Source organism: Myodes glareolus, chromosome 8 (assembly GCF_982192425.1).
Source record: "Myodes glareolus chromosome 8, mMyoGla1.1, whole genome shotgun sequence".
NCBI classification, from domain to species: domain Eukaryota; kingdom Metazoa; phylum Chordata; class Mammalia; order Rodentia; family Cricetidae; genus Myodes; species Myodes glareolus.
In genome coordinates this window covers 91,337,475-91,409,563 of record NC_142033.1, presented here as the reverse complement: position 1 = coordinate 91,409,563, position 72,089 = coordinate 91,337,475, and the positions used below count along the sequence as shown (strand labels likewise).

At 43.7% G+C, this 72,089-nt stretch overlaps 1 long non-coding RNA gene and 1 pseudogene across 1 annotated transcript; both read right to left on the bottom strand.

The window, feature by feature from the left end:
* Positions 1-31,135: 31,135 nt before the first annotated feature.
* LOC125401180 (vacuole membrane protein 1 pseudogene) lies at positions 31,136-32,857 on the bottom strand (annotated as a pseudogene).
* Positions 32,858-58,874: 26,017 nt separating this feature from the next.
* On the bottom strand, positions 58,875-61,374 carry LOC146893953 (uncharacterized). The gene is made up of 2 exons (XR_015002829.2): positions 60,587-61,374; positions 58,875-59,275 (listed from the first exon to the last, which is right to left on the bottom strand). It is a non-coding gene; the product is annotated as an uncharacterized LOC146893953 (long non-coding RNA).
* Positions 61,375-72,089: the final 10,715 nt, after the last annotated feature.

Below are 72,089 nucleotides of genomic sequence, written 5' to 3'. Positions count from 1 at the left end.
GGCTCTAGGCCCTGCTGGAGTAGGCAGGGCATCAAAGCTTGGATGGGGCTTCGGAAACCTTCTATGGCTGCCACGCTTCTCTCAAGTCACACAGGGCACTGGGGGAGGTGATGGGGGGGGGTCCTGTGAGAAAATGATCTCTTGATTTTTTTTTTCTTTTACAAGATGTGACTAGACTTTCAAATTACTTGGTTGTAGCAAGGTAATTGGGTTTTACTTCCTTTTATTCCTAAGTAAAAGGAATGTCACTTCCTTTAAAAGCTTTGGGAAGGACAACTTTTGGTTGGGGTGAAAAACTGGATCAAATTTGAATGGTACCATGCTAATCTGTGCTTTCACAGGTGTTGGCCTGAAAACTCCGAAGCAGAGATGCCGTTCCCCAAGTGGTAGCAGTGCCCCCAACAGCATTCTCACAGTGCAGAGAGCTGGGGGCTGGGGGAGGAAGGGCTGGTTTTCTGGTCTTGGAGTAGGACAGGTTGCTTTATGCTGCTCACTAGGACTGCCTCTTTAATTCAGTCTGTGACTTTAAAGAAAAGCATCCTCAGGCTTTAACTTCACAGGGCTGTGTGAGCAAATTATCAACGTTGTTTGTTCTTTGTATCTTTACAGATTTGGATTACTATAATTCCTCCCATTCATATGAGGCTTTCCCATTGTTAAAGAACCTTATGCTTTTAATCCTCACAATAAACACTGGTATGAGGGTTCAGATGGCTCCTAAACTCACAATGGCTTGACACCTCTGCTTTTATGACCTTAACTATAAAAGGGACTATCCTGGTGTTGGCCAAATCCTACTCTAGTGTCTGACTGCCTGACTCTCATAGGTAATGAGGGGAAAGAGAGCTTATTTAATGTCAGGTCTAGGAGGTAATGAAGAGAAACCTTAGGTCCCTGGATGCAGGGAGGTGAACCCACACACCTTCACATACCTCCTGCTCCGGAACAACCTGGAAAGGACAGGAGGGCATCCCTGCCAAAGACATGCTGTTTCTTGACATCAAAAGGAGGCCTCCTTCCAGGAGGACCCATGGAATCGCTTTTGGAAGGTATCTGGAAAAACAGAGATGCTTTGGGAAGAAGTCACATTTGATAGAGTGCCATCAAATAATTTGCCTTCAACATAATTTGCTGAAAATGAAGCATACTGTGTCATAGAATATTATTTTAACTGGGCATAGGATGTGTTTCATTTGTTTATGCTCTGGAATAATTAACTATGTGAGGCTGTGTCGCATCTGTTTATGCTACATTTGTTAATTATGTCAAGATGTGTTATTGTTTCACCTTGCCCATCTGAAGCACCTGATTGGTCTAATAAAGAGCTGAACGGCCAGTAGCGAGGCAGAAGAGGGATAGGCAGGACCGACAGGCAGAGAGAATAGCTAGGAGGAGAAATCTAGGCGGGAGAGAGAACAAGAGAGAAGAGAACGAGGAAGAGAGAGAAAGCCATGACAGGGGCCAGAAACCAGGCAGCCACCAGCCAGTCAGACTTCTCAGCCAGTCAGAGAAGCAGGAGAGTGGGACCAGCAGAAAGGGAAAAAGCTAAACAACAACAACAAACCTTGAGGCAAAATGTAGATAAAGAGAGACTGATTAAATAGCAGCTAGGATAAAGGGCAAGCACTGATAAGTAATGATGTCTCCACGTCAGGATTTGGGGGCGGGTTGGTGGCCTAAAAGAAAGCCTGGTAACAACACTCTGTGCTATAGGTTTGTGTCTTAGTTAGGGTCTCTATTGCTGAGAAGAGACACTGTGACCATAGCAGCACTTATAAAGGAAACATTTCATTGAGGGGGTGCTTTACAGTTGCAGGGGTTCAGTCCGTGATCATCATGGTGGGAAGTGTGGTGGCATGCAGGCAGACACGGTGCTGGAGGAGTAGCTGAGAGTCTACATCTTCCAGGCAACAGGAAGTTGACTGAGACGCCATCAGCTTACAAATACATCAATGGCTCAATCCATTGATGAGCCCAGAGCCCTTGTTTTGCAATCATTGCACGAAAGTCTGTCAGCCGGCGGCCAGGCCATTAACGAGCCTTCTATGGGATGTTCTGTATACAAGCCGCAACTCCAGGGACGAGGCAGGGAATTCTGGCACAGTCTGAGAAGCAGTAGAGCCTATTAGACTAAAGTTGATTTATGAGTTTCAATAACTCCTACCTTTCTTTTTATTGTCCTTCCTGTGGTGGTTTGAATAAGAATAGCCCCCATAGACTCATATATATGAATCCTTAGTTACCAGGGAGGGACACTATTTGAGAAGGAATAGGAGACCTTGTTGGAGGAAGTGTGTCACAGGGTGGGGTGGGGGGGGTGGGCTTAGAGGTTTCAAAAGCCCAATCCAGGCTAGTCTTTCTTGCTTTGCCTGCTGCCTGCAGATTTTCTGAGATGGGCTTAATTCACCCATATATATGATTTATATCCAATTGTGGCCAATTTCCTATAAACAACATAACTTCATTCTTCTTTGTGGCTGAAGTAAAACTGCATTGTGTTTATACATCACATTTCTCTCTCCATTTTTCTGTTGTTGGACACCCAGGTTAGTTCCCTGACTTAGCCACTGTGCATGGTCCTGCCGTAAATGCTGTGTCTCTGTGACAAGCTGCCTTGGAGTCCTTCATGTCAAAACCCAGGAAAGGGAGAGCTAATTCATAGAAAGCTCTGATTTTAGTTATTTTTGGGAAGCTCCATGCTGACTTTCACAGCGGCTCAGTGTCCAGTTTGCACCCCCACCAGCTGTGTATAGGACCCCCCACATCTTCACCAGCATTTGGTTCTTTAATGGCTGACTTTTGACTGAGGTAAGTGAGACAGTAGTTTCGATTTGCATTTTTCTGCTGAGATTGAACACATTCTCGCCATGTGTTTGTTGACCGTTTGTTTTTCATCAGCACACTTACTGATTGTCTTGTTCCATTTCTCACTGTTTAGGTTTTTTGAGGCTCTTTGTTCTAGATAGTAATTCTCTGTCATTTCTTAGGCAGCAAAGATTTTCTCCACTCTGTGGGCTGTCTCTTCACTTCTGTTTCTTGGTAGCACAAAAGCTTTTTAGTCTCATGAATCCTCATTTGCTGATTGTTGGTATTATTTTTCAGGCATTGGAGCCCTGTTGAGAAAGTCCTTACCTGTGCCTATACTGGGAAGTATTTTTCCTTTATTCTCTAGCAGTTCAGAGTTTCAGGTTCTACTTTAACACACATGGACCCTTTGGAGATGGTTTTTGTGCAGGATGAGAGACAGAGATTTCATTCTTCTCCACCTGGACATCCAGGTTCCCAGAACCACTTATTGAAATGTCTGTCTTTTCTCACATCTGTATTTTTGCATCTTGGTCAAAAGTTCTGTGACTATAGACACATGGTCGCTATCTGGGTCTTCTAGTCCGTTGATCTATATGTCTGTTTTTGTTCCGTTACCATACTGTTTTTTTAAAAATATTTTCTTGAGTTATACATTTTCCTCCACTCTCTTCCATTCCTCTCCCTTCCCCTTCTACCTTTTCCTATTGTCCCCATGCTCCCAGTTTACTCAAGAGATCTTGTCTTTTCCTACCTCCCATGCAGATTAGATCCATGTATGTCTCTCTTAGAGTCCTCATTGTTGTCTAGGTTCTCTGGGATTGTGAATTATAGACTGATTTTTCTTTGCTTTATGTCTAAAAGACATTTATGAGTAAGTACATATGATATTTGTCTTTCTGGATTACTTCACTCAATATGATGTTTTCTAGATTCATTCATTTGCCTGAAAATTTCAAGATGTCATTATTTTCTTCTGCTGTGTAGTACTCCATTGTGTAAATGAACCACATTTTCCTATCCATTTTTTGGTCAAGGGGCATTTAGGTTGTTTCCGATTCTGGCTATGACAAACAATGCTGCTATGAACATAGTTGAGCACATGTCCTTGTGGCACAATTGAGCATCCTTTGGATATATACCCAAAAGTGGTATTGCTGGGTCTTGAGGAAGGTTGTTTCCTAATTTTCTGAGAAATCGCCACACTGACATCCAAAGGGGCTGTACCAACTTGCATTCCCACCAGTAATGCAGAAGTGTTCCCTTTACCCCACAACCTCTCCAGCATAAGTTGTCATCAGTGTTTTTGATCTTGGCCATTCTTTCAGATGTAAGATGGAATCTCAGAGTTTTTTTGATTTGCATTTCTCTGATGGCTATGGATGTTGAGCATTTCTTAAGTGTTTTCCAGCCATTTTAGATTCCTCTGTTGAGAGTTCTCTGTTTAGGTCTATACTCCATTTTTTTCATTGGATTATTTGTTCTTTTGGTGTCCAATTTCTTGAGTTCTTTGTATATTTTGAGATCAGACCTCTGTCTGATGTGGGGTTGGTGAACATCTTTTCTCATTCTGAAGGCTGTCATTTTGTCTTGTTGACCATGTCCTTTGCTTTACAGAAGCTTTTTAGTATTAGGAGGTTCCATTTATTAATTGTTTCTCTCAATCTGACTTGCATTATATACTCCAGGTCTAATACACTTTTTTTCCAGAAGGAAAGGTCATGGTCTCTCTCCTCCATAGGCTTCTCCATCAATATTCCTCCGTGCTGAACATTGTTACTTCCCTACTTTTGCTTCACTGTCACCCGGAAATCCTTCCTCATCCCCTCCCCTATGCAACCACGAGGTTGACCACAGTGCCTGCAGGTATTCACCCGGCTATCCACTTTCCTGTACAGTCCATGAGAAGACAGACCACATCCTATCTCAGCTGTCTACTTACCTGTACAGTTCATGAGAAGACATACAACGTCTTATCCCAGTACCATGGTGAGCCTACAGGCGCTCCATACAGACTTGCAAAATAAATACTGTTTTAAATGCATCCCTACGATAAACAACAGCATTGTGGGTATCTAATCCTACTTTATTTGTGTGTAATGTAAACTGAAGAAAAACTATCCGTTTCATTTTCTGCTAGGCAAGCATCCTACTGATCTACAGGGCAGTCATCATTTTCTCTTTTTAAACTTCTCTCTAAGCAATAGAATCTATTTTTCCTAATGAAACCTGTGCTCAGCTTCATTACATAACAGTTTACATAAAGCACCCAGAATAGACCTTCTCATGTAGGAACTGGGTCTTGGGATCCTTCTCCATCTCGAGATACCAAGGAGCCATGAGAATGCAGAGAACTTCGTTTGCAAACTACTAATCCAGCCAATCCTTCTGCAACACACAGACTCAACCTTGCCACTTGGCACATATGTTTCTTGGCTGTGCCTTTTCTTTTCTCATTAAAAACAATAGCCCTTTAAATTAGTTCACTGTCCTATGAACACCTGATTTTTGACAAAGAAGCTAAAAATATAAAATGGAAAAAAGAAAGCATATTCAAAAAATGGTGCTGGCATAACTGGATATCAACAGGTAGAAGAATGAAATAGACCCATATCTATCACCATGCACAAAACTCAAGTCCAAATGGATCAAAGACCTCAACACAAAGCCAGCCACACTGAACCTTATAGAAGAGAAAGTGGGAAGTACACTTGTATGCATTGGCACAGGAGACCACTTCCTAAATATAACTCCAGTAGCACAGACACTGAGAGAAACAATTAATAAATGGTACCTCCTGAAACTGAAAAGCTTCTATAAAGCAAAGGACACTGTCAACAAGACAAAACAACAGCCTACAGAATGGGAAAAGATTTTCACCAACCCTACATCAGACAGAGGTCTGATCTCCAAAATATACAAATGTAACATGAAGGGCCGGCTTGTTGGGGTTTCTGTCCCGCCCGGTACCCCATAACCAGCAACTCCCAAGGAAAATCACACACAGGACTCCATAAGATTATAAATTGATTGGCCCATTAGGTCAGGCTACTTATTAGCTCTTACAACTTTTGTTACCCCATCATCCTTATCTATGTTAGCCACATGGCTCAGTACCTTTTCCAGTGGGGCAGCTACATCTTTCCTCTCTGGTGGTCTGGGCAGAACTGTGGAGGGAGCTTCCTGCTTGCCAGAATACTCCCAGTCTCTTTGCTCTACCTCTACTTCCTGTCTGGCTTTCCCGCCTATACTGCCTGCCTGGCCAATAAGCATTTTATTAAAATATGATTGACAGAATACAGACAATTCTCCCACACCATACAAAAAACTCAAAAAAAAATTGTCATCAAAAGAACAAATAATCCAATAAAAAATGGAGTACAGACCTAAACAGAGAACTCTCAACAGAGGAATCTAAAATGGCTGAATGACACTTAAGGGAATGCTCAACATCCTTAGTCATCAGAGACATCCAAATCAAAACAACTATGAGATTCCATCTTACATCTGAAAGAATGGCCAAGATCAATTGATGACAACTTATGCTAGAGAAGATGTGGTGTAAAGGGAACACTCCTGCATTGCTAGTGGGAGTGCAAACTGGTACAGCCCCTTTCGATATCAGTATGGCAATTTCTCAGAAAATTAGGAAACAACCTTCCTCAAAACCTAGCAATACCACTTTTGGGTATATATCCAAAGGATGCTCAATCGTGCCACAAGGACATGTGTTCAACTATGTTCATAGCAGCTTTGTTTATCATAGCCAGAACCTGAAAACAACCTAAATGCCCCTCAACCAAAGAATGAATAAGGAAATGTGGTACATTTACACAACAGAGTACTACACAGCAGGAAAAAATAATGACATCTTGAAATTTGCAGGCAAATGGATGGAACTAGAAAACATCATATTGAGTGAGGCAACCCAGACCCAGAAAGACAAATATCATATGTACTCACTCATAAGTGGTTCTTAAACATAAAGCAGAGAAAACCAGTCTAAAAATCACAATCCCAGAGAACCTAGACAAGAATGAGGACCCTAAGAGAGACATACATGGATCTAATCTACATGGGAGGTAGGAAAAGACAAGATCTCCTGAGTAATTGGAAGCTTGGGAGCCATGGGAGAGGGTTAACGGGGAAGATAGAGGCAGGGAGGGGAGCAGAGAAAAAAATGTATAGCTCAATAAAATCAATGAGAGAGAGAGAGAGAGAGAGAGAGAATATCACCGGGAGTAATTTTGCTCATTAAAACTAGTCTTTTATTCTTTAAAAAAAAAAAAGAAATCTGACTACAAAGGAAACTGACATTATTTCTTCTGAAATGAACCCCACGTCATTCAATAGTAGGAAGACAAGTAGCATCATGGAGAGTCCAGCATAGGACTCATTGTCTATGAGTCTCAGACAATCACAGGATGGTTTTTATACAAGCACACAGCTTGTGCTGCTCAAGGGTGTCTCCTTAAATCTGACCTCAAATCATGCATGACAGCAGGAACTTGATCAAGAACTAAAGCTGCAGAAAAATCCAAGAAGTTTGGGGATATGGCCACCATCTTCCCCAAATTTGGAGTGATGTATCTAAGTGCTCGAATCCTCCATTCAATCCCTCCTCTATGTAGCTTGCTCTGCTGAAACAATACAGCTGCTGTCAAGGCAACGGATGCTGGTTTGCCATGCATCCTTGACCTCTCTCTCCCAGGCAGTGCATGTTTCCAAGAGTGGTGTGATTTTCGCTGGCACTCAGAACACTGACCCTTAGACAGTTCCAATGCTGATCGTCAGCTCTCTCTGCTGGACTTCACCCTGACTGTCCTCAGGCCTGGAATACAAAACGTAAGCCGGAAGCACCTGCTTGTGCCTCACAACCTGTGTTTTAGCATGTGTGCCACAGGCTTGGTGCCCGAGAAGACTTAGAGCCTTGGATCAGCCTTGGAGATGCTTGGTTCCCTTCATCAAAGGAAGATGGAAGAGCTTATGATGCTATTCATTGGCCCCAAGGATTGTACACGTGTCTCGTGGGGCTCCCCATAGAATGATTATTTTCTTCTGCATAGGCAGTATCAGAGGAGCTGTTACTTGTGGAGGAATGCTTTGTTAAAGCTATGGGCCTTGGGATGAGCTCCTTAGAAGGACACAGACATTTAGCAAGTACTGGGGCCTCCATCTATAACGTAATGCTACCACAAGGGAAGATGTTCAGAAGTTGCAGGCCCCGAGCAAACCTTTTTGGAGATTTGGAAACACACTCTCATCGATATATACTATGACCCGGAGTCAAAGCCTAAATTTAAAGTAACTTGGGAATGGTTACAAAGGCTGTAGTACTGGCTCTCAAATACATTTGTAATCAATTCTTCTCTCTCCAAAGAACAGTAAAATGCCCACAGCTCTCTCTGCAGAGCTGTGGGCTTCAGCAGCCATCAGAAGCTAACTGAAGCTAGAAGCGTTTTGCTTTTTTTTTTTTTTTCCTGGACCCTAAGCTGCTTTCCTGATGCATTCCTGCGTATCTTGTCTATTCCAGCCACTGTACAGAAAGAGACAATGTGGGTCATTTGAGAGGCTTCCTACAGGGAGTGGCTTAGGTGTAAAATGCTCAATCCTAGGATACTACCAAGGTGACTATAAATGTGCCTGCCGGGGACCTGTAGTTCATAACAGAGGTGATAGTCTGGTTTTGAGAGAGACACTAGGTTAAAGAAGAGTTGACTATACATCACATTTGTTTAGTTCTAAGACTTAGTTTGCTTGTATGGGGGATGCATGTTGATGGGGAAAGTCATAAGGCAAAGGGAAGTTGCAGGGTATGTGTGTCGGGGGAGCATGGTGGAGAACATAAGGTTTTGGGGTCGACTGGATCAGAACATACTGGAGTATTTAATCATGAACAAAATGGAAAGTTCTGCTCATGGTAAAAATAAGGGGGGAAAGAGGAAGAAAATAATTGGATAGTGGTAAAATTGGGGGATTTTTCAGGAAGTGAAGAGAGTGGATGTAGATGAGTGGGTAGGTGTGGGGGAGAAGGGGAAATTTAATAGTATAAGAAAAGAAAGACCAGGGGCTGGAGAGATGGCTCAGTGGTTAAGAGCATTGCCTGCTCTTCCAAAGGTCCTGAGTTCAATTCCCGGCAACCACATGGTGGCTCACAACCATCTGTAATGAGGTCTGGTGCCCTCTTCTGGCCTGCAGACATACACACAGACAGAATATTGTATGCATAATAAATAAATAAATAAATAAATAAATATTTTAAAAAGAAAAGAAAAGAAAGACCAGAGAAAGACTAAAGACTGAGAAGGAATCCCAGCCAGCAGACTCTGAGGAGAGAGGGGCTTCCCGGGCACTGAAAGACCACAGCTGTGTTTGTTACTTTTCTTGTTGTTGGGATGTTGTGATGCTCAACATGACCATCTTAAGGGAAAGGGGTTCCTTTAGCTTGCAGTTTTAGGGGATACAGTTCATCATGGCAGCAAGGTGTGGCAGCTGATCACAGTGCACCCATAGTCAGGAAGCAAAATGAACAGGAAGTGGAACCAGACTCTACAACGTCAAGGCCTGCCCCCAGTGACCGACTTTCAGAAGCAAGGCTCTGTCCTCCGAAGGTTCTGCCACCTTTGCTAACTTCAGCACCAGCCAGAGAACACGTGTCCAAACATGGCTCCGTAGAGACATTTTAAAGCCGCACCACACTAGTAACACTGAGGTTCCCCTGGTGTAGGAGGGGCCAGGGCTTTGTAGTGGAAACAAGCCTTGGCCACGCTTAGGAACAAGTCTCAACTAGCAAGAAGGAATAGATAATGGAGCATCCATGGAAGCCTTGTATTACCTTGTATTTAAAAGAAGTAGGTGGAGTCGGTAATCTATTGAGGAGATGAAATTATATAGAAAAAAAATCACTATTGTCGACAGAGTTAAGTTCATGGTGGGTATTATCAGTCAACCACAAAAATAACTGACTAGCCTCTTAGCCCAACTACTAAGTGAAGGGGACAACATGGTACCACCACCAATTTTTATTTGTTTTTAGGGTCTCACTTTTAATTAGAAAACATTTTCTGCCTGACTCTACTTACCCTCTGTTCTTTGCTTTCCTTACCCTTCCCTTTCTGTGTTCATCTTATTAGAAGTAGAATTGCTGGTAGTTTAAATGAGCCTGAGATACAGCTGTTTACCGACTTTTACCACATGGCTGGAAGGGAACCCAGGAGTAGCTAGTCTACTGACTTCCTCCCACAGTTGGAGAAATTGGGGTAGGAAGAAATTAAGTAACTTGAATAAGACTCCTCCAGGCACTGCGTGGGCAGTGGAAAAGGGTCCTCATGCAGCCTGTCCTATGTGGATAAAAAACAACACATCTTGGAGATAACAGGGAGAATTAGTTATGTTTTGTCCTAATTTAGATTCTAAGAGTAAATCTGTTCATACTGAGTTGCTAAATCATCTAGATACAAAATAAAGAAAACGATTAGTTTTATATGTTTGGGAGACATTGTGAAAACTGGCTCACAATACTATTTCTCTTTTTATTTGCTGTTGTACTGAATTTATAAACTTTGTCTCAAAAGTGATCAAAGCAGAGAGATGGACAAAGATTTACTTTGCATTTATTAAATTCTGCCTTGACCAAAATGTCTGTGGTTCTTTCCACTATACCACTTAAACCCTTGTTCACAGCAATACCTTGGCTCTCCTCTGAGAAGTAGAGATCCATGTGGTTACTTCGATAAGGCTGGTAGTTCAACAGGAGATATTCAGCCAGGTGAAGCTGTTAAAATAGCTATATCTATGCCAGGCTACAGTAAAACAGTGTCTTAGTTAGGGATTCTGCTGTGAAGAGACACCATGGCCACAGAAACTTTTATAAAGAAATATGTTTAATTGGAGCTGGCTTACAGTTCAGAGGTTTAGACCATTATCATCATGGTGGGACATGGCAGCATGCAGGTAGACACGATGCTGGAGAGGCAGCTGAGAAATCTATATCTTGACCCTCAGGAAACAGGAAGTGAACTATCACACTGGGTGTAGCTTGAGCATAGCAGACCTCAAAGCCTGCCCCCACAGTGACACACTTCCTCCAGCAAGGCCACACCTCCTAACAGTGCCACTCCCTATGAGCTTATGGGGGCCAATTCCATTTAAACTACTGCAGCAAGGAAAGGGATTTTTGTGACTAGTGCAGCTCCGAGCTGACAAGAAGTTTGGTGGAGTGGTAGATGAGTCTGGGAACCCAAACTCATTGATGATGATAGAGCATAAAAACAAAACAAAACAAAACAAAACCTTGGACTCTGGAGTCCCGAGCCTGCCATAGGGGCCTCGCTGTGCCTCTTACTAGCAATTAGACTTCGCAGATTTATTTGCACATCTCTAAAGAGCTCTCCATTTTCTCATATGTAAACTGTAGCTCTGAAGATGCAGTGAAAAAAATGAACGGAAGGGCCCCATACAACGCTCCACATATTTTATTTTGTCTTTTCTTTATCCTGACTTCTTTGGGGTTTTTCCCTCATCTCATGCCCTTTCGTCAGACCCACATGGAACAATTCCCCTACAGAAAGAGTCAAGCTTTTGCTGAACTATCCTTGAGGAAAGCCCCCTTGGAATTTGGACTTAGAATTTCAGCAGGAGTTGTCATGCTAAAGCAACAGCACTGTGATAAGTGAAAAGACCATTTGTGATGGAGAAAAATGGCTTGCAGTATACAATCCCCAGCTGGCTCTAAAAGTTCTTTGCTTGGTGAACAGAGCAGGGTGGAGGTGAGAGGGCTGGGGGTGGGGAAGAGTTTCTGACCCAGAGTTAAGAGTTCACTAAACTGCTCAGTGTTAGAAACCCTGGTTGACTGAGTGATTGATTGCAGAAGATGCTGAGGGAGGACAGGGTCAGAGAGGAACAAGTAAGATGCAGAGGAATCCTAGAAAACTTGGACCCCCCGTGTAGGCAGGATCAAAGGGTAGGATGGTAGCTGAGGGAACTTCCTGTGGAGATCCCAGATTTTAATTTCTATACAAGTTTGCCATGCTGTGCTTGATCCAGACCTTGCTTGTATCTCTCTGGGAGATCTAAAGTTAAAAAAAAAGCAAAACAAACAAACAAACAAACAAACAAAAAACTCCATCTTTCTCTTTGAAGGTGTTGGAGAAAGTGAATTTGTTCTTGTGGAGAAATGAGAACTATTGAGTTCTACTTCAAGTTATCTATGAGCCTAAAACAGTGCTGCGCAGGAGGCCCAGGAGCATTAGGGTCCCAAGACTTGGCTATCAACATCTCTCCTCCGGGTGCAGATACACACTTTTCAAAATTAGGAAGAAGTACCCAGAAGCCATTGCCATTGGACCGAGGATGGCAGCTCAGCTCCGAGGGGCAAACATCTAGGTTTACCTGGCAAAAGCACACCAAGTCCAAAGTATCTGCGTATCCCCAACAACGGTCACTGCACCTCTGCTCCAGATCCTTTGTTACTGATGTGTTGTTGCAGCTGCATAATTTGTGTGACAAGTCAAAGAAGGAAAAGGTTCCGTAAACGTCAAGCAGTTGAGAATTCTTTCCACGCTCAGGGAAGCCAACAGCAGCCCCCCTCTGAGTTTGCCTGCGAAGCAAGGCCACTGTAATGGTTCAGGTTTCCAGAGCTTCCAGCCGAGCTTGGGCGTCCATTAGTCCCACAGCGCTACCACCCAACAAGTCCGTTGCTTTTTCACAGCGGAAGCGGGCCTGTTAGCAAGCAAGAAGTCGCTTTTCAGGAAAAGGCTAATGAAAAAACGTAACCCTTGAAAAACTAATAGGAGTGAAAATTGGATCCAGAGAAGGCTATCGGAGGCCAGGCGAGAACACAGGAGCGGTTGATGCAGTCTACTGCTTTGACACATAGCTACTCAAATGAGTAGAGTCAAGCTTTGTTTGTTACAGCACAAACAAAATAGTAACACACCTCATGACGCTTCCAAAGCTTTCTTAATAATAACCTGCCCTTCTTCTGCATCTCAGGACACTACTAACGTCTTGTAATTAAGGAACTTCTAGTTGGCATCTGTGGCAATGGGTAAGTGCCCAGCTACACCCCCAGTTTGAAATATCTTTTTTCTTTTTCTTTTTTTTTTATAAAATTTATTTATTTATTTATTAAAAATTTCCACCTCTTCCCCGCCTCCCTTTTTCCTCCCTCTCCCCACCTCCCCCTCCCTCTCTAGTCTTAAGAGCAGTCAGGGTTCCCTGCCCCGTAGGAAGTCCAAGGTCCTCCCCACTCCATACAGGTTTATAAAGGTGAGTATCCAAACAAACCAGGCTCCCACAAAGTCAGTCCATGAAGTAGCATAAAAACCCAGTGCCACTGTCCTTGGCTTCTCAGTCAGCCTTCATTGCCAGCCACGTTCAGAGTGTCCATTTTGATCACATGCTCCATCACTCCCAGTCCAGCTGGCCTTGGTGAGCTCCCATTAGATCAGTCCCACCGTCTCAGTGGGTGGACGCACCCCTCGTGATCTTGACTTCCTTGCTCATGTTCTCCCTCCTTCTGCTCCTCATTTGGACTTGTGCCTTCAGCAGTCAGAGGACAACTTCCAGAATTCAGTTTTCTCCGTCTACCACGGGTTCCTGGGACCCAACTAGGGTCATAAGGCTCATGTGTCTTTTGTCCACTGAGCCATCTCACCGGCTCCAAGGCTTCTTTGATGAGGTATAAATCAGAGTCCACAAAGTTCATTCATTTCAAATGCATATCTCAGTGGATTTTAGTATGCTGGTATAGTGTACAGCCACCGTCACAATCCAGTGTCTAACATTTCTATCACACCAAAGTCTGCTTCCAATAAGCAAACACTTTCTGTTTTTCTCTCCTCCTCAGCATTTAGAAATGTTTGCTTTAGTCAGCCAGGTGGTGCATGCCTTTAGTCCCAGCACTCGGGAGGCAGAGGCAGGCGGTCTCTCTCTGGGTTCAAGACCAGCCTGGTCTACAGAGTGAGTTCCAGGACAGCCAGGGCTACACTGAGAAACCCTTTATTGAAAAACAAAACAAAAAACAAAGAGAGGGAGGAGCAAGGGAGAGAAAGAAAGAAAGAAAGAAAGAAAGAAAGAAAGAAAGAAAGAAAGAAAGGGAAAAGAGAAAAGCGTTTGTGCTCTGAATGAGGTAGATGGCACTTGACTGGGTTGCATTTTGTCCTCAGGGTCAGGAGTTCCTTTCTGATGTTTAAATCAAGTTGGAACGAGAGCCAATCCAGGGAAACATTTAAAGCAAATGATCTAGAACCTAGGAGCACCGCTCTGAGAAGAGTGATGGGGTGGGTCAAACCTGCTGGCTTCCAGTAAAGATTCCTCCATCCGAGCACTAGTGAGGGCACAGAGTGGAGGGGGAAGATGGAAAGGAGGGGCCCACGGTCAGATGTACCATTTAGAGCAGACGGTTGTTCCTGAATGCAAGGATACAGCATGGACTCTTGCCTCATCTCCCCAAATGCTGGACAGCTGACCCAGGGCACTGACGCTGTCTAGTTCTTGACTTCCTAGCGAGGTTAATTCGGATGTGGGACAGATGGCGCAGTGGTTAAGAGTGTTGGCTGCTCTTCCAGAGGACTTGAACTCAGTTCTCGGCACCTACACGGCATGGCTGATAGTCACCTGTAGTTCAGGCTCCACACACACATACACACGCGCATTCTCTCACAAACAAATACAAAGTGGCCTGTTAGCTCCAGAACATAAGACTGCTGTGAGTTTCAGTAAAATGATGGCAATGTTGAAGTTCAAGGGAAGAGAGACAAATACCAAAGGTTAATTCTGAATGCTAAAGAACGACATGGCAAGACATATGTGATGCTGATTACAGCAGAATGACCACTGTTTAGTAAACACATACTCCTTTTTCTTCATTTGTTAGATTATAATTCTATTATATATATATAAATATAGTATATGTATAATTATATAATTTCTCCCCTGCCTCCATACCCTCCCATACACTATTCCTTACTTTCTATAAGATTTATGGCCAGTTGCTTATTAATTGTTGCTACATGCATATGTAATATATATATAAAGTATATAGCCTTCCTGGTCCATATAATGTTATTTGTATATGTGTTTCCGGGACTGACCATCTGGTATTAGATGACCAACTAGCATGCTTTTCCCTGGGGAAGACTCCCGCTCTTGGCATTCTTTGATGTCTGTAGTTCTTTGTGTAGGGTTGAAGGCTTTCCTCCATCTACTCTGGCACGTCTGGTGTTGCTGTCCTTGCTCAGCTCATGTTAGGCAGTCACATTGGTGAGAAGTTATAGGTGTGGCCTCCAACATTACGGAGACCCAAAGCCTCACAGCACACTCCCTGATCCTCTGACTCTTACAACATTCCTGCCCCTCTTCCACAGTGTTCCCTGAGCCTTAAAGGAGGCAGTTAAACACATTGTTTCTTGCAGGTAGTCCTCAGAGAAACAGTAAGATAAGTGTTCATGGCCTGTCTCAGCTGGGGTTTCTATTGCTGTGAAGAGACCATGACCACGGCAGCTCTTATAAAGGAAAACATTTCATTGGGGCTGGCTTACAGTTTCCAAGATTTAGCCCATTATCTAAGGCCATGGTGGGAAGCATGGCAGTGTGCAGGCAGACATGGTCCTGGAGAAGGAGCTGGGAGTTCTATATCTTGATCCACAGGCAACCAAAGCAACTCTGTGGCACACTGGGCATAGCTTGAGCATAGACCTCTGTAGCACAAATTCTAATTGGTATTAATAATAAAAATCCAGAGTCAGATATAGGGGCTAATGCTGAAGATCAGGGAAGGAGAGCGCCAGCCTCTAGAGAGACCTTTCACCTCTACCAACGCTCAGACTGAAGGAGCGCGCCTGTCCTCAGACTGTCTCCTCAGACTTTGTCCTCTGACTGCAGGGATGATCCTCGGAGGGCAGCTGTCTCCACCAAACCTCAGACTCACTCAGCTCCCGTATCCTCCTGTCTTATATTCCTCTCCCCACCCAGCCATATCGCTCCTGTCTCCACCTCCCTAGTGCTGGGATTAATGACATGTGATCCCAAGGACTGGGATCACCTTTGTGTGAGTTCTGTTTCTCTTTTAGACTGGTTCAATCTTGTGTAGCCCAGGGCGGCTTTGAACTAACAGAGATCCCTCTGCCTCTGTCTCCTGAGTCCTGAGATTAAAGGTGTGTGCCACCACACCCTAACCTCTAGTGGCTTAGCTCTACACTCTGATCTTCAGGCAAGCTTTATTTGTTAGAGCATAAAATATCACTACAGACCTCAAAACCCACTCCACAGTGACACACTTCCTCAACAAGTCCACTCCAACAAAGCCACACCTAATAGTACCACTTACTACGGGGGCCGTTTTCATTCAAAAATTCATTCACCACATGGCCCCAATATAGAATTAAGCATATTTAAGAGGTAAGTATTTCCCCAAAGCCACAGTTGCTTCGTTTTAGCCAGGACTTAAATTGGGTATGGCTGACATACTAAAATGATCTCTGTGTGGGCCCAGGGAACTGAACTCAGGCCTCCTACAAGCTCAGTGCATGCTCTTAGCCACTGAGTAGCAGCTGAAATAATCATTGATCTTATGCTTTTAATGTTTTTCTCTCTACTTATGACATTTATTATAAGTACCACAGACAATGTTAACTGCTTAAAATAAGCCCTAGTTCATTTTGTCCATGTACTCTGTGTCCCTAGTTCATTTTGTCCGTGCACTCTGTATAAACATGACTTATCTGGACAACTGTAACACTAGCAAACTGAAGCCAGACATCAAGTCAGCAGGTCAAGTGTCATAGCTCTGCTTAGGAGAGCCTGCGCAGCAGCTGGGCAGGGAAACATCTGACTATATTTATTCTGTTTTCCTCTTGGCACCAAATAAGTTTGATTAAATGGATTTTTTTCAATCTGGATGTTTTGACAAAAGTTGGACAAGCAGAACAGGGAAGAGATATATGCAAACATGTTTTTGAGTGGAATTGCACTTGGTGTCTCCAACCAGCATGGAATTCGGCTTCTGAACGTTGATCCTCATGAGCTTAAATGTACAGGAAAGAGTCAAATATTAGAAATTATAAATTGTTAAGAGTTTCTACTTCCTCACACCAAACTTAAGCCAGTTTTGATGAAAAAAAGTGTATAATGCAGAAGAACAAACAGACTTCTTTTAATAACATGAGACTTAGGAATTAAACCTAGCAGGCAGAAGATCCGGTAGGAATTCCAAGTGATATTTTCCAGTGGTTCACTAAAGGATGTTTTAAGCCTTGGCTTGTATAGCATGCTACTTTATATAGTATTCTTTATTCTTGAGATCTCTGCAGGAGAAGATATTATATTGATATACATAATTGTCTGCACTTCCTTCCCAGATGGCCACATCGGAGGGGAATAAGCAAAAGCAGTGTCCAGCTCTTGGAAGACGTAAGAAAAAAAATTTGAAAAGATTAAAGGCCAGCAAAAAAAGGAAATGGGAAGGAGTGATATATTATAGATATCCTAGACGGTAAATACAGGCCAAAAATATACTGGAATGATTTAGCTTTTAAAGAGTTTATAATTTTATAGTCTTCTCAAGGAGATTTTATATTTTATATTCATTTATACTATTTTTTAAAAGTTGTATAATCAGTGATTATTTATTATGTATATGATAAAGATTTAAGGTATTTAAAAAGTGATGAAAAGAGAGAGTTTTTGCTTTTAGATTTCTTACCAGGGGTTTGGTTGAAGGGGGCAGTAGACCAGAAGAAATACTATGCAGTGAGTCATCAAGGGGGTTCTGTTGGGGTACACTGGGAGAAGCAACATCTCCACTGACTTCCTGAGAGGCAGACTCCATTGTGGAAATTCCCTTGGCAAGACAAGCACTGTGGAGTCTTTGCCCCACAGTTGGGAAGAATTGAAGGACAAGCCTCATGGAAGAAAGTCTTGGTGTGGTGTAGGGGCACGGATGTAGAGAAGCGGTATGTCAGTGAGGTAGGGCGGAGCTCAGTAAGCCACACAAAGCCACAAGAATGCTCACTGTGTTTTCTGAAATGGTTTGTCTCCTTGGAACCCAAATCCCCATACTTCCAGCATGGTCCAACACCCTGTCTACACTGACTTCAATTGTTTGGCATAACGTGTTAGCTGCTATCATGTGTGACTACCAATGAAGGAGCTGGACTGCATGGATGGATCTTGGAGAAGGCACCTGGGGGAGCAGGAGGCAGGGAAGGATGTGAGGACCCAAGGCATAGAGGAGTTCCCTGTGGTCTTAAAAGACCGCGAGATTTTATTCAGATTTTAGGGCAAAGGAGGCCCAGTTTATACAAATAAAACGGAATAGGATATACACAGCGTCTTAGTCACTTTTCCGTAGCTGTCACAAAACACCATGGCCACGGCAGCTTACAGAAGGAAGGGTTTATGTGGGGCTCACCGTTCCAGAGGGTTGGAGTCCATGACCATCACAGCAGGGAGCATGGCATCAGGCAGGTGGGCATGGTGATGGGGCAAGGGCTGAGAGTTTACGCGTTCACTCACAACCAGGAAGCCAAACACACTGGGAATAACGCCGCCAATCTCTTGAAACCTAAAGTCCACCCCAAGTGGTATAACTCCTCCAACAAGGCCACACCTCCTAACCCTTCCCAAACAGTTCCACCAACTGGGGACCAAGTATTGAGATAGGTGAGCCAACGGGAGCCATTCTCATTCACACCACCACAAACTGTGCAGGGGTTTTCTACAGGAGACTGTTTCCCAAGACTTGGTAGGTTTTATCTTGTCTGCTAACAAAATACAGACTGTGTGCCCGTTTTCCTTTTTCCCTCAGCCACCAGGAAATTTACAGCCAACTCTAACACATGAAATCCAGTGGTGACATTGACCTTCAGGTCTAGACGATTTACATGTTCCATTGTTCTGGTGTTCAGTCTCAGTTAATTTGTTATTGTTTGTTCCCCCTGCCCCGCAAAGGTTCCCAGACTCAGCTCTCAGTAGAGATAGGTTACAGAAAGAAACTATAACCATGGGTGTCTACGCTTCCCTGTCGTGAGGTAAAGAGAGAGTATGTACGCCATTCCTTATCCTCCAACGGTTTGCACACACAGGGCAGGCAGGAATCTGTACTCTTGAAGCTCTAACAAAACAAATGATGCTAGGCTTTGGAATTTTGGTTTACTTCTCATCCAGAGCTACACGGGCGGTCTTGTGTGACAGGTCTTGTCTTCACTCTGTATTGCAGGGACCCTGTTAAGGCAGAAGTGAGTAGATCTGAATCATGTTTGGAAAACTATCCATAGGCGTGTGGTGGGGGAGAAAGCAGGCTAGCACGCGGGAAGGTCATGGTGCTCATTAAACATCCGTAGACTGACTGGGTAACCTTGACTTAAAGGACTCCGGTAACCTCTGAGCCCTTAGGGAGAGAGTGGGGACTGTCAGTCAGTCATGCATGATTGGCTGAGGTCTGGACAGGAGTCACATCACTGGCCAGTGAGATTCCAAACAGAAAAAACAAACAAACAAGAAACCCGCTCACAAACACAGCAAGCCCAGTGGCACAAGGGGGAGAGTAGGAATAGCGTCTTCTGGGTAGAAAAGAAGTAAAAGAAGTCCTTTAGCAGGCACGGCAGGTGACATCTTTACTTTGTTAAGCACGTGGGAGGCACGCTCGCCTCACCTCTGAGAAGGACAGTGATTTAGGGTCAGACCTCTTTCAGTGACTTTGTCACTTATTAACTGGATAGCCTCGAGCAACCCCCAAGGGCCAGGTTCTTCATTTGGAGAGAGGATAAAGATCCATTTTCAGGCATGGGAGGGTAACTAGTGAACTCAAAGTGTGAATTTTAATTTTTATGATTCCACTTTGTGCACCCCCTCAAGGCCAAAGGGAAAAGATATAAAAGTCTGTATTTTCCCTTTAAATCTAAGAGTGGGGGTCACACAGACTTCTGCTGAATAACGGGCCTGTCCACCTCCACACTTGTGCTATCCCCTGAGCTGGCGGCTTCTGGGCTGTCTCTGGGGTAACTGGAGCACACTTGGCGGCAGCCCCAGCTCCAGCTCACGGAGATTGTAAAACAGCTGCCGCTGGGATCAGCTTCTCAAAAACTGTTGCTGAATTAATATTGGCAGTGTGTGCAGGTTATATTTGCAGAGCCCTAGGATCAGGAACCTGATGGCTAAAGTCCCTGCTAACCTTTCTTTGTCACGCTTGAAACACCTGGGTCTTCAGTTACTCTAAGGCAGCTGGAGTCTACCCCACCCCCGCACCCCTAGATTAGGTGTGGAGTCTCCTCCCAGAGGAGAAAACTGTTCTGGCTGGAGTGAAAATCTATTCCTTGGAGGGCCAGACACTATCACCTGGTAGTTTAAACTCTAAAATGGTGCTTGGGTTGTTTCCCATGCTGTCCCGGTACCCTCGCTCCAGCAGGTAGCAGAGTTCCGGAGTTCCAGGATACCTCACCTCAGGGCAGAGCAGTTAGTTACAGGCTTCCGTTGTATAACTCATCCCTGCCACGGCTGGCTCTTGGACTGTCTAAACACCAAGAGGGGACCAGCGAGAACAGAGTATGCCATACTTCTTCTGTGGTTTCCCTCATCAAACAAACAAACAAATTCTTTTTGTATTGTCTGAGTATTGAACTGCTCATGTTAGCTGGGATTTTAACTCTTAATCACCTTATTCTTAGCAAAGATCCAGGAAGAAACCTCAACTGTTTCTTTGTTCATTGTCAATCTTTAAAAACACATTTGTTAACAAAATAAAATATATCACAATAGAGAGTTAAACTGAATTGTACTTAAGATGAATGAGTGCCGGCAGTGGTGGCGCACGCCTTTAATCCCAGCACTTGGAAAGCAGAGGCAGGAGGATCTCTGTGAGTTCAAGACCAGTCTGATCTATAAGAGCTAGTTCCAGGACAACTAGAGCTGCTACGCAGAGAAACCCTGTCTTCACACACACACACACACACACACACACACACACACACACACACACACACATACACACACGATGAATGAAACAGTCTAATAGCTCATGTCCATGCAACTAAACTCTAAAATGCACTTACAAACTTCTGAGCACACAATAGCTAGGACATTTTTCTTTTTTTTTTCCCTCCAATCTCCTAAAACTAATTCTGAACAGCCTGAACATCAGGTTTCACTGATTTTGTTCAAAGGAGGCAGCACCATCAGGCTGCTGGTGTGGCTCAGTGGGTAAATGCTTGCAGTCCAAGTACCAGGGCCTGAGTTTGGGCCTCAGAATCCACACAGAAAGCTGGGTGTGGTGTTGTGAGCCTGGAGTCCTAGCCTTGAGATTTGGTGGGGACAGCTGGACTCCTGAAGCCCACTGGCCAGCCAGACTGGACAAATGAGGGAGAGGGCCTATCTCCAAATGCAGTGGTGGAGATACCTGATGTTCACACACAGAAACACACACAGACACACAGAAACACACACACACACACACTAAATAAAAATTTTTTAAATAATTTTTAAAAATCACAGCTAAAAAGAAAGCCAAGCAGAAGAGAAAGGACAGAGGGAACAGCCATTATAGGCAAAACTTCAAGTCCAAAAATGTCCCCCAAATGTTCACACTCACACATTTCAAATTATGCATTTCAAGAAAAGTAATTTTACTGAAAATAAATTTAAAAAAATATAAAACGAAGCAGCTACAGGTTTGCCACCCGGTTTCTTCAGAAAGTCTGAATAATGGGTTGCTTTCATTCAGTTCCACTGTCTTTGGACTGATGTGGTCATCGGATGCTTAACTCGGTGGCTGACACAGAGTGGGGATGGGCGGTCAATGGTAGAGGAATGTTTGAGTCAAATTCCTTCTTAAAGGGTCAACAATGGGACAGGTAGCTCTACTTATGTCTTAGGGATCCCCCACCCAAGGGGTGTGGGTGTCTGTGATGGCTAATTTCATTACTAACCTGGTACAATGGAGAGTCACCAGGATAAGGGGGTCTCAGTGAGGTATTCTGTCTAGGTGAGGGATTGTCTTGATTAATTGTCTTGCATTAATTGATGTGTGAGGACCCAGCCTAAAAGTGGTTGGCAGCATTCCCCGGGTTTGGGCTTTGGCTTGTACAAATAAGGAGAGGGTGCGTGGAGAGTAAACATATGTATCTGCTTCTCTCTGCTCTTGGCTGTGGCTACGACGGGATCACTGTTGCTGCTGCTGTGGCTCCCTGACGCCACGGGCTATAGAACAGGGACTGGGCTAAAATAAACCCCTTCTCACCCAGGTTGCTTTCTCAGGGCATTCAGTCACAGCAACTAGAAAGGAAATGAAGATTTGTTCAGGTGTGGGCTAACTACTTCATGTGGCCCTCTCGTGTGAGCAACTCAGGAGCACATCTCGTGGAGTTCCTCAGGAGACTTCTGCCTGTCATGGGGTCCTATACCCACGACTTCTCTGTTAGGACCCCAGTCACCTGGAGTCACCCGGAGAGGACTGGAAGCAGCATTTGCCTCTTTGCTCAGAGTCCAGCCATAATCCGGCGAAATCAGCATTGTTGCCATAGCTTCAGATTTTCCTGTCTCGATTAAGCCAATCATCAAACACTTCTCTTCCTTGTAAGATAGTGGTGGAAAGCAGGGGCTGCAGGAGCTATGTGGGACCTTCCCGTCTTCCCCGCCGTGTGGGATCATCTATCCCATCCTTCCAACCTTGTATGGGACCATTCATCCCATTTTTCCCCTTGTATGGGACCATCGTTCCATCCTTCCCCACTGTATGGGACCATCCCATCCTCTCCCCCCAATGTGGGACCATCCATTCCATCATCCCCCTATGTGGGACCATCCCATCCCCCCCCCAAATGGGACCATCAATCCCATCCTCTCCCCTCTGTGGGACCATCCATCCCATCCACTCCTGCATGTGAGACCACCCCATTCTTCCTCTCCATTCTCCGACTTGCTACTAGTGGCTACCGCCTTAAGGCCAGTTCATTTCTGGTTGGTTTGCTAAAGTTGGTTTGCGAAAGAGATGTTTAGTACAAAAGCCTGGACTCCAGTGGTCCTAACAGGCCAGGCTCAGCTACCTGTCCCCACGTTCCAGTCAAGGACCGTGAAAAGATGGACTCAATGTGGCCACACTGGGAAGAAGAGATAAAGGGCCCAGTGATTCTGAGTCCCCCTTTAGGGTCTTGACACACAATCCAATACAGGAGAGGGACAAAGGGTGTTCCCATGGTGATGATAAAGAGTGATTTTTGTTTTGTTTTGTTTTGTTTTGTTTTTCAACACAGGGTTTCTCTGTGAAGACTTGACTGCATGGAACTTGCTCTGTAGACAAGGCTGGCCTCAAAGTCAGAGATCTGCTTTGTTTGTTTGTTTCTGCTTTTTTGAAAAGTTAGTTCAAGTTTTTCTTTGTATATGTGTATGTTCATGTTAGTGTCTGTAGAGGTATAACATGTGTGTATTGGTGTACATGTGTGTATGGGTGCACATGTGTGTAGTTGTATAGGTGTACCTGTGTGTATGGGTACACACATATATATTGGTTATTTTATCCTTTACTCTTTGGGGGTTCACCATCCAGCTCCTAAGTAAATACACAGAGACATTCTTATGAATGCCTGGCCTTAGCTTGGCTTGTTTCTAGCTAGCTTTTCGTAAATTAGTCCATCTACCTTTTGCCTCTGGGCCTTTACCTTTCTTTATTTCTGTATATCTTCTCTTCCCTTCTTATCCATGTCTGGCTGTGTGACTGTGTGGCTGTCCCCTAGCATCTTCCTCTCCTCCTTTTTTCATTCCTCCATCTTCTCTTTTTCTCCTTCTATTTATTCTCTCTGCCTGCCAGCCCTGCTTGTTCTTTCTCCTGTCTAGCTATGGGCCATTCAGCTCTTTATTAGACCAATCATGTATTTTAGGTAGGCACAGTAACACAGCTTCACAGAGTTAAACAAATGCAACATAAAAGAATGCAGCACATCTTTGCATCATTAAACAAATGTTCCCCAGCATAAAGGAATGTAACATATCTGCAGCTAATATTCCACAACACATGTGTGCATGTGGAGGCTGGAGGGCAGCTTTAACTTCAGGTGTTGTTTCTTAGGCACTATGCACCTGTGTGTGGAGGGGTGTTGAGTGTATATGCCAGAAGACCATCTTAGAGGCCATTTTTCTGGCACTACTTTTTTGTTGCTGTTGAGACATTATCTCTTACTGACCCGGATCTTGCCAAATAGGCTAGGCTGGCTTGCCAGCGAGTCCCGGAGCCCCAGAGATCTGCCTGTCTCTCTCTTCTCAGTCCTGAGATTACAGACATGTGTCACCATGTCTTTTTCTGTGAGTTGTGGAAATCAGTTCAGATCCTTGTGTTTGGTAGGAAAGAACTTGACTGAGTTGCATCCTTAGCCGCTCAAGCTGTTCTTTGAGACAAGATTTGATATGTAGTCCAGGTTATCTCAAATGCACAATCTTTCTGCCTCTACCTTCCAAGCACACATCCTCATTCTGGGCTCAAATTTTTCTTCATTGACCTCGAATTCTTAATTCTGATTAGGTTTATGGTTGAGATGGTAGACAAGGAGAATGAAGGAGCAAACTTATCTTTTGCTGTCAAAATCCTCTTGCCTTTACCTCTTGGGGCTACTCAGTTCCGTGCAACAGGGTTGAAGACTCGGGATGTTTTTGCTAAACTGTGTGCAGACTCACCTACGTATTTCCCAAGTGAGCCATTGGTTCACTGAGCAATATCCTGAGGGAAACTTATGTTCCTCATAATTATTCCTTCACCTTTTTCTAAGATTGCCTTTGAAGGCACCAGGCATCAGTAATGTCTGCTGTCAAAAGCTCCTTTGTCTGCAGGTTCAATGGTGTCATTTGGCTCATTCACAGAGACTTTCTTCCTATGGTGACGGCTTCCCCTCTGTGAAAGTCACCCTACCTGCAGAAAGGAAGTTGGCACGGGTCCCGAGCAGCCAGTTGATTCCCGAGTCCTTCTTGAACAGTGGCCCTTTTTTGACAGCTCTAGAGGCGGCCCCTGCAGTGACGAAAGTGGAGTTGCTTGTCAGCTAGCTGTCTGCGCCAGTAAACTGGAAAGATGGTCTGCCTGGGCTTAAAATGTGGACAAATGGGTAAAATCAATAATTCTGGATCAAGGCTTGGGTGCACTGTGGGATCTCATCTGGATGAGGCTTTGTTACACATCTTGATGTTCTTGAGTGGAGTAAAAGACATGAAGGGACTGAAACCAAGAGCCAGTCCTTATTTCCTAGGTAGCTGCCTTCATGGTATAATGACGAAAGCATAAGTCAACTACAGGAGCTCCAGGCAAATTTGTCAGGGCTTTTTTTTTTTTTCAAAGAACAAAAACTCTTTTGTAAAGAAAACTCTTTTGCAAAGGCATAAACTTGATAAAAAAGAAGTTTCCTAAAATAAGGATATAGTGGGATATCATAGAAGCAAAAAAAAAAAAAAAAAAAAAAAAAACCAAACCAAACCAAACCATGCAGTTGTCATTTAAATGGAGAGGAAGCCAAGAATCAATAGGAAGACGCAGGGACTTGCCCTAGTTCTGCTGCACTCTGGGCATGGACTTCTTCTTCCTGGCCTTTCTGAAAAACAGACTTCTTTCTTTTTCTTTTAAAAAAAATTTACACTGCATATTTATTGTGTGTGTGTGTGTGTGTGTGTGTGTGTGTGTGTGTGTGTATGCTGGACAACTTACAGCAGTCTGTTCTCTCTTTCCTTCGTATAGGTCCCAGGGAACAAGCGCAAGGCTTGGTGACAAGTGTTTTCCTGTTACCGTTGAGCCACCTTGCCAGCCCAGAAAACAGTTATTCTTGCTTCCTGGTTGAACACAGACACGTCTATGCTCATCACACATTAGTTGAGAGAGTCTAGGCCAGTGGTTCTCAACCTTCCTTAGTGCTAGGACCCTTCAACACAGCTCCTCATGCAGTGGTGACCCTCCCCCATCATATTATTTTCGTTGCTACTTCATAACTGCAATTTTGCTACTGTTGTGAATTGTTATGTAAATATTGGTGTTTTCCAATGCTCTTAGATGACCCCTGTGAAGACTGTTCAAACAACCTACAAAGTGGTCGTGACCCACAGGTTGAGAACCACTGTTCTGGGCAAGACCTCCAATGAGAAATGAATCCAAAACATACAGAGCTTTTGTCCTCATTCATATCACGATTTTCTATGGACTCTGTAGCCCACTTCTCTCTTCTATAATTATGTGTCTAGAATATGTGGCCTCCAAGGTGTTGAGGTGGAGAAACAGACAGGGGAAAGACAGAGATGTTTCCAGTATCTGAGTCTAGGTGTGGCCTGCATTGCCTCTTTCCTACAGGCTAGAATGTACACCTGATCTACTTGTGGAAGAAACTGGAGTGTACAAGGTCATGCAGAAGAGAGTGCACTCCGAGGAATTCCGTTATGTCACCAAGCACAAGCTACCCCAGATCAATCAGTGCCCTAAGGGAGAGGACTTGACCCAGCTTTGGTCAACCGTCCACTCTTATCTGTCTGTTCTAGACTGGAAAAGGTGTCAGGTTGAGCGGAAGGGCAGTCAGCTTCCCATCTTTGACCGGATGACTCAAACATGGAAAGTATCGATGGCCCCGGGAAAGACAAGTTTCTTTAGACAATCAGTGTCCAGAGCCTGCGGGCAAAACCTCGGAGACTCCGGCTCCCTCAGGTTATTTCTCAGTAGAGGTTTTGAAGTTTTAGGGAAAACATAATTTTAAAAACAAAAAAAATTGAGGGACCTATATGGAGCAGGTAATGCTTCTTGTGTCACATGCACGCGCACACAACCTCCCTCTGGAAATAAACTGAGGCGTTCAAACTACTAACTACTCATATGCAGCCGTCCGCAGCACAGCAGAGGCTGACGGATGGGCAGAAGCCCGGGGAACAAGGTAGATTGTCCGTCCTTCTCTGGGCCCTCTGTTAGAGGACGTCCATGGCAGGAGTTGGAACACAAGCTTGTTTGCGCATTCTTTTATCACAAGAGTCACATGAAGCATAGACACATTGATATTTTAAACTGGAAAACCTTTGAATGTAAAAATCTATAGGCTAGACCTGAGGTCTCCACCTCTTCGGTGGTCAAACAACCCTTTCACAAGGGTCACCTAAGACCACTGGAAAACGCAGATATTTATGATTCGGAACAGTAGCAAAATAACGATTATGAAGTAGCAACAAAGTCAATTGTGTGGTTGGTGTCACCATGACACGAGGAACTGGATTAAAGGAACACAACCTTAGGAAGGTTGAGAACCACTTATCCTCTCCCCATCGCTCTCTCCTGCCGTGAGTGTAGACTGCTTCCCTGCGCTCCCTCACGGATGGTCCTCCACAGCATCTGCCTTGTTAGACATCGAGCGCCGAATACAGCGAAGGAAGTCACCAGACGATGCGTTGGTTCCGGCTTTTCGTTCATTTGTCTCGCTTTGTTCTTTACAAACCTGTTTGTCTCGCTGGATATGCACAGCTAGAACAGTCTGCACAGACCCCCAAACTAATAAACTCCACCTAACACATTCTCTAACAGGTTTGGCTTAAGGATGTTTGTAGGTCAAGTCAAGAACCAAGCAAATCTGATTACTTATCAGGGCGGCACATTTTACCTTAGTTCTTAAAGATAAGAATTGAAGTGCTGTGAAGAAGTAAGGTGGAAATCAAAGAGTTCTCTTAAATAGGCAGGACCAGAAGCCAGGAGCCATCACGCTGGATTTCTGCAAGCCGCAGGCACAGGGTTAAAGGCAGCAGGTAAGGACTAACTGGGAGACACCCGTGGCAAGCGTTCACAACGGAAGCTGCCCAACAGTGGTCTAACCCTGAAGCCCCTTGCCAACGTCCTCCACTTGAGCACTTGAGTTATGTTTCCTTAACATCCCGTCAAATGCTGGGCCTCAGCTTAGCTGCGATACTTTGTAGTATGAGGGCCGGCTTGTTGGGGTTTCTGTCCTTCCCAGCACCCCAACAGCCGGCAAGCAGCAAAGAAAAATTACACACAGGACTCCATAAGGTTATAAACTGATTGGTCCATTAGGTCAGGCTTCTTGTTAACTCTTATAACATATATTACCCCATTATCCTTATCTATGTTAGCCACATGGGCTCAGTACCTTTCTCAGTGTGACAGCTTACATGTTGCCTCTTCGGTGGTCTGCGCAGGAGTGGCTGAGAGAGAGCTTCTGCTTCCAGAATACTCCCAGTCTCTTTGCTCCACCCCTACTTCCTGTCTGGCTTTCCTGCCTATACTGCCTGCCTGGCCAATCAGCGTTTTATTAAAATATGATTGACAGAATACAGATAATTCTCCCGCACCAATACTTCCAAATTACAGTTTGGAACTCTCTAGGAGGACTTAGTGTCGGCATGTGTATACTACCCTGGTGTCGGGAATCTGCCTCTGAAGAAAAAAAGGAAAAAAAATGGGGGGTGTGTCCTAGGCTCAGGGTCCAGTCAGCCGGTAGCTTGTGGGAACATGTGCAAATTCGTCCCGTCTTCTTCAATGATGTAGGCATGAGCCAAGGGCTTCAGTCTGGAAAGCAAACCAGAATTCAGCCTGATCATCCTCTTGGCTGACCCTGAGGTACACGACCCAGCATGTCTTCCCGTGCTTAGAAGTCCTACCGATTTGCCTGGTTCCCTGGGTTCTCTTTGGTCTCGTCTAGGAGCCAGAGTGGACCCCAGTTTAGAATGCGCTACCCAGTTCCCCAAAGCCGCTTTGATGAGCAGGAGATGAAGGATGGGGGTGATGATAATGACTGTTGCTAACCATTAGTAATCTTACTGTGGTTTCTAATTATTACGGCAATGGAGTTTCTGGTATACTCCCAGAAAAGCCTGTTTAATGATTCATGCTGCTAAAATCCTCGTGCTGATCATACTGGCTCCCGTTCCTGTTCCTAGGAGTATGGGATGAGGGCTGAGCTACAGCAGGAGGTGAAGGAGACAAGCAGAAGGAGGAAGAGCAGAATGCTAGCATCTTTTTAAGGACACATTCAGAGATTAGAGATGTTTGTTTCGGTGTATCATCCCTCCGTCCTCCTTCCTCCCTTCCCTCCTTCCTTCTCTTTCTGCCTGCCTTCCTTCCTTCCTTCCTTCCTTCCTTCCTTCCTTCCTTCCTTCCTTCCTTCCTTCCTTCTCTTTCTGCCTTCCTCCTTCTCTTCTTCCCCCCTCTACCCCTTAACAGGGTATATACTCCACACTGGTCTGAAACTCACTATGTAGTCCAGGCTGGCCCAGAACTAACAACTTCCCCCTCTACCTCTGTGTGCACCATCGTGCCTGGCCTGCTCTAATTACTTTCCTACCTCTTCTCCGAGAGTGTCATCCCGCGCCCTCACTCTTTACACACACACACACACTCTCCCAGCCACCACTCTTACTGGAATGCACCATACTCTTGCATGGTCTCCTTTCCCAGCAAGTGAAATCCCATCGCCTTGGTGCAGCTGGTCTGCAAGGATGGGAGCAAGCTGGGCTGAACTCACAGTATTAAGATGAGAACGGTGATGGCAATGTTTTCCTAGAGGACCACCACCCACCCCCACCCCGCTCCAGCTTTTATTTGTCGATTTGTTTGCTTTCATGAGGATGTCTTCCCAGGAAGGGCCCACTCCTGGCTGCTCCTTGCTCCTGGATGCAGCTTCATAGAACCGTTCCTCTTTAGTGTAATGTCTTCCCTTGGGAACTCTGATTTTTCTAGAGACTCTAATTTTTATCTAGTGACCCTCTTGTGGGAGAAGCAGGAATGGGCAGAGAGGTAAGCCTAGGGAGGGTGGATGGATTAGAGGTTACACCCATGTTTTCGTTTGGAAATACACGTGTTAAATTCATGGCATTCTCAGGCTGGCCTGCCCACATCCATAGTCAGCACCAGCACACACCCAGTGGCTAAAACCCTCTGCAGAGGAGGGATGCTTCCTGTAGTGAGACAGGCCCAATTAGAGTCAAGTCAAACATGCATCAATGCAGAGAATGAGAGCGGTACAGAGCACACGATATTACTGTCAGCGTGTAGCTCAACTGACGCCAAATTGCCTGGAATTTTACATTACAAGAAGTTAGCGTTTAATTTAAATGACTCTGTGGTGAATTGCGTTGCTCTAAAGTGAACGCTAAGTGGGCTAATAATGCCCCACTTTATAAAGGAAGCATGGTGTGGGTAGAAAAAGCCGTATTTGAATGGATCTACAGCTATGCCTGAGTGGCTACCACTGGAGGCTGATAAAAGCACATTTGCTCTTAGACTATCAATTTCATAGCCCATAGAAAGTACTGAAAACAAAGTCTTGAAATCCAGACAGAAGTAAATACAGTAGGCGTGGAACCATCCTGGCAGGATGAATGACATTCTGAAGAGATCCTCATGCCCCTCCCTCAGCCATCAGCCCACGACACTCCAAGGAAGTGCAATTTTCCCAGGGGTGTCATCTGGGAGAAGGAAGGGCTGAAGCCACTGTCAGTCAGAGGAGGACCCTGTCTCCTAGGAAGAGATTTCCCACAGTTCTGACAATCTCTCAGGCTACCTTGCAGGAGAGCTGGGAGCCCAGACAGAGATGGGTGAAAGTCAGTGCGGGGCTGACAGGACCGCACATCGAAGGGACTTAGTTATGCACACCGGATCTCCTACCTGCATTCCAAAGCTGGACTTAGGTCGGGAGAAGTCTCTGTTTCTCTTTTCAGCTTCGGTCGCATTGAACCAACTGCTTTCTGCTTTTCAACCCCCACTCCCATGGTCAAAGATGCCTTTATAAAATTTTTCACAACTTCATTCTAAATATACAGAATAAAAAATGGTGCACTCATTTGTAAGACACCAACCTGATTTTCCTTGTACTATCTCAAAATCCCCCAGGGGTGGGCAATGCATCATAAAATGACCTTTTCGAGGGAGGGGGGACGGAAGACATTTTCAATTGTTCCATGATAGGTGTGCAAGACTGCTCTCCAATGTAGATATAACTTAAATACTCTTGATGACTTCTAAAAACCAATCATTTGGGACAAGCCTAAAAAGCCTGACATATTTAACATACTTCAGAAGGTTTTGTGTAGCAGGAGTTTTCAACTGTACCATGTGGGCCCTTGGAAAGTAACAGGCGGCCAATTTTTCTTGAGTCTACGGTTGAACATCACATCCACACTAATGAAATACAATGTAGTGAGCAGAGGGTGGAGACCTTACCTTAACCCATAGAAGAAAAGTATATCAGTGTAAAATATGGACTAAACTGCTTTCAGGAAGAAGGTTCCAAAAATCTACACAGACTGGAATAGAGGATCTTCCTTCCTGGTGAGAGCCCCCCCTAATGTAAGGTAGGACCCCTCCATGCTAACTTCTGCAAATAAACTACTCTGAGTTCAAGTTCTGCTGGACTCGTTATGGCATAACCTTGTGCCGCTGAGTTAATGATAGCCAGGAGACACGAACGATGCCCATGACAGCAACAGGCTTCTCAAACACCCCAGACACGTTCCCGGCAGTGCCTTTTGTGGTGAAGCTTCTGCGGCTACGCCTCCAGGTAATACTGAAAAGGCTTCTGCAGAGACAGACTTCCTGGGGACAGCACCAGTGAAAGCCACCATCTGCTCCACAATGTGCTTTCGGAAGGTTATTATAGCAAAGATTCTCTAGACACACATTTTAATGATTGCTTTTCCAATCAGGTAGTACCAAAGAAGGTCCGACGGGTATAAGGAAGTGTCCACATGTCATTCTAGCCAGGTCAAACGGGGGATTTGGAATAGAAGCACAGGCCAAAATTTAAAAAAACAAAAACCAACCAAACAAACCTAGTACTTTCTGTTCTAGGTTTTAAGCTGCCAGTTTAGCCCATGATGCAAAGTCCTGTGGCCCCTCTGCATGGCCCAGCATTTCTTCAGATTCCCGGTACTCTTCATCATCCGGTCCAGAACCTGAGAGGAGAGCTTCCCTGGCCTTGAAATGCAGAGGTAGGCTACAGCTCTCCGCTGGCTGTACCGACACCAGCATCTTTGAAGATGATAGATACTCCACAAGGAAACGCCCCTGCAGTGCATCCTCCTCTGGTCAGGGTAAGGTGCTCAGGGAAATCTAACTGCATTGTATGGCAGTTGGTTGTTTTTACCTTTACTCTTCGGCTCTTTGCTGTTTGGGGGCCTGCCACTCAGCTCCCAAATAAATCACACGGAAGCTTATTGTTTCTTATTAAGGCCTGGCCTTAGCTTGGCTTGTTTCTAGCCAGCTCTTCTTAACTTAAATTATCCCATCTACCTTTTGCTTCTGGGCTTCTGTCTTCCTCTAGTCTATATACCTTTCTTTATCTCTTATTCCTTGACTTGCTGTGAAACTGGGTGGTTGGCTCCTGGTGTCATCTCTCCTTCTTTTCTCCCTCCTTGATCCCCTTTCCCAGATTTCTTCTTCTATTTATTTTTTCTTCTATTTATTTTATCTGCCTGCCACCCCCACCTATTTCTCTTTCCTGCCTGGCTATTGGCTGTTCAGCTCTTTATTATACCAATCAGGTTTTAGACAGGCACAGTAATACAGCTTCACAGAACTAAACAAACGCAACATAAAAGAATGAAACCCATCCTTGCACTGTTAAACAATGTTCCACAACATAAGCAAATGTAACACATCTTAAATTAATATTCCACAGCCTTGCATTCATAAGTAACTAATGTAACTGAAGCTATGTGTGGGCCCAGGTAAAACAGGAAAGTGTGCAAACCTGTTCCAAGACCAACAGAGCCAAGCATATCCAGTAGGTGTACGAAATGAACTGCTTCCCTATCGGCTGCGCGTACTGTTGGCATGAGCCATAAGCACAGCATGCAGCAATGAAGAAGACACCACAATGCTTTGATGATGCCACCATTTTGAGGTTCATTCCTTCAAAACTATAAGAGTTTCCAGGGAAAAATACTGCAAGGTGATGGGTGGCTGTCTCCACAGGACAATATTCTGTCTTTCTTCTCTGTCTCTCCTCTTCTTTTCATGTCCTGAAGAAGGGTCTGGGAAACATTCATTATGCTGTGCCTTACTCATTGCTACGCATCTCTGGTCACAGGTTTTTCCAGTCTCTGCCATGCTATAGATCAGTAACTCTGGAGGAGGCTTTCAGACCCCAGCTTCTCTGGAGTTCAGGATCCTGGAAGCAGCATCCACCACTGCTCTCACACCTGCTGCAGTGGCAACTCTCTGCCGATCACTTCTCTCTGTCAGCTTTATCTACCTATTGAGGCTGGGTGATTGAGCCTAGGTACCAAGGCTGCCACAGGGACCCTAACAACTCCACCTAGTAGCAACTCTCTGCAGCTGTAGTTCCCACATCTGTAGATCCAACCAACCACGGGTCAAAAACAGTCGGTGGAATTGCGTTTCTTCTGAACTCAAACAGATGGTTTTCTTGCCTTTATTCCCTAAGACACAATATAACTGTTAGTTACTTGGTATCTACATGGTATTAGGTATCTAGAGTGTTTATGTAGGAGGATGCCCATAGGTTATATGCAAATGCTGTGCCTTTTATATAACAGACTTGAGTGTGTGGCCTGGAGCCAGCCTCCCCAGGAGACAGAGCAATAGCTATGGGTTAAGTTTGGTCTCAGGACTTCAGTGGGAAATCAGCTGAGTTCCATATCAAAGGGCCCTTTCTGGTGTTTTCTAGCTTCTGGCCTCTGTGCCATTTGCATAAGCATATAAGGAATGTGTTGGTCTTTTTATTTTTATTTCCCAACAGAAATTAGAAGTTCTGTTTGATATGACAAGACTCAAGCACAATCAGAAGCATTGTCCTTCAGAATCAGGTTGGGGCTGAGGACAAGCTTCCTCAGCAGCTTCCTGCTACCCTGGGCAGTCAGCACTCTCCGGGAGACCAGGATCTGCGGCCTTCAGTGGGAGGGGTGAGCAATGTCATTGGTCCCTAGGTCTAAAAAGGGGACCTACAATGGCTACTTTGTTTTCTGCTTTTCCAAAGAAGGATAAAGACTATGGTACTCGTTGTTATTTCTGAAGGGAAAAAAATCATGCAACTAGATTTCCCCCCCCTAAGAATTAAAACAGAACAAACAATATTTTCACCCCATAGGCCAAACATTCTTGGGATGGCTGCTGCTGTGCTGTGCGGAGGGTACTTAGTAGAAGGTTCTATTTGTTCTCATATTTTCCAGATCTAATGGTCATGGCAAATTCCAAAGCTAGCAAAGGATGAAAGCACCAGAAGGGAGCTGAGCAGCCTCGGGATGAGCACGGGGTAACTGAGAGATGAAGGTGGCATGCTTGCCTCTCCAGGCTGTGAGACCCTGCCCCGGTAGCTTCACTTCCTGGGTCAGTTCACCTTTCTGCAAAACAGGAGACAGGATTGGGACAAGGTACTCAGCATTTCCCGTAAGGTTCTCTGAACCTCTGAAGTAGATCTTATCCCTCCTCTCTCTCCAAAACATTAACATTAGTCTAAATCCTTTAGCCACCATGTTCTCTTAGTTTTTATTTTTAATTTGTAAAGATTCTTCCTTTAGTCCATGTGTGTGTTTTTCCCGCATGTATGTCTGCGCGCCATGTGCATGCCTCGTGTTCTCAGAGATCAGAAGAGGACACTGAAACTGCTGGAACTGAAGTTAGAGATGCTGGCGAGCCATCACGTGGGCGCTGGGACCCAAACCCGGATCAAGAACAAGTGCTCTTAACCACTGAGTCATCGCTCACGTTTTGCCTGTCGTGATTCTGAAGTCAGCATACATGGATGTACATTTTATCACCAAGTGTAGAGTTTCCGTCCCAGATGGGTAAAATGCCTGTCACTCCTTCCATTGGTAGCTAAAAGAGGAGAGAAATGGACGTTGAAAACGTGAAAGAAACTAAACCAGAAACGGAGTTGGTATTTTTGAAATGGAGACTTGGGCAGAACCGAAGAAGCTGAACAACACAGCCCTGGGCTTTGGGAGCCTTTCCCATGCGTCAGTGGGGAGGACTCTGGAGATGCACGTGCCTGGTGGTCTCAAGTCCCCAAATCCTAGGTGTTGGGGGAGATCGATTCTTAAAGGTTTTTCCAATTCCAGGCCTCTCGCGTTTCTCTGGGCCCGGAATATCAAGGTTACAGGGTCCAGAGGACGGGAGGGAGAGAAACGAAATTGTAGGCTTAAGCAGACACAAAGCCTAGATTTTTAGCACTAAGGGCTTATCCAGATGTGACCCAAAGAAGTCAACATGAACTTTTTGCCCCTGCTGTCAAGTGGGGAGCCACGACTCTAGAAACCTCTGGAGCAGTGTTCAGGGCCAATCTCTGAGGTGCCGCACTTGAGGAATAAGGACGCCTGTCCCCTTAATCTTTTTCGCCCGTGGAAGTTGTTGTCCGCAGCACGTCTAGGATGTCCTCAATTACATCTGACGGCGCAGTTAAAGACGTCTTTAGGCAGAGTCACAGATATTACAAGAGGCCCTTGGCATATGAGGGATATGGATAGGACAGAAGCATGATGGAGACTCCCATGCCATAAAATAGGAGAGACTTCAGCGGCTCAGAGGACCACCCCAATCAGAACAGAGGGTGCTTAGGTGTAGCCGTCCTGCTGGATGTTTGCAAATATCTTATTGAAGCCATGGAAATGAATTCCTGAGAAATTTCTTTTACCGCTGATTGTTTTGGTAATAATGAGTTCAATCCATGCCTAATCATAATTATGAATTTAAGATACATAAAGCTTACACTCATTTTTAACATAAAAAGTGTTCATTCTAAATATGTGGTAGGTCTGCCTGCAACCCCAGTGCTTGGCCAGGGAAGGCAGAAGGGCGGATTTAAGGCCAGTCTGGGTTGTAGGAGACTACCTTGGAATAAAAATAAACAACAACAATACACACACACACACACACACACAAAAACGGTTGTTTGGTGAAATTATAACAAATACCATTTCTTCAGTCTGAATTTAAAAGTTTTAGACAAAGCCCTTCTGTCTGCATCCTTAGGAGAACAGATGGTCTGAGAGTCTTGGAGATGGCTTGGTGATAAAGTGCTCACTGTACGAGCATAGAGACCTGAGTTTGAATCCCAGGAAGCCATGGAAAGCTGGTTGTGTCTGTGATCTAAGAGTTCCTACAGAAAAGGTAAAGACAGAAGAATCCCTGAAGGCTTATGGGCCAGTTAACCTGGTCTACTCAAAGGAAAAAGCAAGGGACCCTGCCATTGATACCTGAGCTTGTTCTCTGACCTTCACATGCACACCATGGCATGTATGACCCCACATTCACACACACACACACACACACACAAATACTGCACACATATACAAAAATGATTTCAAAAAGAATGTGGTCTCCATATTGCATGGCCTTTTCTTATTTCATGTTTTCTTGATTTAGGTTTTTATTTCTTATTTTTATATGTTTTAGTGTTTTGCCTGCATGTATGTCTGTGTACCACATGCATTCCTGGTGCCTCTGAAGCCCAAAGAGGGTGTCAGATCACCTGGAACTAGAGTTGTTGATGGTTGTGAGCTGCCATGTACGGCTGGGAGTCAAATTCAGGTCTCTGTACGGACAGCCAGTGTTCCTAAATGCTGAAGTACTTCTCTAGCCCCTCATTGGTTCAGCCCACTAGGGAATAAATTCGCCATAGTGCTGCAGCTCTGACCCTGTCCTAGCACCCAGAACTGAGTAAGGAAATGATACACATTTAGAAGGGAACAGAGTCTTATTATATGGCTCTGTCTGGCCTGGAGCTTGCTGTGTAGACTAGGATGGGCTTGACTTCACAGAGGTCCTTCTGCAACTGCTTCCTGAGTGCTGGCGTTAAAAGTACACCATCATGCCTATTCTTAAAAAAGGTGTGTGTGTGTGTGTGTGTGTGTGTGTGTGTGTGTGTGTGTGTGTGAAGTTGTCATTGCTCATGTACGGAGGTCAGAGGACAACTTTGTGAGGTTGGTTTTCTCCTTCCCACCTTTACATGTGTGTTCTGGAGATCTAATTCAGGTCACCAGGTCACAGCAAACACCTTTGCCTATAGAGTCACCTTGCAGGTCCCAGGAAAATCTGTCTTGGTGACAAATAGTTGAAGCAATCAGATCATGACTGGAGGGATGCTCAGCAGCTGAGAGCATTGGCTGCTCTTCCAGAAGACCTAGTCAAACCCTCCATCTCCATGAACAGTTCACGCAGGAGAAGGAGATTTCCATGAGAGCTTCATGATTCTGTAAGTTGCTGTTCTTTATTGAAACATTCTGGACATAAATGGCATAAGTCAGATTGGACTTTTTAAATTATTTATAATTTGAGTTTATTCTTCCACAGTTAAAAGATTCAAACTCGTGGGTGAAAAGTGAGAAATGAGCATTTATTGAGTTTTAGGAAGCGAGAAATGGTAGAACTTTAACAGTAGCTGAAGTGGCAGAATGCTTACAATGTGTTGAACGTGGACCTGAGAACTGACATTTACATATCTAATAATTGCTCAAGATGGGCAGCATTACTGTTACTGTGCTTTGAAGGGGGTGAGGAAACCTTGCCCTAAAGACATTAAATAATCTGTCCAGGTCCTGAGAAACAACCCAGCCTGCCAGAGCTTGCATACTTGGCTGTACGTTCCATGTTCCCTCATTTTACTCTGGAATGCATAACATAAACTGCAGGGTGATTTATAATTCAGAATTCAGAAAACCAAAACAGAAAGACTGGGAAGACATCTGAGTCGATAAAGTGCTTCCCCTCAAAGCATGGAAACCAGGGGACAACCTTGAGTGTATTCTTCATTGACTATCTACCCTGGGTTTTTTGGGACAGGGTCTCTCGTTGGCCTGGGGTTTATAAACAGTAGGCTGGCTAGCCGGTGAGTCCAAGGGTCTGCTTGTCTCTGCTTCCATAGCCAACAGCTAGGGAAAGACGCACGGGTACAACATCAGTGCAACAGGTGGCCACAGCGATAGTGCACCACTACAATAAAGCATCACATTGCTAGTAAAATGAGAAATATGAGAAACACTAATTAAAAATAAACTAGGGAGAACAATAGCAGATAAGGAAGCAGACAATGTAAGATGGTCAAATACTGATTCCTGAAACTACATGCAATGGCCTACATGCAACATATTATGGAGAAAGTCTTGAGGTTTGTGAAAACATGTAAAGCTGGGGGCATGTTTTCTTCAGTAATCTCACGTTGTTGCTGCTGCTTAGGCACCCCTATTTAACCCTCACTGAAAGGCCACTTAAGGACCACCCTCAAACCCAAATTTATTGAAGATTTAAGCAAATGTTCATTCAGTACAATATAAAAGAGAAACATGTGAGGTTAAGGATTTTTTTTAAAATTTGGAAATCTCATTTGAAGAATATAGATTGAAACAGGAAGGCTTATAAAAGATGCAGGGACGGTTAACTTTAACTGTCAGTATTTGAGGTTAAGGGTGACCTAGATAGTAGGTTAAACATTATTTCTGTGAGCATGTTTACAGAAGTGATAAGCATTTGAATCAGTAACCCAAGCAAAGACTATCTCCCTTAACCAATGTTGATGGGCTTGCTCCAGCCTTTGAGGCACCCGGGAGAAGACAGAGCAAGGATAGATAGTTCAGGCTCTTCTTGATTCAGAGTATCTCCTTTTCTATACTCAGATACTTGGTCCTTTGATCTCAGGCCTCTGGAATCCAGGACTTACACAGTGTAACTTACAGTTCTATTCTGAGAGCACCATCGATAGCCTCAGTACTTCCCAGGGCTTTGGACTGGGGCTGAACTGCATTGCTGCCTTTCCAGTTCTCCAGTGTTTGCACCACCCTCTGTGTGGCTCTGCGTATGCATGCGTGATTGCATGTGTGATTACATGTGCAAAAGATTGAATTTAGGGCTACATATACTTTGGCTAAACACATGCTCTACTTCAGCCCAGCAGTGTCTTTCTTTTCATGGCTGTTTACAGTTTTAAAGCCAGTTTTCCTATTCCCATTTGATCACAGTGCATTTTTTGAAATGAGCAAAGTAGATTGGACATTCCAAAACCATACCAGTGACTACATTGGTTCTTTCCCAAATAGGAAAGAGCATAAAGTATTAGCTTCAAACCCTAAGAATCCTAAACCTTCTTCACAGGATTGCTACTTTAAAAGCCACATAGCTCTCACAGAAGACTGTGTAAGTTACACCACCGTGTAAGCCCTGAACTCCAGGGGCCTGAGATCAAGGGACCAAGGTAGAAAAACATCTGACCGTCTTGATGACTCTTCCTTCCCTCTTTGTCTGCATGACTTTTAGGAATATCTTGTGAAAGTTCTAATTATAAACTCTTTGAGTCTTAGGAGCAAGGTCATGAATTATATATAGCGTATGAGCAACGCTAAGCTAACCAACTACTGGTATAATTTTTTAAAACCTATTATCAGTCACAAAAGCCTAAGGACTTTCAATACCTTCCTATAATCAGGTAATTTCCCTGTCTTGCTCATTAAATACAAACCTTTGTTAAGGAAATTATCTTTGGGTAACTTTTAGCTTATTGTCTATCTTCCTTCTCTCATTAAAACATAAGTCCCATGAGAACAAAGGTGTTTTCTGTTTCGTTCAGCATGGGTTGGCATTCAGTAAACACCGCATGCTGAACACAGGAATAAATGGAAGGGGGAGCATTTGTGGCTTTGAAGTCTTCTGTAGGTGTTAACCCAGATATCATAGCGCACACATACAAGCCCAACTTGTCAGTGACTCTCACCCCTTCCATCCTTCCTCACTAGTTCATCACTTAAACTATGTAATTGCTGGTCATGCAGAAGGATCCATTTCACTAAGTAGAAAAGGCAAACGCTGGCACCAGCGAAGGGGCTTAGCAGTTAAGAGCACTCCATGCTTTTGCAGAGGACAAGGGTTTGATTCCTTCCACCCACGGTTAGCTTGCAGCTGTCCACAACTGTAGAGAGCTGCTTTGTGCCGCACCTTAAAGATGGCGCTGGCTTCTGTCTTCCACCCGCCCCCACCATGGTGAGGGCTCTCGGTTGTAAATAACTCCATACATGGCTAAGGCTAAGGATCTGGCTTGCTTCCACATTTCTGGACCTATCTGCATTTCCCACATAGCATGCTGGGGTTAGCTACCCAGAGGCTATTTTAGCTGTGGGCTGGCTTTCCCCAGGGTCAGAAGATTATTCAAGGTTCCTGATTAAACTGCATTGAGAAGAGTCCAGTGTTGCGTCTTCTTTGCTGGTCAAAGCGGATACAACACACGACTCCTTCCAGGGAATCTGATGCCCTCTTCTGACTTTGGAAGTCTCTTGCATATATATGGCAAAGGCACATATGCCCAGACACATGAATATACACATAACATAATAAATAAAAAATTCAAAATGGAAAACCAAACGCTTTGCTTTGGCAAAATCTTTTGTGGGGACCTCGCATTGGAAGGAAAGATGTTTGCAAGGCCAACATGCATTTTGCTTTGTTAGCTCCAGATCCTTGGGTGGAGTCTCTCCGCTAAGTCACTCTCAAGCAAAACGGATGGTTTGCTATTTTCACCAAGACTTTACAGGAAGCGATTTGTGGAGGTTGCCATCGGGCTGAAGTCATCGCTGGCACCGGGAAGCAGTGTGTCATCATTACTTAACCTGAGCCCGCTCGGAGGAATTTCCGTCACACAAGGGAGACGGAATTCTGCTGCCTCAGATCATTCACATTTGATACGGTTCCCGCTGGATCGTAGTATCTGAACTATTTGACCTCTCAGTTTCTCTTATCCACCCACCCTGTTAAGATACCTGTTTTGCATGTACTTCACTGCTCTGGCTATTTGACAAGTAGGATTTTAGCCTTTCTCCTTTGTGCTCAGGAAGTTACAGTAGACAGAGCTGGGAAGTGAATGGTTTGCCATCCTGTTCTGACGCATCCTATCCAGTAGTCTGTTTGATAATTACACAATAACAGCCCAAAGTTGTACATATGGTGGACAAACTACCTTTCAACAGAGCTGATAGGTAGGAGGATTATTCCAGATGGAAGTTTGAGGATGTCAGAAACAGACGCTGGCATAGACAAATGACAGGTAGTTCTGTCCTTCTGACAGCGCCCCCCCCAAAGAAAATCCAGATGATTGCTTTTAGCCTAATCCAAATAAGTGCTGCTCAGTTTGTTTACTGGCTTCTCAAAAATGTGTAGGATGATATGAACAGTCTGCACAGGGTTGGCTGCGAAAATAAGAGAGAAACATCCTACTGCATAGGCTTTCCCGCTACTAAGTGACTCTAAATGAAGATTTCCCTGGTTACACTGAGAACAATCAAAGCCTTTCCACCTTCCTCAGATAGAAGCTGTGGCTACATCAAGTTTAAGTGCTCTTGGATACTGCAATTAACCTGGAAAAACACTGCCGAGAAGGATGTGGTCCTCTCTGAATGACACACTGATGCCCAGGGCCAGCAATGACTTCAAGCTGATGGCAACACTTATGAATCATTTCCTATAAATTCTTGGTGAAAATAGCAAGCACACTCACCCATACCGTATATCCAGTTACCCAGACGGCTGAATATAAGGGTCTTGTCTTCATTCCGGTCTTCGGCCTTTTCAAATTGTTACAGATTCCTTGACTGACAGATCAAGTCTGTGCAACCTGCTGGTTCCTGACCCTACCCAAAAAGGGTGCCTGTAGAGGTTTCACATGCCCTCCTGGCATTTCCATAGTCGTCCTGCTGTTTGTATTACTCACCCATCACAAGCATGATTGACAGCTTCATGTCCAAGGGTTCATATGTGTTTGTATTAATCAAGTTTTTGTTGCAGATGGTGAACTGAACTCCAAGCTCTCCTTTGTTTCATGTCACCAAATACATTGGCTATGTTCTATTGCTGTGACTAAACACCAGGCAGGGACAACTTGAGGGATAGAGGGTTTTTTGGTTTGTTTTTTTGTTTGTTTGTTTGGCTCGAGGCTGCAGAGGGATTTCATTTCATCATGGCAGAGAAGGGTTTATTGTTGTGGTAGGAACATGAGACAGAACAAATGTTCATATGATGACTGATTAGCAAGCGGAAAGATCAGCAAGCAGGCTGGGGACAAAGAGTGAGACCAGCCTTCAAGGGCCCTCCCTCCTGAAGGCCCCACAGCCTTGAAAATAGCACAATGGGCCAGGGACCCCAATCTCAAAAACTGAACCTGTGTGATAAATTCTGTATTCAAAACAAAGGACGACAGAATTGGTCAACATCTCCTTAATGATTGCACTATTAAGTGAAAGATATCCATTGAGCATTTGCCACATGGCCCGGCACTCTATAAAATACAGCAGATCCAACAGATCACACAGACCCCAGAAGTCAAGAAAACATACACATTTCTCTAATTTCCCTATAGTTTTACAATTTCAAAGGAGCACTGACATCACATTTCTGAAGCCTTAAGCCCCTGTTTAGTAGTTTCAAGTCCTTAAGCATAAACAACCATTTCTTCTAGAAGGCTAAAAAAAAAAAAAACTCTCCAGAGTTTAAAAATACTTATTAGCCTGGTGTGGTGGTATGCACCTTTAATCCCAGCACTTAGGAGACAGAGGCAGCTGGATCTCTCTGTAAGTTCAACATCACCCTGGTCTACATTGAGTTCTATGTAGAGAGATCCTGTCTCAAAATATATATATTTACTATCTAGAACATCTAGGATATATTTAGAGATATGACTTACAAATATACTAAAAATAATGTTATGCTATATTTCATTTGATCATTTATTTAATCCTCATATATAATTAAGTTTATTTCTGGAGTTTCTCTTTTACTGACTTCCTTTTCCTGTTTTTTCCAAGATTTTTTTTAATGTCTATGATTCTTTATTTTTCAAAGTAAATATTATAATCTTTTTTTCCTAAATTCTAAGAGAAAATCCCATTGTGATTTTGTTTGCAACTGAATTAGATTTTTAAAATAAGATTGAGATATGACATCTGGCTGGCCATGGTGATGCACACCTTTAATTTCAGTATTTGGGAGACAGAGGCAGGTAGATCTCTGAGTTTCAAGGCCAGCCTGGTCTATAGATAGACCAGGATGGCCAGGACTACACTAAAAGATAAACAAGCAAAAACAAACAAACAAACAAACAAAACCTAAACAAACAAAAAAGATATGACATCTGTCATTATTGTTCAATATACTTCATTGTTTTGTTTATTTAGTCAAGCACAAATGAAGTCTACTCCTTGTTATTATAAATTATTATTATTGTAAATTATATCCACTTTTTTCTTTTATTGTTGTTGTTTATTTTTTGTTTTTGTTTTTGCTTTTTTTGAGACAGTGTTTCTTTATGTAGTCTTGGCTCTCCTGAAACTAACTGTAGACCAAGCTGTTCTTGAACTCATAGAGACCTGCCTGCCTCTGCCTCCTTAGTGCTGGGATTAAAGACATGCACTACCATCATCCAGCAGTTATATCTACTTTTAAATCTAGTTTTTCTAGATTGTTATTGTTAATATTCAAGAATATTTCTGTTTGCTTTGTTTTGAGACAGAGTCTCACTATGTAACTCTGACTGGCCTGGAACTCACATTCTGGAGATGAGACTGGCCTTGAGTTCACAGAGATCTGCTGGCCTCTGCCTTAGTAGTGCTGGAATTAAAGGCATGTGCTATCTTGCCTGGTATATGCAAGAATCTTGATTCTTTGTGTTTTATTAACTATCTGTGTGATGGTTTGAATAAAAATGACCCCCATAAGCACATATATTTAATTGTTTGGTCATTAGGGAGTGGCACTACTTGGGAAGGATTAGGAGGTGTGGCCTTGTTGGAGGAAATGTGTCACTGGGAGTAGGTTTTGAGGTTTCAAAAGCTCAAGCCAGGTCATGGGCCTCTCTGTCTTCTGCTGCCTGCAGATCTGGATGTAGAGCTCTTAGTTACTTCTTCAACACCACATCTTGACTGTGTATAATGACAATGGACTAAACCTCTGAAATTATAAGCAAACCCCAACTAAATGCCTTTTTTTTAAAAAAAAAAAGAGTTGCATTGCTTCACACCAATAGAACAATGACTAAGACAGAAGTTGGTACCAGGACTGGGGTATTGCTGTGACAGGCATTACTTTGTTACTCATAGGCAGGATGTAGACTTTGGGACTCTGTATTAAGAAAGCAGTTGAACACTTTCAATGGGTTTAATGGGGCATACTAGTAGGAGCATGGAAGACAGTGGTGCTGAGAGTGATGTAGATTATGATGGCCCTGCTCAAGAGATTTCAGAGGAGAGGAATATTAGTAAATGGCCTAGACACTGTTCTTGTGATATTTTGGTGAAGAATATGGCCATTTTTTTGCCCTTCTCCAAAAAAAGTCTGCCGGAAGATAAGTTGAAGAGTTTTGGATTTATGGCATTTGTACAGTTTGAAGAAAAAAGTAGCACCAAAGAATGTAATGGAGGTAAGTCCTGTGCTCAAGGAGATGAAGAGTTTAAAGAAAAGTCTGATGCTAAATGGAACAAAGGGAGTGGGGACCTCAGGGCAAGAATGCACCCAACTAAGCTTCCAACTTGTGGACAGAAAATTAAAGAAAAACTTAAGCAGTGAAGGAAACTGTCAACAACAGAAAGGTGATACAGATGTAATGGAGCTTGGAGTCAAGTTCAAGCCTCAGTGAGCAGCAGAACTTGGCAGTTTTGACCACATGGTTCTGGTGTTATAGTCAAGAATACAAAAAAAGAGTTGTAGAATCTCTGTCCCTGCTGAGACCAGGTGTGTGTCAGGAGTGTCTCTGCATGGAGGCCTAGAGAAGCCATTGTGTGAAGCTGTGAAGGTGATGCCTGGATTGCCTTGGAGACCTAAGATGGTGAAGATGCCTGAGTCATAGGATACTGGCCAAGTAGAGCCACTGACAGGGAGTGGAGCCAGCCCAAGAGAAAGACGTGTGGTGCAGTTAACAAAGCTGAAAGGAATTGAAGATCTGAAGAGTGCTTTGACATCAGACATGGAGATGTAGAGTTTGCAGTCTGTGTAGCTTTTTTTCAGATGTGTTTTGGTCCAGTATTTCTTTACTGCACTTCCTTTCCTCCCTTTGGGGATGGCAATGTATATCCGGTGCCATTGTATATTGAAAGCATGTGATCTGCCTTTTGATTTTGATTTGATTTTGATTTTTTTCATGAGTCTCAGAAGGGACTTTGAACTTTTAAACAGGGTTGAGACTGTAATAGACCATGGGGACTTTTGAAGTTGAACTAGATGCATTTTGCATTACGATTTGGCTATAAGCTTATGGGGCCAAGGAGTGGAATATGGTGGTTTGGATAAGAATGGCCCCCATAGGATCATATATTGGATTGTTTCATCATCAGGGAATGGCATGAGAAAAATTCAGAGGTTGGAGGTGTGACCTTGTTGGAGGAAATGTGCCACTGGGGATGGGCTTTGATATTTTCAAAAGCTCAAGCCAGGCCTAGTGCCTCTATCTCTTCTCCTGCTGCCTGCAGATCTTGATTCAGAACTCTCTGCTTCAGGACCATTGTCTGCCTGTGAGCCACCATGCTCCCCTGAAATTGCAAGCAAACCCCAATTAAATGCTTTCTTTTCTAAGAGTTGCCTTGGTCATGGTGTCCCTTCACAGCAAGAGAACATTGACTAGGACAATATGACTATTTACCAATCTATTAACTCTAAAAATTTAGCGGACTCGTTTTGCTAGACACATAATTGTCTTTAAGTAGTGATATTTTAATTTCTCCCATGATTTATTTCTCTTGGTGTGTTTCTTCTTTTTTCTTAGATTGGCTGAACTCCCTCGACAAGGGTAAGTCAGAGCGGTGGCAGAGGACACGTCCCTAGTGACATAATATTGTTGACACTTTTTCTGCCTCCAGCCAATCTACACAGTGAGGGCAGGAAAACAGGAGAGTTCAGGACCACACTTGGATGCATGGAAACATTGCCATTTTGTGAATTTAATCACTGTGACTAGATGAGTCTTCTGGCCAAGATCTGGTCACAGCAATATTAAGTGTTACTGTTGAAACTGACATAGGAACTAGACTTGTTTGTCATAGCTTAGGGCCTTACACTAACAACTGGGGTTGACTTGTTATAATGGTCACAAAATTATAGTTTGTTAGATTTCCTCCCAAAACAGCACTTCATGCTGATTTAAGAGACTATACAACTACAAAAGAAAAAAATACGATTTTAAGTAACAATATAGAGAAAGTTCTTTGTTCAGTGTGCTAACTGTGAGGAAAGCTTCTTGGTGTCGGGTTTCTATTTAAGAGAGACAGAGTTTTCTCCACATAAAATAATCGTGTAATAAATTCAGTTTTGAATTTATAATGAGGCATCAAATTTCCAAATTGCCCTAGCAATGACTGCAAACACTATATTAATTAAACTATAAATGGCATGTAACATAGGGTTTTGCTCAGCTTGTGTCTCACTAACTAACCTATTAAGTCCTTGACTGGAATGTGCAGTAACCCATCACTTAACTTTATGATGTCTCTGGCGTTCTCACATTCAATAAGCATTTCTCAGTTTAATTTTAACTCCTTCCATTTTGAGGGAAATAGACAAAGTGTGTTAGTTTGAAGCCTCGCTTCTTAAGTTGTGAGTCACAACCCTGTATAGACTTCTGCAGTCTAATATGAAGCTTGAGAAGCTTTGACAGCAGCAAAAGGTCTCTGGACGCACAAAAACCAAAACCGAATTCAATAAAGCACAGCGAAGCGGGGGTATTTCTGGCAGTGTCTGGCTTCACTGCAGCCGTGGTTCTGAGGCCCAGCATGCACACTTGGCCCTGTGCACACCATCACACCACGCAGTGCCGATGAGGGGTGCCGAAGACACCTGATTCAGTCTGGAGACTGTTGTATGTTATGAACTGTGATGTGCTTACTATATACAGGGTTTTCTATGGCTCAAGTACAAAAAACATCAGATTTTTTATATTTCTATTATTCTTCAGCAGCGAATTATCAAGTCTCTGGGTTATGTTGTGTTAGAACATTTGATTTTAAAATTGATGTTTGAGTTGTTGTCTTAAGTTCTATAAGAAAAAGTCATTAAACAAATTTTAATCCGTCTAAGATCAGGACGGATTTTCAACAATTTCTGAAGTTACCCTAAACATAATCTGCCATTTGTTCTACTCATAATTGTGTGAAGCAGCGGTCTCAGTACTGATGATTATAAAATCAAAATATTAATCAACTCCAAAAACCATTGATGATGTTCATGTCCCACTGTATCTAATATCCAGCCACACCGCCGTCACCTTTTATGTAAAGCAGAACCATTACACCGTCTCATTAATATTCACATTAACGATCATGTTTAATAAATGGACAAGTTACAGGCACACTAAAGGCCTGCTTTATCACAGCTTTTATCAGTATTTTATTTGTATCAGTAAATGCTTGGTTTGCACACCTATTTCCTATAGCTATATATTCACAATTATGCCAAAATGTCTTGGGTACAAAGGGGCCTAAGTAGAAAAAGCTGAAGAAACTTTAAAGCAAAGGTTTAGAACAGATATTTTAATATAAGGCGTACTTGGGTCCAAAGTCTAATTTTATTCTCAATTCCTTTAGAGATATCTATTGACTTCTAGATACTGAGTACATAACTGCATACAGTAGACAGTGTCTCTGCTGTCGTAGCTCACATGTCAGAATCTCTCACTAGCCATTGGATCAGAAAGACCAGATAAATATCATAAACTCCAATACTAATTTATAAAGCAAGAGTAATAGCATCTACCTTTTTTTAATGCCCAGAAGTATTTAGCATATATGATATTCAGTAGTGGTAATTGGGTTTCCTATTTGCTATGTAGTCCAGGCTAACCCGAAACCCATAATCTTTTCGACTCAGTATCACACATGCTGCTTCTACAGACCTGCATGGCTGTGTCCTCCTGGTTCTGAAGAATTGCACCACTTTGTCTCACTAGTTTTCATACGATAGCCCTCTGCTTCATAAAAATTGTAAGAAATAATCACATGGAAAAGCATAATGCTTAAAATCATTCATAATCTTACCTAGAGATATCTATTACCATTTAATATACTTTTTTCTGATTATACTTTGTCTTAGTCAATGTTCTATTGCTGTGAGGAGACACCATGACCACGGCTGTCACTAATAACTATACCAATTTCCTTGACAGCGGAAGCATGGAGATGTGTTTCCTACATGCCCTGTTCATTTCCTTTCCATCTTCTTCTTCCCAATCGAAGGGCAGTACACTCTTCTGAGTAGCATTTTTGCCATGTGTATAGCTTCCCCCTTATGTGTGTTATTAAGGTCTACTTTTCAAGCCACCAAGTCTCTCATCTACAGTACAGAATCCAATAATTCCTAGTACATCAGCAATCTAGATAGCCGTAATTCCAATCAGCTTTAGAAAACTTCCGCCCCTTTGTAGTTAGTTATCTGCATTCTTCAAGAACTGGGTCATTTAAAAAGAACCCAGTGCCACAGAGCTACTACAGACCCTATGCAGAAGTGCCCCAGATCTACCACAGACACTATGCGGAAGTCTGCATGCCAGGGGATAATATAATATACCTGTGTGTTCTAGAAGAGCCTTCACCAGGTTGAAGAACCACCTTCCTTGATAAGACTTAAGCTCACGGTGAAAAATGGATCAAGGAGACTTGAAAAGCTAAATAATTCATTGGAACACAATTTAAGAATCAGAAATTCTTCAGACTACCTTGGTAACATAACATCCTTGGGTCCAGAGACTGGAGCAATTCATTTATATATTTCTCATGATGCCAAGTACAGTGAGTGATTTAACATAAAGATGATACTTCAAACACACTTTTAATGTAAGCTCTACAGCATAAAGATGACAAATCTACACAGATTATTCCCTAAGGAAGTTTTTGATTCCACATTAAAATTTATTTAGAAAATTCATGGTTTGCATGTAAATCTCCCAAGCTTATAACTTTAAGTCTAAAGTGAAATAAACCATCATAAGCGTTGTACTCCCAAACTAGCACCCAAATGGTTCATCATAATACTAGCACTACACAGCAAACAGCACACAATGATAATCACATATTGTTAGCTGCTGTAAAATGTGTTGGACTTAGTTAACCAGAAAAAGCTTTTTATGGTATTGTAAGGTGACTTTTTGTTTGTTTTTTCCACTATAGATGGCAGACTAGCTTCTGGGGATCCTCCTGTCTGTGCCACCCATCTCCCCATAGGAGAACCGGGCAGCAAGGACCTCTGCCCACGGGACATCTCATCAGCCCCAGGGTTTCTTATTGACTGCACCTCAGTTTGCAAATAGGAGTAATTTCTCCTATTTGTACTCCATTTGTCTTGCTCTTGTCTTATTGCTGTAGCCGAAAACCTTAAGCAATTTATTGAATAAAACTGGAAGAACAGAGACCCTTGCTTCATTCCGGATTTGTGAGGAAATACTCAGATCTTTTCCTATCAGTTTGTTACATACGGTCTTTGTCATGTTGAGATATGTTTCTCCTGTGCCTCGTTTCTTTAGGATATTTATTATGAAAGCATATTAGACTTTATCCAAGGACTTTCCTGTATTTAACTAAGATGATAATATGATTTCTGTCCTAGAATCTACTTATATGCTACATCAAGTTCATTGATTGATGTGTGTTTAACCATCCTTGTATCTTTGGAATGAAGCCAATTTGGTTATGATAAATGATATTTTTAATACATTGTCAAATTTGGTTTGCAAGTATTTTAAAATACATTTCATGAATTCCTTAAGAATTTAATACATGTGTACAATGTATTTTGATACTATTTATCCCTTATGACTCCTGTATTCACCCCACCCCCTCTGAACGTTATGTCTTTTTATTAAAATAACCCGCCAAGTCTAAATTTGTATTGTCTAAATACTCACCGGCATGGAGCCATCCCCAGGACCACGGTTGACCTATCAGGGACTACACCCTTAAAGAAAACTACCCCACAGCCAGTAGCCAGCAACACCAATAAATAGCTCCTGAGCCCTTCCCTGGTCCAAATCTGCAAGGTGATGGGACTGACCTTTTGCGAGTCTTGTCAGGGGACATCAGCTGCTGTGCTGTGTGTTCATGACTGCAGTGCTCCTGTACTACCTAGAAGCCACCGTTTTATTCCGGTCCTCTGGCTCTTATAAGCTTTCTTCCCCTTCTTCTGCACTGGTCTCTGAACTCGGAGCGGAAGGGCATGCTATCGATATCTCATTTGTGGCTGAGTACTCAATAGACGTTTAGCCTCTGCACTTTCGCCACTTGTGAATTTTTGTGTTAACTGCCATCAAAAGTATAATAAGAATTCATTGATGAGGTCGGAAAGATAATCTATATGGATAGAGATCTAAATGAAAAAGACACTTTGCTATTATGTTCATTTAATGAGATATCAGTGGGTAACCCCTGGGGCTATGTAGATGTACTGCATCTGAAAGCAAGGTTGGCACTACCTACGTGGGTTCCTGCGGTAAGGAATTTGAGGACGTCCTCCTCCTTCATCTGCAGGACATTAAGGGTCATGGACATTGTGTAAGTTTCCTTTTAAGTTATGAGGGGAATAAAGACCCATCCCTGGGCAGCGCAGATGGGGTCTTTTGTTCTTTTTAATTTCCACAGCGACTGCACCAGAGCGCACTCCGCCAATGACTCCTGAGGGTCCATGTTCCCCACTCTCATCAACATTTGTTGTCTTTTATTTTCTCTGTCTTAGTCATTCTGACTGGGGTAAAATAAATCTCCAAGCACTTTTAATCTGCATCTCACTGACAGCTAGCGATGGTGAACACTCTTGAGAATTTTTCTTCTTCTGAGAACCCTGTTAGGCTCTACGGCCCATTTTTCACTACATTGTTTCTTTTCTTGGTATTTAGCTTCTTGGGTTCTTTTTCTAGTCTAGATGCTAATCCTCTGTCAGATTTACAGCAGCCAAAGTTGTCTTTCTCCATTCTGTAGGCTGCCTCTTCAGTCAAACGTGCTTCCTTTGCAATACAGAAGCATCTTAAGTTCAGGAAGCCCCACTTGTTGATCTTTTTTTCCTGGACAATTGGGGTCCTGTTCAGAAACTCCTTACCTGAACTTATATCTTGAAGTATACGCCCTACTCTTTCTTCTAGAAATTCCTGCCGTGGAGTCTACCATTGGGATTCTTGACCCATTTGGAATTGACTTGTACACAGTGTGAGAATGCCTGCAAGTATTTTATTGAGAATTTTTGCTTTCATGTTCCATCAGAGAACGTGACTCACACTTTTCTTTTGTGTTTGTATCCTTATTTGGTTTTTTGTGACGGGATTAGATTGGTTTTGTAGAGTGGCTTTGGTAACTCTCCTTCTTTACGGGTTAATTTCATAGTGGAATTCAGCAGCGAATCCATCCGCCCATTCCCTTTTGTGGGAGACTTTATTACGGCTTCCGTCTCATCGCTCTTTATAGGTTTGCTTAAGTGCTCATATCTTAGTTAATTTTGGCAGATCGTGAATGTCTAGACTTTAGCTATTTCTTTTACATTTTCCAATTTATCAGAACAAAAGTTTTGAGAGGTATTGTCTATTGATTTTCTGTATTCATTGATATTTATTGTAATTTCTCCCCTTTCATCTCCTAATTTTATTAGAGTGGATATTCTCTCTCTCTCTCTCTCTCTCTCTCTCTCTCTCTCTCTCGATTAGTTTGGGTTTGTTGATTTTGTTATCTTTTCAAAGAATCAGCTGTTTCATTGATCCCTGTATGATTCATATATATATATATATATACATATATATAATTAGGTATTTGAGATTCCTCTGATTTTCAAAAATATTTATTTTTAATTATGTAAACACATGTGCACATGCGTGCATGCGTGTGCGTGCGTGCGTGCGTGCGTGTGTGTGTGTGTGTGTGTGTGTGTGCATGTGAGTGAAGGTGTCTGAGAAGGTCAAAGGTACCAGATTCCCCTAAAGTTGGAGTTATAGGTGGTTGTAGGCTACCTCCTGTGAGCGCTGGGAACCCAACACTGGTCCTCTGCTAGAAGAGTCCATGCCGTTGTCTGCTGAGCCATTTCCAAGACTCAGCCTCACTATGCAGCTCTGCCTGTCCTAGAATTCAGAGATCCGCCCACCGCTGCTTCTAGAGTGAAGGGATTGAAAGTATCTGTCACAACGCCTAGTTTTCTCATAGCTATAAATTAGGAATTTATAACTACAAATTTCTCTCTTAAAACCACTTTCACTGTATCAATTTCCAGTATGTTGTGTTTTTGTTTTATTTTATTTTTAAAAATATATCCCTAATTACATATTTATTTCTTTGTTCACAGTATGTGCATGCGTGTGTGAGTGTGCATGTGTGTGAGTGTAGATATGCATAAATGTGAGTATGGACATGTGTGTGCATATGTGAGTGTTCATGTGTGAGAGTTTGAGTGTGGATGTGTTAGTGTGCATGTGAAAGTGTGCATGAGTGAGTGTGTATGTGTGTGTGCAAGTGTGCATGTGTGTGAGTATGACTATATATGTAAGTCATGTAAGAGTGTGCACGAGTATGAATATATATAAGTGTGAATATGTGTGAGTGGGCCTACCATGGCCACTGTGTGGTTAGACAACTTGCAGGAGTCGGTTCTCTCCTTCTTCTATGTAAGTCCTGGGATCAAACACGTTCTCAAGTTTGGCAGCAAGTGTCTTTACCTGCTGAGCCATCTTGCTATCCAGTTTTTTGCTTTGAATTCAGTGTTTTAATCAAATAAAATTAAAGATTATTTCAATTTTATTGTGTTCAATAAGACTTACATAAAGCACATACTCAGTCTTTTGGTGATGACTTATCGATTGCATATGCACAGGTTGGTGGTCGCCCCAAGCGGAGGTGTCCAGGATCTTTACGCCATCACTTGCTGATGCAGACGCGCCCGCCCATGCTATCTCTGTGCCTCACGCTTTTCAGTCTTGGGCTTGGTGTCCTCTGAACTCTGTGTGATTTCCTCCCGCACAGAGGCTTTGGCTCAGGAGTCAGGCAGTGGATTTTACCTGAGGTCATTTCAGCCTCTAGGTCCTAGAAAGTGCTGTGGCAAGCTTCCCGCTGGCTGCTCTAGTGTCTTAAGCAGTAGTCGCTAATCAGCCCTCTTCAGGGAAATCAGGGAGTCTCACGATAGAGTACAGCGGATCACTGTGTGGAACAATGAGCATCTCTGACTCAGTCTGCCCTGTCTAGACAGAGCATTCTGCAAGCCAGGTCTCAGAGACTAGGTCTCTGACAGTTGCCTGGGTTACCAGAGTGGGTTGTGCAGGGGAGGGAGCTTTGTTTCTAGAGCCGCCTATCTGCTGACTCAGCTGGACCTTTAAATAGGGTCTTCTCACCGCCGCTGCAATCAACTGCCAAAAAGAGAGGATTTTCCACTACCTGCATAATACACAGACTCCAGAAAGAGGATTTCCCACTACCTGTGTAATGCACAGACCCCAGAGAGAGGATTTCCCACTACCTGTGTAATACACAGACTCCAAGATTCCTGTGTTCGCACAGCACTGGTTGTGATTTTCTTAAACCTCTGTTTTTTTCCCCTCGGCTTTGGATTCTGCTGGCGTGGTCGGTCTGTCTGTCTCTCTATGTGTCTCTCTCTCCTCTGTAAATTATCTGATACTTCTGAATCTCTCCTTGTCTGAAGCTGAGATCCAGCTTTCTGTGATGGCTCTCAGGGCACTCTGGGAACTTAGACTCCCTGCCTGGGCTGAGCACTCTGGAGAGCTCTCCGGACTGTTGGTTCTGCTTAGCAAGCATTCCCCCCCTTTTCTTTGTCACTGTTCTCTGTTGCCACCTCCTCACAGGAAACTGCTATTCAAGTATCACCAGGTTATTTTCAAGAAAGTTCAGCAGTTGGTACACGGGTCGTACCGTGTGCAGTTTGTACATGGGTAGCAGCATGTACAGTAAGTATACGGGTAGCACCGTGTACAGGTGGTACACAGAAGTACATGGGTAGCACCGTGTGCAGGTGGTACAAGGTTAGCACCGTGTATAGGTGGTACATGGGTGTCATCTTCCCCCTTTCTTCCTTACCTTTTAACACCACCATTTCTTTATCTATTAGTCAGTTGAGGGACATTTAAGTTGCTTTCACCTCTTAGGTGTTGTGGATGACACACATCCCTCTCAGATAATACTGCAATTAGCACAGGTAGACACTGTCTCTCTCAGATCCTTTCTCACTACTTTTGGGTACAATCTACCCAGAAGTACTCTTTCTTTATCATACGGTCAATCTACTTTTCTATAGAAAAACAGAACAATTTTGTTTTTTTTTTCCTTTCCTCTCTGAATGCCGCTTCTTTTTCTTGCCTGATTGTTTTGCCTAGGACTTCCAGTATTATGTTGGCTATAAGTCATTAGAGTAGATACTCTTGCCTTGTTCCTGATTATTTCAGGGGAAGTTTTCAGTTCTTACCGTTTAAATTCAATGGAGCTGTTACATGTAATTAAGATGCTCAGTGTGTCAGCACCAATTCTCGAAAGATGGAGAACATTCATAATTTTGAGATCATGAAACGCATATATAACAACCGCTAGTATACGAAGCAGAAGATCAGATCAATAAATTTGTGTTTTCTTCCAGATCAATCACTAGCTGTTGATTCTCCTATGGACAAGCTTTCTTATTCCTCCTCGAATTATTTATTTTTGCTCTGTAAAGTGGGACAATGCTATCAGATCCATTTGCCTCCTAAAGCTCCTCTGTGTCTAAATTAGACTAAAGTTTGTATGTAAACTACTTTATGTTAATTAGTGATCAGAATAACGTTAGTAAAATGCAGGATTATAGCAAATCTTTTTAAGGGAAAAGATTATTGAGATCCTCACTTTTATTCTGAAGAGAAAAGGAAACTTTGTAAAGATGGTAATTTTATATTTGCATATATTCTAATAGTTAACAGTAACTACTACCCACATATAAATAAAATAACCATAAATTTACATACAGTGCTTTGAATAAGTATGCAGGTTTATTGACCATAAAGATAATTATTTTAATAGCGTTTTTTATTGACAGTTCTATATGTTTATGCAATGTATATTGTTCACATTCCTCTAACACTACCTCACTCTAACTCCCCCCAGTGCCTTGAACCCCAGCTCCCTTCCAGATTCATGTCCTCTTCTCATTTGCATTTTAATTTATTGATAAACCCCTGAGTCCAATTAGTGTTGTTCGTGGGTATGTGGCCACCGCTGGGGTACAAACAACTTACCAACAACTACATTCCCCAAAGGAGAGTGGCTCTCTCACCCTCAGCAGCCAGCGACTGATAACAGATTCTCTGTCAGGGGTTGAGCCTCATGCATCCTCTGGTGCTGGAATTTTAACCAGCTTGATGGAGTACAGGTAACCACAGGTGCTGTGACTTAGGAACAGCAGCGGGCCAGAGCCACATCAGAGGATAGCGCTCCCAGCACGCCTCCTTGGCTCTGGCATTCCTCCTGCCCTCTCTGCAGAGTTCCCTGAGTCTAGAGTGCTGAGAGGTTGGAGTAGATGTCCCATCAGAGTTCAGCACCTAGTGGCTTATTCTCAGTACTTTGACCAGTTATGTCTCTGCATTAATCATACCCACTGCAAAAAGAGCTTTCTCCATCTAAAGTAGAAGACTTTTTGAGACAGGATCTCACTATGTATCCCTGGCTGGCCTGGAACTCCCTTGGTAGACTAGATTGACCTTGGACTTGTGGAATTTTCCTGATTCTTCCTTTCAAGGACTTGGATTACAGATGTGAGCTACTAATGCCTAGGAAAAAGTAAATTTTAGCTGTAGATCTTATTACCTTTCCTTAACCTGTTCCATTCATTTTCCTCTCTTAAAAAAATAATTTTATTTTATGTACATTTGTGTTTTGCCTGCATGTATGTCTGTGTGGGGTATCAGATCCCCTGGAACTGGAGTTAGACAGTCTTGAGTTGCTATGTGGGTGCTGGGAATTAAATTCTGGTCCTCTGGAAAAGCAGCTAGTGCTTTTAACTGCTGAGTCATCTCCCCAGTCCCTCATTTTCTTTTTTTAATCTATGTTATCTAAGCCAGATTCAGATTGGGTTCTGGTTACAATCTATATTAAAGTGCATGGTCTCTCTGCCCATGGACCTGGAAATACAATGTTGAGATAAGCATGGGAGAGTTACAGATATTACAGTTCAAAGAGGAAGACAGAGGGAGAAAGGGGGTCCTAAGTCCTGAACAGCAGTGAAGCACAATGAGAGACCGCCACCAGAGTTCAAGGCCTGGGGACTATCCTCTACAGTGTGTGCTTCTTAAAGTTCCATCTCTCCTTACCTGTCTCACTGAAAAGCCTGTTTGCAACGACACGATCTTAGCTGGTCTCCTGTCTATAGAGCTTGAGAGTCGATTGCTTTTTCTTTTCATTTTGTTTTGGCCTGGGTTGACAATGTTTCTGCTAGAGCAAAATTCTCAAGAATCTCGCACATCTTTCAAGTGAGCTGTGCAGAAGAGGCTTGCTCAGAATTTTTCCAAACTGTTCACGTATCTATTATTAGATTTTTTTTAAGTAGCTGAAGGCTGGCTTTTGCCTTTCCCACCATAATGGACTATATCCCCTCAAAGTAAGCCAAAATATATCCTCTTGCCTTAAGTTGTGCTGTGTTTTGTTTTGTTTTGGGGGTCAGGTATCTGGCCACAGCAATGAGAAAGTTATATAATACAGCATTCATTTCCAAATGTTCTTTGATCTCATTTTTCTTTTTAATACAAGCATCACTATCAGAACACAGTCTAAGAAAGGAGTCATGCAAGAATTCTGGGTACTTGTGGGAAAACTCCAAGAAAACAAGTGTCTTATGACCTTAGCTTTGTCAAAACACAGAATTGTTCTTGGAATGTGTTCCTGTGCTCTTCCCAGGTGTAGCGGATGGGAGTGAGAGAGAGAGAGATTGTGTGTGATGGGGTGGGTTTAATGCCATAAAATGTAACCTTTGCTATTCAACTTCAGTGATTTCGTTGGGATTGTTTTTGTAGTTTAAAACATAATTGGCTTTTGTAAAGAGGTTTTTGTTTGTTTGTTTTTGTACAGCTATGTATTTTCTATGCACCAGCTATAAATTCCTATGCATCCAGGACATTCAGTTTTAGCTGTGTTAACCACAGTCCCCGTGTCCGTGTCTGTTTTTACCAGATCTGTCTGTCTGGTTTTGAGTTTGAAGTCTATGTTAGGATTTAAATTATTCTGAAGTGTTCTAGAGAGAAAAGCATTAATATAGGTCTAAGGTTTTATACATAAAAATCAAGCCATTCTTGAGCGGCGCTGTGACCCATTCCAGTGGAGGAAAAGCTGCTCCCGCTGTACACTGAAGGATCCTGGCAGCTTTGCTGCTGCCCTCTTCCCTGCACATCGTGGAGGGCTGACACCCATACCGAGCTACCAACCGGGCTTGCACATCGTGGAGGGCTGACACCGACATCAAGCTACCAACCGGGCTCCTCTTTCTTACCACTGCTTCCAGGGGTCACCACTCTTGAACCTTTGAGAATAAGAGAAATGCGGGTGAAGAATCCTGAGCTGATAATGGGATTCTATAAACAATTTTGTCCCTGGCCCTAAAGAAGAAATTATGAGACAAGAAAGCTTTGGGGGTTAGTTGTCTTCTGCATCTGCGACGGTCAGGCTAGAGGAGACTTGAGTGGTGGCCTCGGGGTTTGGACAGCACTTCGCTTTATTGGCTGGATGAACTGTTAGTGAGTTTGTAGGTTGTTTTTGTTTAGAGTCTGTATTATCAGGTTACTTCAGTGACCCATACCTTTAGTGATTAATATGCCAAGTGCCACCTGAAAAGAAACTAGAGAGAAATTTAAATCTCATAATCCCGTCTTAAATATAGAACTCTGCATTCCTGCATGAGGGTACATCCAAAAAGAATTGCTCCCAATTTTTTAATGAAAAAAAAAGACATCCTTTAAGACTTATAGGTTTCCATTCTTAACTTAATCTTAAGTACCTTAAGTGCCCTGTCATTGAATGCATTTAGTTGGAGAGCTAAGAAAAATGTAAAAACCTATTTTAAGAAACACACTTTGCTAACTTACATTAGGGGAGCAAATTCAACAGGGTCCTGGTGATAATGGCCCATGAAGATTGACTGTCTTAGCCATTCCAAGGGCTGAACCTTTAGGTTTTCTGCTTTTCACTGAACTAGTTACTCTGCTGAACTTCGAATTAACAAAATAAAAACCATCCGGAGCACAAAAGGGAAGAAGCAGCTGCAATTTCCTCTTATCGAAAGAGACAAGGCATGAAATCTTCGGCTTTAGGGACAAATAGTAAATCATTTATGCAAGAGAGATTTGAGAGAGGAAACGCGGCGGCGGGAGGACAAATAAATAAAGTACTGACGGTGCAGTATTAAAATGAAGTTAGCATTTGACCAAAGGCTGGAAAGGGTCCGGTGTTAGCCGCGGTCTGGTTGAGGCCAGCAGACTTCCAGGGTTGCTTGGGCAGACCTGCAGACAGACCTGCAGACAGACCTGCAGACAGACGCTCATAGCCTGTTCATGAGCCAAGGAAAACATTGCTAGAGTTTAGATTCACCCAGAATGGGTGTTCAGGAATGCACATCACTTCACAGAAAGAATCACAAAAGACTGAGAGTCATCTCTCCTGGCCCTGAGGTATAAAATCTTTTCTTTTTTCCTTTGTCTGAGCCAGAATCTTCAAGACCCCACAAGAGCTCAAGTTCAAATCTTCAGCTTTGCCTGACAAATAGAGGGACAGGGCCCTTTGACATCCTTGACTAGACGTCGTCTCTCATCTACTTTTGAATTTTTTGCATCAACCAGCATCCATTTATATTTCAAGAAATCATGTGCTGATGTGTACATTTTCTGTTACTGACTTTAAAAATTGTTTTTCCCGTTACTGAAAGTTTTAATTTTACATTTAATCACCCAGATCGTCATGAATTTTGAAGTCAAAGCCCATGCATTGCTCTCAATTGGTTAAGAAGTAAAGGAGGGGTTGGCTAGATGGTTCAGCGTGTAAGGGTGCTTGTTGCCAAGCCTGATGATCTGAGTTCAATTCCTGGAAGTCATAGAGTAGCAAAAGAGAACTGCCTCTTGCCAGTTGTCTTTGACTTCTACACATCCGCCATGGCATGCATATACCACCATCATAAATAAAGAAAAATGTTTAAAATTTTAATAAATGAGGTAATACAAAGAGATCAAACAAGTGGTTATCTCTGTCTGCCCTCAGCTCTTTTGCTTGTCTATATAATGAGGCATAGTCCAGGCTGCCTTGAACTCCCAATCCTCGGGCTTCAGACTACCAAGACCACCATGCCAGGTATCATTTTTAATGACAGCGTACAGAGCTTAGCCAGGCTCTCTGGGGGTAATGCAGTCATTATCAAGGTCACTACCAACCAGAGACAACCACTGGTGTCTTATCACAGGTGTCCTGTCAGGTACACCTTGCTGGAGGACTGAGGAGGGGATCCGCAATGAGGCTTGGGGATATAGTTCTGTGATACAGCACTTGTCGGGCGTTCACGAGTCTCCAGGCTCACTCCTAAGCACTGGGAAAAAAAATAAGAGAAATATCATTGAAATGGAGGAGCCATTGAGGATCAGGGACTGAAGGAGACGGGATGCAGGATCAGGGAACAGCTAGTCAAGCGAACAGATGAAAAGAAGGCTTAGGGAACATCAAAGGGAAGAATAGGCCGTGTCGGCTCTCTACACAGTGATGCCTCACAACTGATGATCAAGTACCAGAGACACGGAAGGCGTGTGTGAAGCACAAAAGTAGGCTTGGGGCTCACAAAAGCAGTCTCTATCTACGGGGCTTCCAAAACACAGGGTTCTCTGAGTTCAGATACCCATTTACGAGGCTAAGCAAAGGCCCTTTCGCTCCTCCTATTCTTCTGTACTCTCCTGCATCCTGCTGGAGTTATCCTATCTCGTTCCAACATCACCTTCCACAAAGTGTCTTCTATTCATATACTCAGCTTTATCTGACCGCCTCTTCCTTTGTCCCTGCATTCAGGCTGCCAACGTGAGCTGCCTGGACCAGAGATGTGCCTTCTCAGCCAGGAGGTGTCCTGTGAGGCTCCTGGTTTGGGTTGTCTTAGCATGTGTTTGCACTATCCATGCCTGAAGTGGCAATCAAGTCCTATTCACAGAAGCTGCTATGTCAGGCTCCCACGCTGACTTCCATTATGCCAATCCTTTGGGCTGCTCTAAAGAGCTTTATCTGTTCCTCCCACTTCCTTAGCATTAGCCACGTGCTCATTTCTCCTGGCTATTTATTTAAGTCCAGTGTACCTGTTTGGTCTGTTTGGACAGGAATTAGAAGGTCTTGCTGATGGTAGCTTACAGGGTTACTTGGGGTCTCTGAGGGCTTGCTGTTTCTCAGATTATTTATACAATTTATTTGTCAGCTTTTTCTTACCCCCGTATCTCTAAAATTCATCTTAATGCAATACAGCCCTTAGTGCCAAGGCAATTTTTTTCTTTCTAATACATGTTTTCCCTAAAGCCCCAATATCTTCATTTCTTTGTTCTGTTTTATTGCTGCTGCCTAACCACAGCTACGAGGCAGAAAATAATAATAATAATAAAAATTTTAAAACCCTAGTAGCAAGCACATCAGGATTAACATACTAGGTCCATGTTAAACCACCCAACAATGAACTAACTCATCTTTAATTTATTAGCTTGATTCTGATATAAATTCTGAATGAAAGAAAAAGGTTGTGTAGATTAATAACATTAAAGTCGCAAAACAAACCTCTGAAAAATAGAAAATGTTAGCAAGGGGAGCGGTGCCATCTCTTAGTCATTTCTCTGTTCCTTGGCGATTCCCTCCATGTAGGACAAAAACTCACCCACGTATTTTCAAAGACTTTCCCAGCCCTCCATGCAAGGTATAATCAGAACAGCAGGTTACTCAAAACTTCAGGACCTAAGTCACGTGCACTCTGTACGACGCTGGCAGGAAAATAGGTCCATTATTCCAAAGGTAAACGTTGCAGGTCAGGCATTAAAAGAAGACAACAGCAAGTTTTGCCTGGCACCCAGAGCATTATTAGACTGCAGCAAGAGATTAAGCCCTGGAGAACTGAACACATCTCAGAGCAGCAACCAAAAAATTACTCTGTTGATTTCGGCTTCTCAAAAACTTTTAGTACTTAGAAGTACTATGTTTATTTAACCCAGTTGGAGAAACGGGTCCAAATCTGCAAAGTGGATGCAAGACCAAAAGCTTTTGGATAATGGAAATAGTTTATCAGTTTCCAGTGAGCTGGTTGTTCCAGTTCACTCTCGGCACTGCTAAATTAGGGTTCTGTACCTCTTGTTTGAACTGACAAGAAAATGCTAAATTGATTATAGTAATTCTCAAATCATTAGAAAACTCTTCTAAATTTAGTTAATAATTAGCACAAACATTCTCCTTTCAATATTTACATTCCCAACGGGACACACTGATATTTTGCATGAGCCTAATGCCAATCGGGGTAGAATTATCAACATTTGCAAGCGATTTACCTTAAAAACGTAAATCAGAGAAAATTGGAGGTTATTGCAGTGGCATGACAGTCCTACATTTCAATGTATTTTCTTGAGGGAAATGAAAAGGAAGGACAGAGGGACAGAGATGGGACCAGCAACTGCCTTCGCCTGTTGCTCAAACCAGCCCATCTCTTGCATGGCCATGCAAGAAAACAGGGAGAGCTAGTCTTGTCTTCATGTGTTTGCTTAACAAACACTTTCATCCTAAAAGTAGATGCTCCCTCAACTCTCTAATTGCAACTAATTAGTTTTTATTTTGTGTCTAAACCTGCATAATTGCAAAGAATGCAGGTCTTGTCGATACCCAGGAGTGGGTGACTGCATATGGTTACCGAATGAGTCCTGGCAGAGAGGAGGGGAGAAGTGGTGGCAAACTCAAAGGTGGCGCCACCTTGGTGAGGTCACCCTAGGAGAGTCTTTGAAAAGGACAAACATTCCCTGCCGGGCTGTAACACTTGCTACACTGAGACATCAGGTGTGGGCTGCACAGTTATGCCGTTGCTGTATAACTTTATCCTCTTATAATTTGGGATGTTTGTGTCTAATTACCAAAGCTACTTCCTGACCTCCTAATGCTCCAAGTTAAATTTATAATTATGAAGCTGCCTAATAAATGTGGAATCAAAGGAAAAAGTGGAAAGTGGTTTTAGGAATATCCTCCATCTAGATAATAATATACTAGACATTTCAGAAACTTGTAGGACGTTTTCAAGAGAAAGGAATGGCAAAGACTTGAGGAGACAGATGTAGATACAGTTAACTGGAATTAAGCACTGTACAGAGTGTACATGGCACCCTGTCAATATGTATAATTTAATGCTTTCATTTATATGTTTTTCTTTTTATTATTCTATGTGTCTTTTACATCATGTATCATGATCCTATTCATTTCCTTGTCCCTTTACATCTGCCCTCTGCCTCTGAACCCTCAAATAAAATTTAAGAGAAAAAAGAAAAGCATTTTAAAAGGGGAAGAAATTCAAACTCTCATTATGGAAGCTGCAGTGTGACACATTGAGTCACGGAGGAAACCCCTTTGTCCATTTATCTTTACTTGCAAATGTTCATTGCAGAGTCATTGATCCGGTTTGAGGCCTCCGGTTTCTTCTACAAATGCTGGGCCCTCACTGGGAGTCTTCCTGGACATTCTGCTGTTGCCCTGTGTTGTGGAGATCCTGCAGCTTTGGGTCTATGGGTCCGGTCCCTTCACATGCTCCAGCAGATCATAGATGTTGGGTGGCCAAGTCATAATCCTGGGTCTGGACCTGGGCAGCTGCAGGGTTGGTCTGCCAGCCAGTTCTCCCGTCCTCACCACCAGGGTGAGCTCTCTAGCATTGCCAGGGCTGATTCACCTCTTGCAAGACGAGAAGTGGGACCAGTTCTCCTGCTTTCGCGCCCTTGGCATGGGCTCTCCCACTCCTATACCATTAGGGCTAGTTCTAATGTGTTGCCCAGGTGAGTTAAACAGGGGCCACGCTCCTGAGTACTGCAGCTGGGGAGGGGTAGGTAGGGAAAGCCCTACCGCTCCTATGACCCCAGGGCCAGCTCCTCCACCTTTCTCGGGTGGTGGTGAGAGGGAGGTGTCGGGGAGCGCTTCTCTCCTGGTCCATGCTTCCACAAGTCAGTTGAGTAATGGGGGCAGCTCTGCTTTGCGCATAGCATTTTGGCTAGGTCACTCTCACCTCCCACCACCGGGCAGCACTACTGTGCCGCCTAGGCGAGGGGCAGAACCAATTCCCTGAGTGCTGCAGTTGATAAGCGGGAGGGTCGGCGCCTTATCCCTTGCAGGGGGTAACGGTCCAGGGGTAAATGGGGGGCATCTCTCACCTTGCTGCATCACCACACGACGGCGAGTAGTGAGGATAGCTCTCCCCCACAACTTCAGGGCTGTCTCACCCACCCCTCTGCCAACAAGGTTGGCTCTGTGTGTTACCCAGGTAAGGCATAAGGCCTGCCCTCCTGACTGTTGTAGCTGGTGGGGGTCAGCGACCATTCTCCAGTTCTTATGACCACAGGGCCCGCTCTCCCACCTGCCTCGGGCATTGATAGGTGAGGTGGGAGTGGGGGAACAAGGAGAATAACTCTCCGCAGTCCATGAGTAATAGGAACAGCTCCCTCTTACTCACTACTTCTGGGCTGACTCTCCCACATCTCCACCACCAGGGCTGGGTTTATCGTGTTGCTCAGGCAAGGTGCAAGGCCTGCTCGCTGGCTCTTGTGACCTCAGGGCCAGCATTCATCTCCCCTTCCTCAGGTGTTGGTGGAGGGGTCATCTTACCCCCGCCTATGCCTTCGTAGGGATGGCTCTCCCATATTCACAACTTCTGGGCCAGCTTACCTACACCTAGGCTAACAGGGCTGGCTCCATTGTGCTGCCCCGGGGAGGTGCAGGGCCTCATCTCCCCAGGGTTACAGCTGGGGTCAGGGACAGCTCTCCCACTTGCCTTAGGCACGGATGTGTGGGGGCAGGGGGCATCTCTCCCCAGGCCATGCCACCACGTGGGGAACGAGGGTTGGCTGGTAAAGTCATCTTTTCCTCCCCCCCCCTCATACACACACACACCTAGGTCTGTCTGTCTTTGCCTCTCTCTCTCTGTCTCTCCTCTCTCTCTCCTCTCTCTGTCTCTCTCTCTCTCCCCTCTCCTCTCTTTCTCTTCTCTCTGTCTCTCTGTCTGTCTCTCTGTGTGTGCCTCTCTCTCCTCTCTGTCTCCTCTCTCTCTCTCTCTGTCTCTCTCTCTGTGTCTCTCTCTCTCCCCACCCATCTGGCTGGTGCTGCAAAGTACCAGGTGGACCTGTGTTTTCTCCCCAGAGCCCCCAGTGGACAGCCCCAGGCCTGCACATGGATCTCTTTGACTCAGGTTGCCATGACGCTGAGCTTGGTCATGCTTCCTCATCACAAAGAGATCATTAGAGTGCCCAGCTACCGAGCACAATGGGCTCTGGGCAGGATCCTGGTTGGTGCGTTTGGCTGTGCTCTGCCCACCCTGGCTGCATAGCATTGGGTAGGGACATAGTGTGGATGCCAAACTGTGTTCTTCAGCAAGTGTTGGTAAGTGATGTGTAGTGAGAAAAATGGGGCCGGGGAAGGCAGATAGTTCAGCAACAATCATGTTTCAATGAACTGACCGCAGAAGAGAGGAACCAAGTCCAAAAGGTAAGTGCTTACAACTTTTTCAAGCCTCAAACAAAGAAAAATAAAGTATTTTACAAATCTTCCTTCTGGTCCAATACCTCACCACCTACCATCTTCCTTCTGTGAAGCACACAGATCTATAGGGCTGTGATATTTTGTGCTATTAGCTGTTTTTTTTAATTATTTAATGTGTTTGTATGTTTTGCCTGCATGTGTGTCTGTGCACCATATGTGTGCAGGACTAGTACAGGCCAGAAGAGGGTGACAACTCCCCTGGATGTGGAGTTAAAGACGCTGTGAGCCACCTTTGTAGGTGTTGGAAATAGAACTTTGGTCCCCTAGAAGAACAGCCAACCCTCCTAACCACTGAGCCATCCCCCTAGATCTCCATAGTTGTTTTTAAATATTAAAATTAGGTCAGCTTTATAACATAATTTCATCAAGATTGGTTAGACTTCATTTCTTTCAAGATCAAGCTCTGAAAATGCTGTCCTGATAGCAGGAGATTTGCCAATAGCAAATCAAGCCATCTCCAGGGGATCATTTCCCCGGGGAAGGAAAAATATTGAAGCTGTTTTTCTAATCCATATTTGGTTACCAAGTAACATGGTGGGCTCAGAGCGTAGAACAAAGAGCCAAACTGATTTTCAGACTTGCTGTAGGGCAGAGCTGGAGGCGTGGTCCACAGGGAGGCACTGACGGAAGGTCTCTTAAGACAGTACAGCTCACTGAGGATGTGTCCCAGGGGGAACTGTTGAACCCTGGCTCCACCATTCCCTTGTTTCCTGGCCAGAGATCACACACACTGCTATTGACATGTGGTAGGTCTGCTAAAGGCACACAGCCCCAATCAGGTGCTGCAACCTCTGGAACCACGGGTCCAATAAACCCTTTCTCTTTAAAAGTTTACTGTCACTGGTATTTTGCTATAGTGATAAAAAACTGAATAACACCAGACTCTTCTAGACCCGTGGTTCTCAACCTTCCTAATGCTTCAATTCTTTAATACAGTTCCCACGTTGTGGGGACCACCCAACCATAAAACCATTTTCGTCGCTACTTCATAACTATAATTTTGCTACTGTTAGGAATCATCATATAAATATCTGATATGCAGGCTAACTGATAGGTGGCCCCTGTGAAAGGGTCGTGACCCACAGGTTGAGAACTCCATCATCTTTAGGGCTCCGTTAAAATAACATGTGGTATAACTAGACATGAACTTGAGGAAGGTAAAATACTGTAAGATTTTGTTTATTTCAGGCATGAGATTTATTTATTTATTTATTTATTTATTTATTTATTTATTTATTTATGATATGGGATCCTAGTGCTTGATCCATCCTGGCCTCAAACTGGATTTTAGCAGCTGTTTGCTCCAAACGCCTTCCTTTCTAGCTGCTCTGCAAAATGCCAGCTGCCTGCTTTACTTGATGATGAATATCTCGGTTGCTGTAGCTTTCTATTTCTCTGTGCTGGCTTTTTTTTTTTTTAAATGTCAATTTGCCCTAAGATAGAGTCACCTGGGAAGAAGGGCCCCTAATTGAGAAAGTGTTTCCATTGGATTGGCCTGCAGCTCAGTTTCTATAGCATTTTTTCCTGATTGGTGATTTATGTAGGAGTGACGCCACCCTTGGGCAGGTGGTCCTGGGGTGTATAAGAAAGCAGGCTGAGCAAGCCAGTACGCAGCACCCCTCCATGGCCTCTGCATCAGCTCCTGCCTCCAGGTTCCTGCCTTGAGCACCCTCCCTGGTTGATGGACTTCAAGATGTAAGATGAAATGGGCTCCTTTCCCCCCTAGCTGCTTTGGACCGCGGTGTTTCATCACAGAAACAGAAAGTCTAAGAACCTGAACGGCTTTGGGCCCTGTCATATCTGTGCCACTCGCGGTCTGTGAGGTGGAATGCTGGGAGTGGAACTCTGGGAGAGGGTTTACCAACTGTTGGGGCACTATCAATGTCCCTACCTCCCCTTCCATCCCCTTACCACAGAAAGTAATAGCTCACACAGTGTTGCTCAATAGCATGTAACATCAACATCTCCCTCAATACGGGAGATTCAGAAATAAAACCGAACTCCCTGTGTGCAGTTTTGTACTAGGTCACAATGAAAATCTCTAATAAGAAATGTATTTTTATGGGGGGGCCCTAAGGTTACTTACAAATTTCAAGTTTCATTACACTCTCATCACCATTGTGTAGCTGTTCTCTCTGAATTGAAACATTCCCTCCTGATGAGCCCCACCCCCAAGTTATATAAGGGGCGAGAAGACTCTCCATGGAGCAGCTGCCTGCAACTGGGCAGGGTCTCTGGTGATAAGCCATTCATGAGCCGCCACTCACACCAGGGAGGTCAGCCCTTGAGTCACCTGTACTTTTCAAGGAACACCGTTATGAATTCACCAAGCTAGACTTGGGAGGAATCATTTCTTTGGTTCGTTACCAGTACCCGTTCAGGTAAATAGATATTGGTTCTTTGGTTCGTTACCAGTGCCGTTCAGGTAAATAGATATTGGTTCAAGTGTCTTCAGAAAAAGTAACTCATTACAGTTGGCGCCTGAATAGCAACAACAGAACCAAACATGCATCTGGGAGGTGTACCTGGAGGTTTCTCTCCCACCCACCAGTTCCCAGTGAACCACTCTGAGGCTTAATATTAATTATAAACTTTGGCCTAGTAGCTCAGGCTTACTATTAACTAGCTTTTCCAACTTAAATTAACCCATTTCTATTATTCTATATTTTACCACCAGGCTCACAGCTTGTTACCTCACATCTTGCTTCACCGGTGGCTGCTGGCGTCTCCCGCCTCTCTCTCTGCTTGGATCTCCCACCTAGCTATATTCTGCCCTGTCTTAGGCCAAAGCAGCTTCTTTATTAACCAATGGTAATAAAACATATTCACAGCATACAGAGGGGCATCCCACATCTGGGGGGGAGTGATTGCATATCATCCTCTGACATGGATGATAAGACACATAACAGAGGCTGAAGAGGGAGCATTCACAACAGTGATCCCAACATGTCTGCCTTTTCCCACGTGAGAAGGTGTGCTTCCTTGCTGTAGTAGCAATTGTCTGGCCCATACTGTGGATAAAACATAACCTCTGAAGGTGAAGAATCCCTGGGAGGAACCTAGGGTGAATGTCTGCCTCTCCGTGGTGTAAAATCACATGCTTCCTTGATAAATGCCACATGAGTATGGGAAGTCCCTCCAAATCGCTGATGGACTAGAGAGCGCATTGCAAGGCCCGAAAGATGTCTATGTGTGACGAGGTTGTAAGAAGGCTTTGGGAGCAACTGTCCGGCTCCTCCTCTGAGACGTGCAACTGAAACTAAACTGTGTGGAAAGATCCGGCCTGTGCAAGGAGGAGCTACAGTGTTTAAAGTGCATGAGACGACATCCTTGGCAGTGGTTCTTGATTTGGCAGGGAAAGTGGGAAAGGGGGAAGACGAAATGGAGGTGCTGGCTTGGCATTTATTGTAACTGGCAGGATGCGGGGGAAAGAGAGCTCAAGCAAGATCTCTGCTAACAGTCCCGTCTTAGGATCCGAAACCTTGGATCTCATGGGAAGAATTGGACGGTGAGAAAAGACAGAATGAAGTAGATGCGAGAGAATATAGCCCCAGATGATCTTGCCTTTCATACAGAGGAAGGACAAGTCAGGGATTCAGCACACAGGCAGGGGCTTTAACAATAGCTCAGTACAGGAAACTATGATAATCAGGAAATAGTCTGCCTCGGAACAGTTTGGAATAGGAAAGCGTTTTAAACAAGAAAGAGAGAACCTAGCTGGTGAAGGTGATTTCATCCACTCTGGGTGGATGGGATCGCTGTTAGTGCCACAGACAAGGAAGAAGAGAGTAACGCGACTCCTTGTGTCTTCTTGAGAAAACTCAGAGGCAATACAAGGAAAATCAGTCTCTGATGGACTGACGGGTACAGCTTGTTAGTACCAACTGGGGTCCCCCTTAAAGCTAAAGACCTGAAGAAAAATGGACAAGCATTATTGAGGGATTTGCTGGCGAGAGAGGCAGTGTTTGATATCCAGTTCACAGAGTTAGACAGGACTGTGTCTACTGGACAGTTAAGTGGGTTAACGCACTAGAGATCCTGACATTGCTACATGGTTTCAGTGGCTTCGCTGAGCAGGTGCTGGGACACGCTCTTTCCGTGGTGAGAGAGGTTCTATCAGACCCCAGTGATTCAGGCTAACACACACATAACATTCTTAAATGGGAAAGCACTCAGGAGGGAATAACAGTGGGACCCCTTGAAAGCAAATGTGGCAAGATTTGTATCAGGCTGGAGTTTCTAGGTCAAAAGTTAATAAAAAAAAAAAAAGCTAAATTAGCTACTAGGGAGCCTCTGGAAGGCTTAAAGCCTGAGCCTCATTTTACAGAAGAGGTGAAGACCACATCAAAGGGTGGGGTGGGATAGTGGGAAAGTTTAAGCTTGTCCTAGGGTGGCAGAGTATGCTGTGTATATATGTAGTACACTGTGGATAGAGCTCACCAGTCCTGGAGACTTTTCAGTTGCCGTATGTGACCAATGGAGAGGTAATGACCATCAAATCTGCTTTGAGTCTGTCAGAATCCTGTAGTCCTGCTTCCTCTAGGCCCCAAGTCAGGTCAAGAAGTGCAAGTTAGTCCTACTGAGCCCTCAGGAGGAGGGAGGGGCAAAGTACCCCCAAGGCAACACTTCAGGATGAGGAGGCTGGGCGACTCATGAAAAACAACTAAATTAAATCAGGGAGTGCCAGCCGGGCGGTAGTGGCACACACCTTTAATCCCAGCACTGGAGAGGCAGAGGCAGGCGGATCTCTGAGTTCGAGGCCAGCCTGGTCTACAAGAGCAAGTTCCAGGACAGGCACCAAGACTACAGAGAAACCTTGTCTCAAGGAAAAAAAAAAAGATCAGGGAGTGCCCTCAATATATCAGTTAGTTTTCTATTGTTCTGATAAAACACTATAATGAAGGTCACTCACAAAAGAAAGAGTTTAATTGGACTTTCGGTTCCAGAAGGTTAGAGTTTATGGTGGCAGACTGAAGGCATGGTGGCAGGCGGCTGGAGCAGCAACTGAGAGCTCACATCTCGATCCACTAGTAAGAGACAGAGAAAGGCACACCGAGGGTGGTATGGAGACCTTAAGTCTCCCCAGCCCCCGTCACACACTTCCTCCAGGAAGGCTATACCTCCTAATCCTTCCCAAACACTTCCACCAAGAGACCAAGTGTTCAAATACATGAACCCATGGGGGCCATTCTGTTCAAACCACGGTGCTCATCCATGCTTCTGCACCAGCACTGTTCCCCTAAGGAAAGAGTTGATACACATGATGAACTCTTTGTGTGTGTGTGTGTGTGTGTGTGTGTGTGTGTGTGTGCGCGCGCGCACACACACACACATACACACACACACACACACCACTACTGCCAACTATTGAATTCTAATACCAATTGGCACTTGGGCTGTTGGCAATAAAGATCTTTTCCATTCTGTAAAAATCGGTTCATTGTCACGTTAGTTTTCCTCAATTCTGTGAAAAATGCCTGGCAAATACGGGGGATCCAGTTCATTTTGATTCACGGTCTAGTATGTCATGACAGGGAAATTATGGCAGTGAGAGCAGCTCCCCTTGTGCCACCAGGAGTGTGAAGCACTGGTCACATTGTGTCCACCGAAGGCAGCAGAGAGCGGTGGATGCTGGCCTTCAGCTCCCTTTATCTGTTTTGTTCAGTCTAAGATCTCAGCCCATAGGATAGGGCAGCTCACATTCAGGAAGGGTCTTCCTCCTCAGTTAATCCATTTCTACTCTTGCGAGTGGAACAGCAATGAATATATCTGAGCAGGAATCTGTAGACCAGGGTGTCTAGTCCTTTGGGCATATGCCAAGGAGTGGTTCAGGTGGGTCATAGGATAGATGTAGTATGAGGGCCAGCTTGTTGGGGTTTCTGTCCCGCCCCGTACCCTACAACCGGCAACTCCCAACAAAAATCACACACAGGACTCCATAAGATTATAAAGCTGATTGGCCCATTAGGTCAGGCTACTTATTAGTTCTTATGACACATATTACCCCATTATCCTTATCTACATTAGCCATATGGCTTGGTATCTTTTTCAGCTGGGCAAGTTACATGCTTTGGTGGTCTGCGCAGGAGTGGCAGAGGAAGTTTCCTCCTTCCCAGAATTCTCCTGTTCTCATTGTATCACCTCTACTTCCTGTCTGGTTGACCCACCTATACTTCCTGCCTGGCCAATCAGCATTTTATTAAAATACACGATTGACAGAATACAGACAATTCTCCTGCACCAGATAGATCTACTTTTAGCTTTCTGAGACTTCTCCACACTGAATCCCAGAGTGGCTGGACCAGTTCACAGCCCCACTGACAGTGAAGGAGGGTGCTCCTTTACCCACATCCAGGCCTGTATTTTACTGCTGTTTTCTTATCTCAGCCATTCATACCAGAGTGACACAGTTCTCAAAGTAATTTTAATTTGCATTTCCCTACTTTCTAAAGATGTTGGTTATTTTAAAGATTCTTTTAAGTCATTTGTTTTTATTTCTTCTTAAACAGAAGACCCAAACATAATAGGCCACAATTACAGCCATCTCACACATGACAGAGATGCCAGAAACACACACTAGACCAAGACAGGCCCTTCAACGAATGATGCTGGAAAACTGGATGTCAACATGATGTAGAATAGCAAAATTAAACGTGTGTGTGTGTGTGTGTGTGTGTGTGTGTGTGTGTGTACATCTATCGCCCTGCATAAAAAACAACTCGAAGTGGATCAAAAATTTCAATGTGAAACTCGGAAGGATGAAGTTGCTAGAAGAGAACACAGGGAGTGCCTTTCAAGATTCAGAACTTTCTGGATAGGACTTCGCTTGCTCAGGAACTGATGCTAAAAATTGACAAATGGAAACTCATTAAATTATGCATCTGTAAAGCAAAGAAAAAAAATATATATCTGAGATGATAGATAGATAGATAGATAGATAGATAGATAGATAGATAGATACATTAAAAACCTCAGAGTCAAAAAACCAAACGACTTGGACCGTAAATATGAATTTTTAAAAAATATTTATTTTGAAGTTTATGTCTTTGAGTGTTTCGCCTACATGTATGTATGTGCACATATGTGTACCTAGTGCCTGTGGAGGTCAGAAGAGGGTGTCGAATTCTCTGGAACTGAGGTAACAGTTAGTTGTGAACCTCCATATGAGTTCTGGGTACTGAACCCTGGTCCTCTGCAAAAGCAGAAAGTGCTCTTAACTGCTGAGTCATCTCTTTGGTTCTAAAACATGACTTTTAAAGCCATAAGACTCTACCCCTGGTCTTCAAAGGCTCACAGGCAAGTCAATCCAAAATGCATGTAGTTCATCCCTCTGAGTCTCCCAAATATTAACAACCCCAACACTGTTCTGCATGCCAAAGTCTCTTCTGAGATTCAAAACAGATCCTTAAATGAGAAACAAAACAAAGACTTCAGTGCTTCCAATTTCCATTTGAGAAAGGAGGGCGGGGACTTAGCAAGAAAAGGTCAGACCAAAGAAGATCCAAACTCAACAAGACAAACGCCAAGTTACAGCTCCAAGTCCAGAACCTAAAACTCTCGATGGCAACAGCCTTGGCTAATCCTGCCTCTCCAACACTTCCATCTGCTGT